Genomic DNA, 71,116 nt, shown 5'->3' on the forward strand with positions numbered 1-71,116 from the left:
CTCCTTCTCTAGAAAGGATCCATTCTTAGCAACGAATGTCTTGCCTTCGGATCTGTGATAGAAGGTGTACCCAACAGTCTCCTTTGGGTATCCTATGAAGACACATTTCTCCGATTTGGGTTCGAGCTTATCAGGTTGAAGCTTTTTCACATAAGCATCGCAGCCCCAAACTTTAAGAAACGACAACTTTGGTTTCTTGCCAAACCATAGTTCATAAGGCGTCGTCTCAACGGATTTTGATGGTGCCCTATTTAACGTGAATGCGGCCGTCTCTAAAGCATAACCCCAAAACGATAGCGGTAAATCAGTAAGAGACATCATAGATCGCACCATATCTAGTAAAGTACGATTACGACGTTCGGACACACCATTACGCTATGGTGTTCCGGGTGGCATGAGTTGCGGAACTATTCCGCATTGTTTCAAATGTACACCAAACTCGTAACTCAAATATTCTCCTCCATGATCAGATCGTAGAAACTTTATTTTCTTGTTACGATGATTTTCAACTTCACTCTGAAATTCTTTGAACTTTTCAAATGTTTCAGACTTATGTTTCATTAAGTAGATATACCCATATCTGCTTAAGTCATCTGTGAAGGTGAGAAAATAACGATATCTGCCACGAGCCTCAATATTCATCGGACCACATACATCTGTATGTATGATTTCCAACAAATCTGTTGCTCTCTCCATAGTACCGGAGAACGGTGTTTTAGTCATCTTGCCCATGAGGCACGGTTCGCAAGTACCAAGTGATTCATAATCAAGTGGTTCCAAAAGTCCATCAGTATGGAGTTTCTTCATGCGCTTTACACCGATATGACCTAAACGGCAGTGCCACAAATAAGTTGCACTATCATTATCAACTCTGCATCTTTTGGCTTCAACATTATGAATATGTGTGTTACTACTATCGAGATTCATCAAAATAGACCACTCTTCAAGGGTGCATGACCATAAAAGATATTACTCATATAAATAGAACAACCATTATTCTCTGATTTAAATGAATAACCGTCTCGCATTAAACAAGATCCAGATATAATGTTCATGCTCAACGCTGGCACCAAATAACAATTATTTAGGTCTAATACTAATCCCGAAGGTAGATGTAGAGGTAGCGTGCCGACCGCGATCACATCGACTTTGGAACCATTTCCCACGCGCATCGTCACCTCGTCCTTTGCCAGTGTTCGCTTAATCCGTAGTCCTTGTTTCGAGTTGCAAATATTAGCAACAGAACCAGTATCAAATACCCAGGTGCTACTGCGAGCTCTAGTAAGGTACACATCAATAACATGTATATCACATATACCTTTGTTCACCTTGCCATCCTTCTTATCCGCCAAATACTTGGGGCAGTTCCGCTTCCAGTGACCAGTCTGCTTGCAGTAGAAGCACTCAGTTTCAGGCTTAGGTACAGACTTGGGTTTCTTCTCTTGAGCAGCAACTTGCTTGCTGTTCTTCTTGAAGTTCCCCTTCTTCTTCCCTTTGCCCTTTTTCTTGAAACTAGTGGTCTTGTTGACCATCAACACTTGATGCTCCTTTCTTGATTTCTACCTCCGCAGCTTTCAGCATTGCGAAGAGCTCGGGAATAGTCTTATTCATCCCTTGCATATTATAGTTCATCACGAAGCTCTTGTAGCTTGGTGGCAGTGATTGGAGAATTCTGTCAATGACGCAATCATCTGGAAGATTAACTCCCAATTGAATCAAGTGATTATTATACCCAGACATTTTGAGTATATGCTCACTGACAGAACTGTTCTCCTCCATCTTGCAGCTATAGAACTTATTGGAGACTTCATATCTCTCAATCCGGGCATTTGCTTGAAATATTAACTTCAACTCCTGGAACATCTCATATGCTCCATGACGTTCAAAACGTCGTTGAAGTCCCGATTCTAAGCCGTAAAGCATGGCACACTGAACTATCGAGTAGTCATCAGCTTTGCTCTGCCAGACGTTCATAACATCTGGTGTTGCTCCAGCAGCAGGCCTGGCACCCAGCGGTGCTTCCAGGACGTAATTCTTCTGTGCAGCAATGAGGATAATCCTCAAGTTACGGACCCAGTCCGTGTAATTGCTACCATCATCTTTCAACTTTGCTTTCTCAAGGAACGCATTAAAATTCAACGGAACAACAGCACGGGCCATCTATCTACAATCAAACATACATAAGCAAGAAACTATCAGGTACTAAGTTCATGATAAATTTAAGTTCAATTAATCAAATTACTTAAGAACTCCCACTTAGATAGACATCCCTCTAATCCTCTAAGTGATCACGTGATCCAAATCAACTAAACCATAACCGATCATCACGTGAAATGGAGTAGTTTTCAATGGTGAACATCGCTATGTTGATCATATCTAATATATGATTCACGCTCGACCTTTCGTCTAGTGTTCTGAGGCCATATCTGCATATGCTAGGCTCGTCAAGTTTAACCTGAGTATTCTGCGTGTGCAAAACTGGCTTGCACCCGTTGTAGATGGACGTAGAGCTTATCACACCCGATCATCACGTGGTGTCTGGGCACGACGAACTTTGGCAACGGTGCATACTCAGGGAGAACACTTATCTTGATAATTTAGTGAGAGATCATCTTATAATGCTACCGTCAATCAAAGCAAGATAAGATGCATAAAAGATAAACATCACATGCAATCAATATAAGTGATATGATATGGCCATCATCATCTTGTGCCTGTGATCTCCATCTCCGAAGCACCGTCATGATCACCATCGTCACCGGCGCGACACCTTGATCTCCATCGTAGCATCGTTGTCGTCTCGCCAATCTTATGCTTCCACGACTATCGCTACCGCTTAGTGATAAAGTAAAGCATTACAGCGCGATTGCATTGCATACAATAAAGCGACAACCATATGGCTCCTGCCAGTTGCCGATAACTCGGTTACAAAACATGATCATCTCATACAATAAAATTTAGCATCATGTCTTGACCATATCACATCACAACATGCCCTGCAAAAACAAGTTAGACGTCCTCTACTTTGTTGTTGCAAGTTTTACGTGGCTGCTACGGGCTTAAGCAAGAACCAATCTTACCTACGCATCAAAACCACAACGATAGTTTGTCAAGTTGGTGCTGTTTTAACCTTCGCAAGGACCGGGCGTAGCCACACTCGGTTCAACTAAAGTTGGAGAAACTGTCACCCGCAAGCCACCTATGTGCAAAGCACGTCGGGAGAACCGGTCTCGCGTAAGCGTACGCGTAATGTCGGTCCGGGCCGCTTCGTCCAACAATACCGCTGAACCAAAGTATGACATGCTGGTAAGCAGTATGACTTATATCGCCCACAACTCACTTGTGTTCTACTCGTGCATATAACATCAACACATAAAACCTAGGCTCGGATGCCACTGTTGGGGAATGTAGTAATTTCAAAAAAATTCCTACACACACGCAAGATCATGGTGATGCATAGCAACGAGAGGGGAGAGTGTGATCTACGTACCCTTGTAAATCGACAACGGAAGCGTTTGGTTGATGTAGTCGTACGTCTCCACGGCCCGACCAATCAAGCACCGAAACTACGGTACCTCTGAGTTCTAGCACACGTTCAGCTCGATGACGATCCCCGGACTCCGATCCAGCAAAGTGTCGGGGAAGAGTTCCGTCAGCACGACGGCGTGGTGACGATCTTGATGTACTACCGTCGCAAGGCTTCGCCTAAGCACCGCTACAATATTATCGAGGATTATGGTGGAAGGGGGCACCGCACACGGTTAAGAATATGATCACGTGGATCAACTTGTGTCTCTAGGGGTGCCCCTGCCTCCGTATATAAAGGTTCAAGAGGGGGAGGCTGGCCGGCCATCATAGGGCGCGCCAGGAGGAGTCCTACTCCCTCCGGGAGTAGGACTTCCCCCCCAATCCTATTTGGAATAGGATTCACGAGGTGGGAACAGAGAGTGAGAAGGAGGGGGGCGCCGGCCCCCTCTCTCCTTGTCCTATTCGGACTAGGGGGGGAGGGGCGCACGGCCCAGCCCTGGCCGCCTCTCCTCTTCTTCCACTAAGGCCCATTAAGGCCCATGTACCTCCCGGGGGGTTTCGGTAACCTCCCGGTTTTCCGGTAAAATCCCGATTTCACTCCGGAACACTTCGATATAAACAATATAGGCTTCCAATATATCAATCTTTATGTCTCGACCATTTCGAAGACTCCTCGTCATGTCCGTGATCACATCCGGGACTCCGAACAAACTTCGGTAACATCAAAATGCATAAACTCATAATATAACGTCATCGTAACCTTAAGCGTGCGGACCCTACGGGTTCGAGAACAATGTAGACATGACCTAGACACGTCTCCGGTCAATAACCAATAGCGGAACCTGGATGCTCATATTGGTTCCTACATATTCTACAAAGATCTTTTATCGGTCAGACCGCATAACAACATACGTTGTTCCCTTTGTCATCGGTATGTTACTTGCCCGAGATTCGATCGTCGGTATCCAATACCTAGTTCAATCTCGTTACCGAGCAAGTCTCTTTAACTCGTTCCGTTATACATCATCCGCAACTAACTTTTAGTTGCAATGCTTGCAAGGCTTAAGTGATGTGCATTACCGAGAGGGCTAAGAGATACCTCTCCCCGACGATCGAGTGACAAATCCTAATCTCGAAATACGTCAACCCAACAGTACCTTTGGAGACACCTGTAGAGCACCTTTATAATCACCCAGGTACGTTGTGACGTTTGGTAGCACACAAAGTGTTCCTCCGGCACACGGGAGTTACATAATCTCATAGTCATAGGAACATGTATAAGTCATGAAGAAAGCAATAGCAACATACTAAACGATCGGATGCTAAGCTAATGGAATGGGTCATGTCAATCAGATCATTCAACTAATGATGTGATCCCGTTAATCAAATGACAACTCTTTGTCCATGGTTAGGAAACATAACCATCTTTGATTAACGAGCTAGTCAAGTAGAGGCATACTAGTGACACTCTGTTTGTCTATGTATTCACACATGTATTATGTTTCCGGTTAATACAATTCTAGCATGAATAATAAACTTTTATCATGATATAAGGAAATAAATAATAACTTTATTATTGCCTCTAGGGCATATTTCCTTCACTTCGTCCCTAAAGTCTTCTCTTTTTTTAGGAAAAATGGCTTCATGTAGCAGAAGGAGGATACCAGAGGGCATTGGTGGGCCCCATAAGACATCAAGGCGCACCCTGGGTGGCGGGTGTGCCCTGTTGCCTTGTGGAGAACTGGTGGGCCCCCTCCTGTGGTTCTTCGTTCTAGTATTTTTTTTATTCAATAAAATATCTCCGTAAAATTTCAGGTCATCTAGAGCTCCAGAGAATATCTATCTTTGATGAGCTTCTTTTAGGTTTGGAATTCCAGCTGCCGGCAATCTCCCTCTTCATATAAATATTGCAAAGTAAGAGAGAAAAGGCATTAGAATTGCATCATGATGATCAAAAACACTATAACTAATAGTAGGAAATCATGATGCAAAATGGGCGTATCAACTCCCCCAAGCTTAGACCTCATTTGCCCACAAGCGAATGCGGAACTCGATAATCACGACCACATGTTTAGAGAGAGAGGTGTCAACAAAACAAAATACGAGAATCATGATCATTTTTATAACAAAAACTTTTCATCATAAAACTTATCATGATTTAGTAACAATTCATCCACAAGTTGGAGCATAAAACGTAAATCTTCTTGGAAACTAGAAAAGTATGTTCTGGGTCATTGGAACAATTACAATTCATCATATATCTAAGACGAGTCTATGTAAGAGCTTTTGGTTTAGCAAGTTTCACATACTCAACCATCATATATTCTTCTCTGATTGCTGATATTTAAAGCATATATATTTTAGGAGCAAATGTTTCAGTCAGACACACGGGAAGATGCGGGTTTATTGTTTACCTTAAGGATAGTGTCAACAATAATAATTCATGATTACCTACATCCAACTGGATATGTGTGACTAGAATCTTTCCCTACCACATGATGTTTGCCAAGTAGAGAAGAATTAAGAATGGAATAAGGACAAATACTCTTGACTCTTGCATAATAATAAAAACAAAAAAGTAAAAGATAGGCACTTCGTAGAGGGAAGCAAAGGGTGTCATGCCCTTTTTCGTTTTGGATGTGCAAGCTCTTAATGCAATGGAACGCCATGTTATATTGCACCTTATGGTAGCAACAGTCCATCGCTTTTATTTCTTTGCCATCACAAGATTACAAAGCTTATTTTCTCTTATAATAAAATATCAATACATATTTAAGAGCAATTTTTTATTGCTTTGCACCGATGACGAGGAAAGTGCTAGAAATCTGAAACTTATCCTTAGTGCCTCTGAGCAAATGCTGGATTGACTATTAACTTCCACAAAAGCGAGATCTTCCTGTTTGCAGAGGCAGCTCCAAAAGCACATATTTATCAGGAGATCTTCACTTGTGAGTTGGGCAAAATGCCCCTTAAATACTTAGGTATACATGTATCCGATGTTAGATTAAGTAACAAGTTTTGGAAGTGTGTTACTGAAAAAATTCAGAAGAGATGTGCTTACTGGCAAGGGAGGTTACTAAATATGATTGGCAGAGTAACTCTTGTTCAATCCTGCCTCACTAACATCCCAATGTTCATGATGTCTTTTTATCCTTTTCCCGAATTGAATCGGGAAAAAAGCTGATTTCTTCAGGGCGAGGTTAGTGTGGCAAGAAAATGAGGATAAAAAGAAATATATTTAGTTAGTTGGAAGACTTGTTGTCATCCAAAAAGTCAAGGTGGTTTGGGGATCTTAAATTTAGATCTCATGAACAAAGCCCTCTTAGTCAAATGGTTTTGGAAACTTGAGACCGAAGAGGGTCTTTGGATAGATCTACTACTTAACAAGTATGTCAATGGCAAATGCATATCTGGAGTTAAGAAAAAAACTAGAGGTTCCTAGTTCTGGGCTAGCCTTTTGAAAGGTACAGATTTATATTACTAGCATATTAAGAAAAAGCTAGGGGATGGAAGAAACACCCGATTCTTGGAAGACTGGTGGGTGGGCTTCAAACCTCTGAAAGAGGCTTATCCTAGGTTGTATAATATTAGTTTTGATCATGGTATCTATGTGGCAGATGCCATTGACAAAGGATGGTAAAACTTTTCCTTTAGAAGAAATTTGTATGGTGACACTGCTGAGCTGTGGTCCAGCCTGAAATCTAGATGTGAGGAGGTTAGAATGTATGGGGGAAAAGATAAACCCTAGTGTATACTGACAAAGGACAAAATCTTTTCTGTTAAATCTCTTTACTCATTTCTGATTACAACTGATGTTGGGTTCCCACATAAGTTCTTGTGGAAAATAAAAACCCCAGCTAAAATCAAAATGTTTGTGTGGTCAATTGTTCGAGGAAGCATTTTATCTAAAGATAATTTGATCAAAAAAGGTGGAAAGGAAGCAAAGAGTGTGTATATTGTGGTCAAGAGGAGGACATTGACCACTTGTTTTTTAATTGCTCTGTCGCGAGACTAATCTGCAGTTTGATTAAATGTGCTTTTGATCTGACATCGACCCCAAATTGTTTAAACATTTGGTTAAAACTTTCTAGGAACCTGACAAAAATCTCATATTAGTTGGGATCTCTGCGATGTTCTGGTCCATTTGGAAGTGCAGAAATGATGCCATTTTTAGAACAAAGAAAATTCATGATCCCATGATTCTTGTAAGACTAATGTGCAACTAGATCTGTGATTGGTCTATTTTGTAAATAAAAAAATGCAGATCAAAAGTTGTCGATGGTGGGGACAAGACTAGTCGAGCGGGTAGCAAGTGAGACTTATCGCGCGTCGTAGGGATGGAGACCGGGAGTGCAACGGCTGGGCAACTGATGGTGGCGTCGCTGGTGATCTCTCCTCTGACGAGTCCAAGATGATGAAGATGCTTGCTGATTCCGTCTACCCATGCTTGTTTCCTCTTAGCGTCTTGTATGCTTTAGAGCATCTCCAGCCGTCCTCCCAAGAAGCCCCCAAGAGCACTTTTTCAGCACCGGTGGACAAAAAAAGTCTCAGCCACGCTTCCACAACCTCACTTTTTGCCGGATTAGTCAAAAAATACAGCCGGTGAGCCCAGGCAAAACCCAAGATCCTGGGGGCAGCTGGGGGGCACCGGCGCTATTTTCTTTACCTTTCTGGCCCACTGTCCGCGACTTTCCCACACCAGGACGGCCCCACCACGTCCTTCTCTCACCCACCATGTCCTCTCTCTCCCACATTCTCTCTCTCCCTTTACCCCTTTCTCTCATCCCCTCCCTGTCGCTCAAGCTCCCAATCCAAAGCGTCCCGGCGCCATTGCCTCGACCCCCCTTCGCCCCCTGCGTTGCCGGCCGCTGCAACCCACGGCGCCGCCGGCCTCGGCCCCATCCACTGCACCCCACGGTGCTGACGTTGCACCCCACGGCCTCAGCCCCGGCCGTTGCGTATTCTTCCACGGCCGCTGCAATGGTGGCCGGCGGAGTCAAAGGCGGCCATGGGCTTCCAGCGCAGCCCAGCCACACCCAAGACCTCCTACACCACCTCCTCCCGCAAGACGCTGGCACCAGCGCCGTCGCAAATGTCATCCCTGTCCCGAGGGCGGCGCGGCCGTAGACGCCGACGCCGGGGCGGCGGCCCTCAGGCCAGTGCTCGCCCGTGCAGCCCAGTTTCGGGGGCAAGGGCGGCGGCAGCTCCTTCGCGCGCTCCTTCGGGGTCTACTTCCCGCGCTCCTCCACGCAGGTGCAGCCGATACGCGCGGCCACGGCGCCCAAGGCCGCCGAGCTCGCCCGCCTCGTCGAGGAGCTGCAGGAGCGCGAGTCCTGCCTGCGCACCGAGCTGCTCAAGCACAAGATCCTCAAGGAGACCGTCGTCATCGTGCCCTTCCTCTAGACTGAGCTCGCCACCAAGAGCAGCGAGCTGGGGCGGTGCGGGGATGCCTTGTCACGGCTCCAGGCCAAGAACGCCTAGCCGCGCGCTGAGCTTGACGCCGCGCGTGGAGGAGGCGGTCCTCGTCGGCGACGAGCACAAGAAGGTCGTGGGCGCGGGCGTGCACCTGCTCCTAGGGGCGCAACGAGTGGAATTTTCAAGAGGACGGAAAGAAGCGCGGGGGGGGGGGGGGGGGGGCAACGGCTGGGAGATGCTCTTAGTCTATTTTAGACTGTCTCCAGATGTTCATGCTGCTGGGTGGTTTGCAAGGTACACCCACGCCTCCCCTTGTTTGTCCGCGAATTTGATGTTGGTGTCCTTTTTAACTTGTGAGAACCTGCTTAGTTGCTGGAGGTAGTGTTTGACGTGAAAAAATAAATAAACACGGGCGTGCCGGTGTACATAGTACACAAAGAAAAGACATAGGGAAAGTGTACGTTTTTATTAATCTCGTGTCGAGAAACAAAAGTAAAAAAATCCCTATGAAGGATGCGTTCCGTTGCCTGCTGGCGTGGCCTATACGACTTCGGCGATGTGAGGTTCTGGTTCATGAGGCCTCAGAAAGCAACCGTTTAATTACGTCCGCGAGTCGTCATCTTCACGTCTTATCTTCTCCGTGATGTTGGAGTAGATGGTGGCGATGTGTTGATGATGGGGAAGGGAAGAGTGATACGCCCATCGCTCCGGCTATGCTTAGCCATAACCCTCCGCCATGCCGATATCTGATGAAGATGTTGGCGGCCTTTGCCTTGTCGGTGCTGGGCCTAGTAATGTTCGCCTTGTCGGTGTCGGACTGGATGGTTTGACATTGCCTCGTCGGCATGTCAAGTAGTAGTTTGCTTGATCGGAGAAAGACATGTCGGCGGAGTATAGCTTCGCCTCGCCGGTGCTAGGACGGTGTTGATGATGTGCAACGATGTGGATGTTGGAGTAGACTTGGGCGGTATCGCACACTCAACAAACGTGTCGATGTACGCAATAGCCTGATCGAGGCGGGAGTCGGTGCAGACAACACCCAACGATGGGTCGTGTCAGCAGAAATGTAGATGGCGCCCAGCCTTGGGCAAGCCCCGTGCCAGGCGGCGTGGACGGCCACCCACCTCGGGTGACCTCCACGATGGTGGAGCGTAGACCAAGCCAAGCCTGGGCCAAGCTCTGTGTGGATGGCGCTGACGGCGCTCCTGTATCGATGGGCTTCGTGTCGATGGCGGTGTAGGTGTCCCACCTCGGCCGAGCATCAAGGCGATGTAGAAGATGCCCGCCTTCAGGCGGGCTCCGTGTCGACCACGGTGCAGAAAAAAAAGCACGCCGACCTCAGGCGGGCTCCAAGGCCATGTAGACAGCACATGTCGTTGCCTTGAAAGAAGGGTGCACCAGGGGTTACACAGCCCCGACACATCGTCGCCGGTGGTGAATCCGGCATAAAGGAATCGTCGAGGGTTGAGTCAGCCCCAGCGTCGTTGTCTTCAAGGCAGGCCGACACGTGGAAGTCAGGCGGAGAGTGCGCCGGGGGCTGCACGACCCCGGCACGCCGTGTCCTGGGTGGAGAGTGTGCCATGGGAAACATGAGCCCGGCACGCCGGCGGAGAGTGAACCAGGGGCTGCACACAGCCCCGGCACACCGTCGTCCTTGTCCTTGAGAGAGTCGTCGATGGTGGAGAGTGCACCCCGGTGCATCATCGTCGTCCTCACGGGAGTCGCCAGTGATGGTCCGGCGTGAATGATCGCCGTGGGTTGCACACAAAACGACAACCCTGGCTCGTCGTCGTCGGTGATGGGTCTGGCGTGAAGGATCGCCAGGGGCTGCACACGAAACGGCAACCCCGGCGCGTCGTTGCTGTTGGTGAGTCCGGCGTGAAGGAATCGCAACTGATTGCGCACGAATGGCAACCCCGGCGCGACATCGTCTTGAGCGAAGGGCGCACCATCACGGTCGCGCCGTCGCCGGTGACGAGTCTGGCATGAAGGGATCGTCGAGGGTTGCACACCAACGACAACCCCGGCGTCGTTGTCGTCTTGAGCGTAGGACGCACCATCGTCGTCGCGCCGTTGGGTGACGAGTCCGGCATGAAGGGATCGCCGGGAGTTGCACACGAACGGCAACTCCGGCGGCGTCGTCTTGAAGGTAGGCCGGCACGTGGAAGTTGTTGACGGAGAGTGCACCGAGGGCTGCGCACAAGCGGCAGTCCTAGCCCATCATCATCGTGAGCGTGGGGCGCACCGAAGGCTTTGCACACAGCGTAACCCCAGCTCGTCATCGTTTGAGCGGAGAGCGCACCGGGGCTACCCAAACGGCAGCCCGGCAGGCCGTCGTCTTGAAGGAAGGGTGCGTCAGGGTTTGCGCATGTGCGGTAGCCCCGGCACGTCGTCATCTTCAGTAGCAAAAGATAGAGGGCGGCTGGCTCCGTATCCGGCCGTGCGGCCGTAGCTTCGGTCACCATCATCGAGAGAGGTGGAGGGAAACGAGAAGAGATTAGAAGAGAAAGGGGAAGAACTAACCATGAAAGAAGATGATCGTCATCTCCACAGACACTTCACCGGCCCGCGGCGCTCGCTCACTGGCCTCCTGCACAAGGAAGAAGCCTTCGGCTGCCGAACTTCTACTCCCATACGCAGACGGGCCACGAGGCGAGCTCGTACCCGAGCCTGGCCGGATGCGATCTCCGGCCACACCCTTATGCGTACGTCCCTCCCGGACGTGAGTTCTTCTCACGGATGCTCCGTGCATGAAGGCTGGATGTGTGATGGATGGATGTGCACGTCCATCTGGCCGTGCCTCCCTGCATACGCGCTGCCGTGGCCGGGCAGCGCCGAGCCGCGTGCATGTTGCCGGGCGAGCGCCCCGCCGCCACGGACACGCCGTCTCCTCTGGCTCCTCTGCCCGCGAGAGTTCTCCTCCTGGGTGCTCCTCTGCCTGCTGGCTGTGTATTTACAGGTGGAAGGTAGGGCGCTGCGCCTTGCGCCCCAGCCGGCCGATCCGATCTTCTTGGAAGAGATATGGACGGAGGCGGTTTAAGATATGTCCGTTGATGCTTATCTTTCAACCTGTGGCACACGCATGACCAATTAAGCATGTAATGTATGGCACGTCATTGATCGGGTATTCGGGTATGTATTCATACACCGGCAGGGTACTTGAATCGCGTACGCCCTGACCGAGACGGGTACACCCACGATAGTTGCATCAAATCTTACTGCATGCATGTGCTAGCAACGTGGGTAGTTTTGCCATGCATCAGCACATGTACGTACGAAGCGCAATATGCATGGCCATGCAGTGCAATTGCAGCCCAACGTACACATACATCAAGAACTTGGGATAGCTAATTAATTAACCCCGGCCATTAGTCCATAAAAATATCTTCCGCTCAGGATTTTCAATGTACGGACACTGTGCACGTGTATGATACACATGCAATAATCATGGGCACTTCCTGCTCCACAAAAAGAAAAAAGAAAAAGATCCTAGGCTTCTCCTCAACTTATGAGGAGTGGGAGAAAAAGATGTTGGTACCCATTCTCCTTAGTTTCGACTATATGTAGTACAAAATCTCGTCAAACAGGTAGAAGTTTTAGGTGGTCCGTGGACATCTCTGTTCGTCCTATGATTTCGTTATAATGAATCCGAGGGGGAACCCTCTTATGCTTTTAAAAAAAACTAGTAGTAAGTGAGTGAAGTTGACGACGATCGATCGGGCGATGCGAAAATACGATGGACGGTCGACAGACACGATGGTAACTTAGCCTCATCAATCATGTCGCTTTTTCCAACCAAACAACACGACGACAGTAGCCGTCCATCACGCATACCGGAGTATTTGGCACCTACTACTACTGGAGTAGTACGACGTTGACCGGCCTCTAGCTTGGTCCATGCGCGTGAGCTAGCCAGCATGGGTGAGAAAAAGCATAGTACTCTCTTCTGTCTTTTTTCCTCTGCATATTAGATTTATGTTACGTCAAACTTTATAAAGTTTGACCAAATTTATATTAAATATCAACATCTATAATATCAAATATGTATACTATGAAACTACATTTGTAATGAATGTAACAACAATTTTGATTTTGCATTAAGAATGTTAATATATTTTTTTATAAATTTGATCAAAGTAGAGATACTTTGATTTCAAACAAAACTTATATGCAAATTAAAAAGACCGAAGGGAGTACTGCATACAAGAATGGACAAAAGCACGGAAGTAGACACAAGAAAGAAACCCGAAGACTCAGATTCGTTTTCCACGAAGGAAACTTGCGGCGCGCCATCCATTCCATTCCATTCCGTGCGAGGAGGAAAAAGTAGCGCGCGCCATCACGCACGACCAAGATGACAGGCTTGGTTGGATGCCCAGGACGCGCACCACTCGCTTTCCACCACTTCACTTTACGAATTCCGCGTCCATCTGAAACGAATCCACACTCAGAAAATACGTACTCGTTATATGCAAAAGTGTACACTACTGTACTCACACAACACAACACCGCAGGATTATTACTTAGGGCATGTACAATGGTGGCATATGTATACATATGCCCCATGACAAAAAGTAATTTGAGGCATCTACATTTATTTTTTCTCTCCAATGCAAGCTATCACTAATGGGTCTCATTAAGAAATAGAAAATGACTTTAGTACACATGCATCTCTACTTTTCATTCCAACCTTTTCAGCTTTTATCGCCGGACCATACTTTTTCTCTTCAAGCACCCGCCTCCTGGGGAGGATCCTGCTTCTCTATCCAAACCTACTTTACGTCATATCCGATCCTACATGGCATGCGAGCCATCACCTTAAGGCTATGCACTGGACACACCCTTACCAGGTTCCAGTAATTAATTACAGTTTGCATGAATAATCGGTCGTGATCGCGAGTAGTAGTTAGCGTGCAAGGCAGAGGGAGAATACATAAACTGCTGTGCTACCGACAGCAACGCTTGACAAGGTAGGAAGGAAGGATGTATCATCCACGGCCGCCCGTCGAATCGCATCACCTATCAACGACGACGACGACACTTTCCCTGTGTGTCCACATGAGCATCAGCATGAGGCTGAGCTGAGCGTGGAATGGAATTTCAGCATGCAGGTGAAGATACCTTGACGCTTTCAGAAACAAACCGAGCCTCGACGCTTTCCCTGTCCACACGCTTGGTATTCGCCGGTTTTCCCTGATTAACAGTATCATATAGTACGGTTTTTGGGGCCCGTTTCTCCTATTAACCCGATCAACTCTCTTTTTCTTAATGCAACCGGATCAACAACTAGCAGCAGTAGTGTCTAGTAACAAAGATCCATCAGGCGACTCAAAAGACAAGGAGAAGACGGACGGCAACAAACGTAAGCCTCCCTCATCATCATCCTCGCATTCCACACCTGACCAGCAATCCATCATTCTCATTTCAGTTGCACCACATCGACCATGCCTTGGTCCGTGCGCGCCCACGCGTGGAACGGAATTTCAGCACGCACGCATTGACGGTGAGTGGAACGGACAAGTCGTTTTCGACGAACAAAAACAGAAAAAGGCACATCACCTGCATGCATGCATGCATTTTCGGCCGTCTTGTGAGTTGTGTCTACCACCTCACCCTCTGTGCTTCTGCTCCTTTCCAGAAAACCGACTCCGACTCGTTTCCAACCAAGGCCTCTTTTGGTTTGGAGGAATGTCATAAGATTTCTATAGGATAGGATTTGCATAGAAAAATTTCCTTTGAGATCCTTTGGTTTGTAGGAATGAATTTCTATTCCTATGTAGGATAGGAGTCAATCATTCGTATTTTGAAGGAAAAAAAACATTAGCTAAGACTCAATAAAAAAATTCCTATCATATGCATCAAATGACATATTTTTCTCTATAGGAATTGAGATGCATGTCATCTTACTTTCTATGATTTTCCTATTCCTACAACATTTCTATCCTATGAACCAAAGGAGACCCAAACTTGCGCCGCACAGCTATCGACCACGAGGGAGGAGAAAGTTGTGCGATCCCGAAGAAGAAACTGGACAACTTGGATGCCAAGGAAGCAAGAAGAGTACGCCCACTTTCAGTTCCCCCGATCGCTTTTCCGTGCTCCATCTGAAACGAATAATCCACAGGGAAAAAAGAATACTAACTAAAATCAGTACAGTGGGTGATTCAGATGCAAAATGCTCTCTAATTGATTTAATTACCAGAGAATCAATCAATTGATGCCTCAGTCAGAATATACATATATACAGCACAAACCAGAACATAGTCCACATGTTGCCTAGAGGTGTGATTATGCTACTCCCTTTTTCTAACCAACATCTCTCACGCTGCTAAGTGTGATCTTATTCCTTCCTTCACAACCTCTACCTTTGAGAGCAAGAAACATCACCCACCCTCCACTCCAATCCACCGCCTATAAAAAAGACCCACTGATCACTTCATTCGACACAAACACCCACACCCGTTAGGTCACCCCTGTTCCACATCAGGAACAGGGATCAAAACAGAGTCCAAGAGAGCTTCAGGACCCATGGCGCCGTCCTATGACAAGACCATCGCGACGGCGGCCTCCCTCGCGGCGTCCCTCATGTTGGTCCGCAGCCTGGCGAGCGAGCTGCTGCCGTCCGAGGCGCGGGACGCGCTCTCCTCGGCCCTCAACAGCCTCCGCTCGCGCATGACATGGCAGCACACCATCGTGATAGAGGAGACCGAGGGGTGGTCCGGCAACCGCGTCTATGGCGCCGTCAAGGCGTACCTGGCCACGCGAACCAGCGCCACCCTCTCCATGCAGCGCCTCCGCGTCAGCAGCTCCGACGAGGAGGGCCCCGACAGCAAGATGGTGGTCAGCATGGAGGCCGGCGAGGAGATGGCGGACGTGTACGAGGGCACCGAGTTCAGGTGGTACCTGGTGACCAGGGAGGTCAAGGGCGACCAGAACAACAGCGGAGGCGGAGGCGGGGCGCGGGAGATCAGGTCCTACGAGGTCAGCTTCCACAAGCGCCACAAGGAGAAGGCGCTGAAAGAGTACCTGCCCTTCATCGTTGCCGCCGCCAAGGCCATCAGGGACCAGGAGCGCAGCCTCAACATCTACATGAATGAGTACGGCGACGAGTGGAACCCCATCGACCTCCAGCACCCCTCCACCTTCGACACGCTCGCCATGGACATGAAGCAGAAGCGGGCCATTGTTGATGACCTCGACAGGTTCATCAAGAGGAAGGACTACTACAGGAGGATCGGCAAGGCGTGGAAGCGTGGGTACCTGCTGTACGGCCCGCCGGGCACCGGCAAGTCCAGCCTAATCGCCGCCATCGCCAACCACCTCAGGTTCGACATCTACGACCTCGAGCTCACCGGGGTTGACTCCAACTCAGACCTCAGGAGGCTCCTCGTCGGGATGACCAACCGGTCCATTCTCGTGGTGGAGGACATCGACTGCACCATCGAACTCAAGCAGCGGGAGGAAGCCGACGAGGAACCTGCCACCAAGTCCAGTCCTACAGAGAAGAAGAAGGCAGAAGACAAGGTAACTTTGCATTTTTGCAGAATGAATACCTTACATCTATGCACAAACCTCTCTGCTTCTCCATTTTGACAGCTTTCTTTCTTACCTATGCTGATGGCAAATTAATTTGGTTGCTGTCTGCATAACAGGTAACATTGTCTGGGCTGCTCAATTTTGTTGATGGCTTGTGGTCGACAACTGGGGAGGAAAGGATCATCATCTTCACCACCAACTACAAGGAGCGTCTCGACCCAGCACTCCTGCGGCCTGGCAGGATGGACATGCACATCCACATGGGGTACTGCACCAAGGAGGCTTTCCGGATTCTCGCTAACAACTACCATTCCATCGACTACCATGCCACCTACCCAGAGATTGAGGCGCTGATCCAGGAGGTGACGGTGACGCCAGCAGAGGTCGCCGAGGTTCTGATGAGGAACGACGACACTGATGTTGCCCTCCATGATCTTGTCGATCTTCTGAAGTTAAAGAAGAAAGAGGCCACTGAGATCAAGTCTGAAAGTGTACGGGCGGGGGAGAAGAAAGATGACAAAGGGGTGGTGCTGAAGAATGAGTTCGCGGAAAACGGAAGCAGCTAGGAGTGCGGAAACTGACGGTGACCAGCGACTACGCGTGTATCGTGTAGATAGGTCGTACTGGAGATCCATTGGAACATATGTTGATCATTTTAACAGCTAATAACATTACATTTGTTGTAGTGGTTCGGCGCACTTGTCTTTAACTTGACACGATGTGCTTCTAAATAATTATGGAAGTGGTGTTGCAACAAGTTACATAGATGCAAACTTGACATCTTGCATAAGATATTGGCAAGATGATGCTAGCTACTGACAAGGAATGATGGACACTCTACTTAATTAGCCAGATAGATAAAGTAGTATGAGTAGTAATCTCATCACTCCTCCCCCAAAAGGAGACGAGTAGCCAGCCACCAGAGTCACGAAGCATATAGCTGCGACGACATCACCTCGGCGTACGTCGACCGGTCTTTGGTCAGAGCAGGCCATGTGTGGAATTCCAGCATGCAGGCGGAGTTGAATGACGGTGGAATGAAGTTTGACAAACTAAAGGTGCGCATGATGTACACCGCATACACGCACCGACTCACCCCAGCACAAGTATAGGCTAGAGAAAGAGTAGGCTTGCAAGGAGGACGTACGCACCTGCATTATTTTCTTCTTCTGCTGCTGCTGCTCTGTCGAGAAGCTAATTGAGCAAGCAAGAAACTTGGATGCCAAGGGAGCAAAGTAGCTTTCCATTCCACGGGCGCTTTACAAATCTGGCGAAACGAGAACCCCAGCCAGCAAAAGAAAAAGGAAAGAACCAATGAATGACTAGCTCAAAACATTGTCATTCACAAGAACATAGTACAGGTGAGTGCTTGATAATTTAGCCAAGAAACAATCAATCGAATGCTCTGCCAGGAGGGTAAATTATCATATGGAGATTCCAGAGGAATTAATGAAATAATTAATCACTACATCTGTGTACTCATATACGATGTTACCTTTTGGTAAGGAAGACCTCTTCTTCATGTGGTGGTTTGAAGTTTGAACAACATGCCTGGTCAATGTATGTAAATACTATTATTCAGACATCTTCCTTTCATCAGCCAGTCAACCAAGCACCCAGACCCAGTGCGCAACACGAATTTGGCCATCTACCTGAAAAGAGTCGTCAGAATTCTTTTCATACAAAAAATTAGCAAAAAGACACACAAAATTGGCAAAAGAATCAAGACAAGTTGCAGCATTTGTCACGGTTCCATTCGGCGATGCAAAAGGACACGCGTTCCGACGTGGACGGTCAGCATGATCATTGGCAACGTAGCCTTGTCAGTTTTCCCAAACAGACAGCAGTAGCCATCCATCACCCATATATTTGGCACCTACATATACTCCATTTTCCAGTTGCACGACGTCGACCCGTCTAGGCCCATGCGCGTGACCTAGCAAGCGTTGAATGGAATTCCAGCAAGCACGCGGCAGCCAACGCGGACTGACCGGTGGAGTGGAATTTATTTTTATTTTTTGACAAACAAAAGGCATAGTACCTACAGCACAAGTAGACACAAGAGAAAAATGGCAAGTGGTAGAAGAAGCAGTAGGCCGCAAGGAAGATATAGACACAACATAGCACCAACATTTCCTGCTCTCGTCCGTCTACCTCCACCATCCATCCTTCCACTCCAGTTTCTGCTTCTTTCAAGAAACCGGACTAGTTTCCAGCAAACTTGCGGCCGCAAGGAAAAAGTTGCGCAATCCCGACGAAGAAACAAACTTGGATGCCAAGGAAGCAAGCAGAGTACGTGACACACCACTGGCTCGCTTTATGATGAATTCCACGGTCCATCTGAAACAGATCCAGAGAAAAATACCACAGTAATATTCAGTAGGTGATTCAGATGCAAAATGCTCGTTAATTATCAAAGAACCAATATATTTTGATGGCTCAGAATATATATACTAGTACAACCGTAACATCACATGTTACTAATAAGTGCCACTTGCAGGCTGCATCAACAACCTACCTTTCCAGGGGGGTTAATTAATTAATTGATGTGGAAGGAAGCCAGTCCAGATTTGCCTAGTGATGTTGATGCTACTAACATTTTCCAACAAAGACCTCTCTTCTTCTCTGTTAGGTGTGATTGCAACCTGGAAGGAAGACCATGCCAAGTCCATTTCTTATTCCCTTTACTAAGATAAGAGGAAGAAACACCTCAATCTGTCAATTCCACCCACCCCACTCCAATCCATCTCGCCTATAAAAACACCACTCATCCCCAAACCTCAACTCATTCAACACACATACACACCCTCATTTCCACTGTTCCCCATCAAGAACAGAGAGGAAACAGAGCTCCCAACCCAACCCACCCTCACCAAGAAAAAGAACAAACATACAAGAGAGGAGGAGCAACAGGGAGCCATGGCGCCGTCCTACGACAAGACCATCGCGACGGCGGCCTCCCTCGCGGCGTCCCTGATGCTTGTTCGCAGCCTCGCGAACGAGCTGCTACCATCCGAGGTGCGTGACGCGCTGTCTTCAGCCCTTGCCAGCCTCCGCTCGCGCATGACGTGGCAGCACACCATCGTCATCGAGGAGACCGAGGGCTGGTGCAACAACTATGTCTACGATGCCGTCAAGGCCTACCTTGCCACGCGCATCAACACCAACCTCAACATGCAGCGCCTGCGGGTCAGCAGCTCCGACGAGTCTGAGAAGATGGTTGTCAGCATGGAGGCAGGCGAGGAGATGGCAGATGTGTATCAAGGAGCGGAGTTCAAGTGGTGCCTGGTCACTCGCGAGGTCAAGGCCGACCCGGACAGCGTTAGCGGCGGGGCCCGCGAGGTCAGGTCCTATGAGGTGAGCTTCCACAAGAGGCACAAGGAGAAGGCGCTCAAGGAGTACCTGCCCTTCATCGTCGCCGCCGCCAAGGCCATCAACGACCAGGAGCGGAGCCTCGACATCTACATGAACCAGTACGGCGACGAATGGTCCTCCATCGTCCTCCAGCACCCCTCCACCTTCGACACGCTCGCCATGGACATGAAGCAGAAGCGGGCCATTGTTGATGACCTCGACAGGTTCACCAAGAGGAAGGACTACTACAAGAGGATCGGCAAGGCGTGGAAGCGCGGGTACCTCCTATATGGCCCTCCAGGTACCGGCAAGTCCAGCCTCATCGCCGCCATCGCCAACCACCTCAGGTTCGACATCTACGACCTCGAGCTCACTGGGGTTGACTCCAACTCCGACCTCAGGAAGCTTCTCGTCGGGATGACCAACCGGTCCATTCTCGTAGTTGAGGACATTGACTGCACCATCGAGCTGAAGCAGCGGGAGGAAGACGATGAGGAGCACTCCAAGTCCAACTCTGCAGCAAAGAAGAAGGCAGAAGACAAGGTAACATTGTCAGGGCTGCTCAATTTTGTTGATGGCTTGTGGTCGACGAGTGGGGAGGAAAGGATCATCATCTTCACAACCAACTACAAGGAGCGTCTCGACCCGGCCCTCCTGCGGCCTGGCAGGATGGACATGCACATACACATGGGGTACTGCACCACGGAGGCTTTCCGGATCCTTGCCAACAACTACCATTCCGTCGACTACCATGCCACCTATCCAGAGATCGAGGCGCTGATCCAGGAGGTGACGGTGACGCCTGCAGAGGTCGCCGAGGTTCTGATGAGGAACGACGACACTGATGTCGCCCTCCATGATCTTGTCAAGCTCCTAGACTTTAAGAAGAAAGAGACCACTGAGACCAAGACTGAAAGTAAGCAGGTGGAGGAGAAAAAAGATGACAATGAGGTGGTGCTGAAGAATGAGTTGACAGAAAACGGAAGCGGCTAGGAGTGCGGAAACTGATTGTGACAAGAGACTGAGCGTAGTACAATGTAGATAGGTCCTACAGGAGATCCACTGGAACATACATATATATGTTGTGATCATTTTGACAACTAATAACATTGCATTTTTTGGACTTGTTCGGCGCACTTGTATTTAACTTACACACGGTGTGCTTCTAAATAATTATGCAAGTGCTGTTACATACTCTATATGCAAATTAGACATCTTGCATATGATATTGGCCAACAGAGCCATGTGACACTACACACAGCCGCCCCTCCTGGCTATGGAGGATGAACAAACGAGGCATGTGGGCTGTGGCCCATACTTGTCCACCAGAACAGAACGATCTTCATCTTCACAGAACAAGATAGTGCTACTGATAAGGAATGATCGACACTCTATTTAATTAGCCAGATAGATAAACTAGTATGAGTCGTAGTAATCTCATCACTACCCCCAAGAGGATACGAGTAGCCAGCCACTGGAGTCAGGAAGCATATAGTTGCGACGACATCACCTCGGTCCTCGGCGTACATCGACCGGTCTTTGGTCAGAGCAAGCCGTGCGTGGAATTCCAGCATGCACGCGGAATTGAATGACGGTGGAATGAAGTTTGAAAAACTAAAGCTAGGCGTAATGCATACATAATACACCGCAGCACACGCACCGACCCCAGCACAAGTGGTAGTAGAGGCGGTTAGCTAGAGAAAGAGTAGGCCGCAAGGAGGACGCACCTGCATATTTTCTTCATCTGCTGCTGCTGCTTCTCTCGAGAAGCCGAGTGACCAAGGAAGAAGCTTGGATGCCAAGAAAGCAAAGCAGCTTTCCACACGCGCTTTGCGAATCTGATGAAAAGGGAACCCCAACCAGCCAGCAGCACTTGTACTTAGCAAAAGAAAAAGAAAAGAATCACAAGATGCAAGCGAGTGCTCGCTAATTTAGCCAAGAATCAATCAATCGAATGCTCTGCCAGGAGGACAAATAATTTAATAATGAATGAAGTAACTAATCACTACATCTATGTATGTATATATGCAAGTTGTGTAGCAATGTGATGTTACCTTTTGCTTTTGGTAAGGTTGAACAACATGCCTGGTCTATGCATTATTCAGACAACTTGCTTTCATCAGCCAGTCAACCACGCACCCAGTGCACAACACGAATTTGGCCATCTGCCTGGAACAATGGCCTGGAACGAGTCGACAGAAAATAAATTATTTTAAAAATTAGCTCGGACACATGCTAATTACTCCCTCCGTTCCTAAATATAACTCTTCTTAGAGATTTCAATAAAAGACTACATACGGAGCAAAATAAGTGAATCTACACTCTAAAATATGTCTATATACATCCGTATGTAGTTGTATTGATGAAATCTCTAAAGGGTCTTATATTTAGAAGCGGAGATTTCAATAAGTCTTTTTAGAGTGTAGATTCATTCTAAACATAAGTCTTTTTAGAGATTTCAATAAAAACTACATATGAATGTATATAGACGTGTTTTAGAGTGTAGATTCACTTATTTTGCTCCGTATATAGTCCGTATTAGAATCTCTAAAAAAACTTATATTTATGAACAGAAGGAGTAACTGCCAACTACAGACAATCGACCACATGCACCCCTCCCTCATCACACACACCAATAGCAAAAAGACAACGATCCACCACATGAGATTCCAGAATATTAATTTATCTACTACTATGTGTTTACCTTTTTGCTAAGCAAGGCTCACTGGTGCAGACCAAGCCAAATCTCTTGTTCAGACCTCTTCCTTCCGGACCAAGACATCACTCAGTCGGTTCACCACCCACCCCACACTCACTGCCTATAAAAGCTTACCCACAGCTCCCCACCCAATTCAACACACACCCTCATCTCCTCACAACCCTGTTCCACATCAGGAACAGAGAGGAGGAAGACAGCCCCCAACCAAACCCAGCACTCCATCAATCCCCTCCACACACACACACACAAAAAAGGCCATGGCGCCATCGTACGACAAGACCATCGCCACGGCGGCCTCGCTGGCGGCGTCCCTGATGCTCGTCCGCAGCCTCGCGAACGAGCTGCTGCCGTCCGAGGTGCGCGACGCGCTGTCCTCCGCCCTCGCCAGCCTCCGCTCGCGCATGACGTGGCAGCACACAATCGTCATCGAGGAGACCGAGGGCTGGTCCAGCAACCGCGTCTACAACTCCGTCAAAGCCTACCTGGCCACGCGCATCAACGCCAACATCAACATGCAGCGCCTGCGCGTCAGCAGCGGCGAGGACGCTGAGAAGATGGTCGTCAGCATGGAGGCCGGGGAGGAGATGGCAGATGTGTACGAAGGAGCGGAGTTCAAGTGGTGCCTGGTCACCCGCGACGTTAGTGGTGACCCGAACAACGGCGGCGGTGGGGCCCGAGAGATCAGGTCCTACGAGGTGAGCTTCAACAAGAGGCACAAGGAGAAGGCGCTCAAGGAGTACCTCCCGTTCATCGTCGCCACGGCCAAGGCCATCAAGGACCAGGAGAGGAGCCTTAGCATCTACATGAACGAGCGCTACGACGAGTGGTCCCCAATTGGCCTCCAGCACCCCTCCACCTTCGACACCCTCGCCATGGACCACAAGCAGAAACAGTCAATTGTCGACGACCTTAACAGGTTCATCAAGAGGAAGGACTACTACAGGAGGATCGGCAAGGCATGGAAGCGTGGGTACCTGCTGTACGGCCCTCCGGGCACTGGCAAGTCCAGCCTCATCGCCGCCATCGCCAACCACCTCAGGTTCGACATCTACGATCTCGAGCTCACCGGGGTCGACTCCAACTCAGACCTCAGGAGGCTTCTTGTCGGAATGACCAACCGGTCCATTCTCGTGGTTGAGGACATCGACTGCACCATCGAACTCAAGCAGCGGGAGGAAGAAGACGAGGAGCAATCCAAGTCCAGTTCTACAGAAAAGAAGAAGGCGGAAGACAAGGTAAACTTTTGACAGCTTTCTTCCTCACCTATGCGTATATATAAACCTCTTTTACTTCTCCTTCAATTTTTGACAGCTTTCTTCCTCACCTATGCTGATGACTAATTTGGTTGCTGTCTGCACAACAGGTCACACTGTCTGGGCTGCTCAATTTTGTCGATGGCTTGTGGTCGACAAGTGGGGAGGAAAGGATCATCATCTTCACCACCAACTACAAGGAGCGTCTCGACCCGGCACTTCTGCGGCCTGGCAGGATGGACATGCACATCCACATGGGGTACTGCACCACGGAGGCTTTCCGAATTCTTGCCAACAACTACCATTCCATCGACTACCATGCCACCTATCCAGAGATCGAGAAGCTGATCGAGGAGGTGACAGTGACGCCAGCAGAGGTTGCCGAGGTCCTGATGAGGAACGACGACACTGATGTTGCGCTCCATGATCTTGTTGAGCTCCTAAAGTTAAAGAAGAAAGATACCACAGCTGAGATCACAACTGAAAGTAAGAAGACGGAGAAGAAAGATGCCACTGGTGACAGAAAGATTGAGGGTACGCAGGTGGACGGGAAGAAAGATGGTGATGGGATCAAGACTGGAAGTGTGCAGGTGGAGGAGAAGAAAGATGACAAAGAGGTGGTGGTGAAGAATGTTCTCACAGAAAACAGAAGCAGTTAGGAGTGCGGAAGCTAACGGTGACGAAGAGTGCGCTTACCATGTAGATAGATCCTACAGGAGATCCATTATTGCAGCACACATATATATGTTGTGATCATTTTGACAACTAAAAACATTGCATTTTTGGAGGAGTTCGATGCATCTGTACTTTCTAACAGTGTGTTTCTAATAATTTGTAAGTACAGTTGCAACGAGTTACATATATGCAACTTAAACGCTCTGCATAAGATATTAGCCAAGAGCCATGTGACCCTACACACAGACACTAGCATAGTTACTACTCCCTCCGTTCCAAATTACTCGTCGTGGTTTTAGTACAAACGGAGGGAGTACCTGGTTGCGGGATGGATAAACCCAATAATATTCTTGATGACATGCAGAAAACTAGCATATAGTGCCCTCGGATTATCCCCTAGCTAGAAGTGAATAGAGCAGAGTAATATGAGAAAAATGGAAGTATTCTCTTGGAATATAGTATACTAGTAACTGACTGGCGTTCACTATGAACCATCGGGTGACGCAAAATAAAAAAATAAAAAAAACACGTGCGCCGATCTGGACGGTCGACTCGATGGTAACGTAACCTCATCATCACTTTCTTCCAGAGACACAAGTAGCCATCCATCCAGCCACTGGAGTCATCCATGAGGCATATATTTGTCACTTATTGTTTCAGTTACACGACGTGGACGGGTCTTGGCCCGTGCGCGTGAGCTAGCATGGAATGGAAAGTAATGACAAGTAAAAGCATAGCACGGAATCGAAAGTAATGACAAGCAAAAGCATAGCACCACATACAAGAATGGACAGTACACACAACAGAAAATGACAGGTAGTAGAAGGAGTAGGCAGCAAGGATGATACCTGCATTTTCTGTTATGCTGTGTGTTGTGTGTGTACGTCCACCCTCCTTTCAGGAAGGATCACATCATCTTCTGCTTTTTTCGAGAAACTCTATATATGTATGTTCTTCCCCGACAAAAAAGAGTGCAATCCCACATAAGAGACGAACTTGGATGCCAAGGAAGCAGAGTACATGACACACGCTCGCTTTACGACTTCCCGCGGTCCATCTGAAAAGAATCCACGGAAAAAAATATCACATTCAGTAGGTGATTCAGATGCAAGTGCTCGTTAATTACCAAAGAACCAATTGATGCCTAGTGCACTCAAAATAGTATGTGCCAGTTTCAGACTGCATCAACAATCTACCTTATGCACACAAGGGGAATTAATTGATGTGGAAGGAAGCTACTCCAGTTGCTTAGTGATGTGATGCTACTCTGCTACCTTTTCCAGCACCCACGCAGATGGCAGCCAACACGCATTGACGGTGGAATGGAATGTAGTAATGACAAACAAAGGCACAGTGTCGTAGGCAAAGGTAGACAGGACAGAGAAATGGCGAGTAGTAGCAGTAGAAGAAATAGGCAGCACCTGAATTTTCAGCTGTGTCTACCTCAGCAAGCTTAAGTGATTCGGATGCAAATGTTCATTAACTATCAAAGAATCATCTTTTTTTCAAACAAAAAAAGAGAGAAAAAACTATCAATTTATGCTTCAAAATATGTACTACTATACTCCCAGAACACCACATGGTTAGTAGGTGCCGGTAAGCGGTAATTACAGGCTGTATGAATAATCTGCCGTAAGTAGGAGATTGATTCCCTTGCAGGGGAAGCTAATGGCTTATTAGTGATGTGACGCTACTACCTTCTTCTAAGGAACCTATTATATTCATTCACACCTATTCCTTTCAAAGGAAGAAACACCAGTAAGTGAGTCAGTCAATCAACCCCACCCACCCCACACTCCACTCCATCCATTGCCTATAAAAGCACCACTGACCAAGATCCCCAGCTCATTCAACACCCTCTTCCACGCCAGGAACACGGAAGAACAGCCTCATTTCCCCACACCAATCTCCCACATCAACAACAGACAGAGCCAGAGCCCCAATCCCACCCACCCTAGCACGAGGAAAAACAGAGCATAAGAGACCTTAAGAGAGGCATGGCGCCGTCCTACGACAAGACCATCGCCACGGCGGCCTCCCTCGCCGCGTCCCTGATGCTCGTCCGCAGCCTCGCGAGCGAGCTGCTGCCGGCTGAGGTGCGTGGCGCACTCTCAGCGGCGATCGCCGGCCTCCGCTCGCGCATGACATGGCAGCACACCATCGTCATCGAGGAGACCGAGGGCTGGTCCAGCAACCGCGTCTACAACGCCGTCAAGGCCTACCTGGCCACGCGCATCAACGCCAACATCAACATGCAGCGCCTCCGCGTCAGCAGCACCGAGGAGGACGTCAAGAAGATGGTCGTCAGCATGGAGGCAGGCGAGGAGATGGCAGATGTGTACGAAGGAGCGGAGTTCAAGTGGTGCCTGGTCACCCGCGAGGTCAGTGGCGACCCGAACAACGGCAGCGGCGGGGGCCGGGAGATCAGGTCCTACGAGGTGAGCTTCAACAAGAGGCACAAGGAGAAGGCCCTGAAAGAGTACCTCCCGTTCATCGTCGCCACGGCCAAGGCCATCAAGGACCAGGAGAGGAGCCTCAGCATCTACATGAACGAACGCTACGACGAGTGGTCTCCGATTGACCTCCAACACCCCTCCACCTTCGACACGCTAGCCATGGACCAGAAGCAGAAGCAGTCAATTATCGATGACCTCGACAGGTTCATCCAGAGGAAAGAGTACTACAGGAGGATCGGCAAGGCGTGGAAGCGCGGGTACCTGTTGTACGGCCCACCGGGCACCGGCAAGTCCAGCCTCATCGCCGCCATTGCCAACCACCTCAGGTTTGACATTTACGACCTCGAGCTGACCGGGGTCAATTCCAACTCGGATCTCAGGAGGCTTCTTGTCGGGATGACCAACCGGTCCATTCTCGTGGTTGAGGACATCGACTGCACCATTGAACTGGAGCAGCGGGAGGAAGATGAGGAGGAGGATTCCAAATCCAGTTCTACAGAAAAGAAGGCACAAGACAAGGTAAACCTTGCAGTCAGAATGAACACCTTATGAGTATATATAAACCTCTCTGTTTCTCCTTATTATTTGACAGCTTTCTTTCTTACCCATATGCTGATGACAACTTTGGTTGTTGTCTGCACAGGTTACATTGTCTGGGCTGCTCAATTTTGTAGATGGCTTGTGGTCGACAAGTGGGGAGGAAAGGATCCTCATCTTCACGACCAATTACAAGGAGCGTCTCGACCCGGCACTTCTGCGGCCTGGCAGGATGGACATGCACATCCACATGGGGTACTGCACGACAGAGGCCTTCCAGATCCTTGCCAATAACTACCATTCCATTGACTACCATGTCACTTATCCTGAGATCGAGGCGTTGATCGAGGAGGTCTCGGTGACGCCTGCAGAGGTTGCCGAGGTTCTGATGAGGAGCGATGACACTGATGTTGCCCTCCATGATCTTGTCGAGCTCCTGAAATTGAAGAAGAAAGATGCCACTGAGATCAAGACTGGAAGTAAGCAGGCGGAGGAGAATAAAGACGCCAATGAGATCAAGACTGGAAGTAAGCAGGCAGAGGAGAAGAAAGAGGCCAATGAGATCAAGACAGAGAGTATGGAGGTGGACGGTGGCGATGAGATCAAGACTGGAAGTGTGCAGGTAGAGGAGAAGAAAGATGACAAAGAAGCGGTGGTGAAGAATGAGTTGACAGAAAACGGAAGCGGCTAGGAGCGCGGAAGCTGACGGTGACCAGCGACTACGCTACCTTGTACATAGGTCCTAAAATAAAGGAGACCCATTGGAACGTATGTTGATCATTTTGACAACTAATAGGAGTAGTGAGGCGCACCAGGGCTTGAGACATTGTGCTTCTAAATAATTTTGTAAGTACTGTGTTGCAGAAAGTTACATATATGCACCTTAACATCTTGCAAAAGATATTGCCCAACAGAGCTATGCGACGCAGAGATTATGGAGAGAACAAGCCAGGATAAAATTTGAGATCGCTATAACTAGTCGGTAGTGCTTAGCCGGAGATTGGCCGCAGGGTTGATAAACCCAACTATTTCCTTGATGACATGCAGAATATTAGCATATAGTGCCCTCACATTATCCCCTAAGGCCCAAGCTGTGTAGTGGATGGAGCAGAGTAATCTGAGCAAAAAGGAAGCATTCTCTCGGAATATACTAACTGCCTGACATTCACAACGATCCATCGGTTGATGCAAAAAGAAAAGAAAAAACACGTGCACCGACCTGGACGGTCGACACCATGGTAACGCAATCTCATCATCACTTTCTCCAGACACCAGTAGCCATCCATCCAGCCACTGGAGTCATCGATTTGGCACCTGTTGTTTCAGTTGCACGACGTGGACGGGTCTTGGTCCGTGCGCGTCAGCTGGCATGGAACGGAAAGTAATGACAAACAAAAGCATAATAGCAGAAAATGACAGGTAGTAGAAGGAGTAGGCGGCAAGGATGATATATACACAGCACCTGCATTCCAGGAAACTTGCGCCGCACACAGGAGTATCTCTGTATCTTCTTCCCTGCCGAAAAGGTGCAATCCCACAGAAGAAACGAACTTGGAAGCCAAGGAAGCAGAGTTCATGACACACACCGCTCGCTTTACGAATTCCGCGGTCCATCTGAAACGAATCCACGGGAAGATACTACATTCAGTAGGTGATTCAGATGCAAAATGAACATCCATTAGGAAATAATCAGTTGATGCCTCGAATATATACTACTACTGCTACTACGCTCCGGATAGTAAGTGCATTAACAATCTACCATATGCACAGAACGGTGATTAATTAATGCTGAAGGAAGTTACTCGGTTGCTTAGTGATGTGATGCTACCAGTACCTTTTCCAGCACCCACGCGGACGGCATCCAACGCGCAGTGACAACCAAAGGCACAGTACCATATATATAAAGGTAGCAGTAGAAGAAATAGGCAGCAAGTATGATACATGCACACAGCAACTGAATTTTCGGCTGTGTCTACCTCAGCAAGCTTACGTGATTCAGATGCAAATGCTCATTAACTAGCAAAGAAAAAGAAAAACAATCAAAAAGAGGAAAGGACCAATTGATGCTTCCAAATATATACTACTCCTATACTCCCAGAACACCACATGGTTAGTAGGTGCCGGTAATTACAGGCTGCATGATTAATCTGCCTTAAGCACGAGATTCCCTTCCGGGACGAAATAAATTAGTGTGCAAGGAAGCTAGTTGCTGATTACTCATGTGACGCTACTCTACAACCTAATGACCTATATATATTTCTCTCTGCCAAGTCCATTAATTATTCAGACCTCTTCCTTTCAGAGGAAGACGCCACACACCTCTGCCAAGTCGGTCAGTCAACCCCACCCACCCCACACTCCAATCCAATCCATCGCCTATAGAAACCACCACCCATACCCCCAGATCCCCATCTCACTCAACACACTCTTCCACATCAACAACATACACAACCAGAGCCCCAGACCCACCCATCCACCCACCCCCACACAACAAAAAAGCAGAGCTTCAAGAGCCATGGCACCGTCCTACGACAAGACCATCGCCACGGCGGCCTCGCTGGCGGCCTCCCTGATGCTCGTCCGCAGCCTGGCGAGCGAGCTGCTGCCGTCCGAGGTGCGCGACGCGCTCTCCGCAGCCCTCAACAGCCTGCGCTCCCGCATGACGTGGCAGCACACCATCGTCATCGAGGAGACGGAGGGGTGGTCCGGCAACCGCGTCTACGGCGCCGTCAAGGCCTACCTCGCCACGCGCATCAACGCCAACATGGACATGCAGCGCCTCCGCGTCAGCAGCACCGAGGAGGACGCCAAGAAGATGGTCGTTAGCATGGAGGCGGGGGAGGAGATGCTGGATGTACATGAGGGAGTGGAGTTCAGGTGGTTCCTGGTGACCCGGGAGGTGAAGGGGGACCTGAACAACGGTGGCGGCGGGGCACGGGAGATCAGGTCATACGAGGTGCGCTTCCACAAGAGGCACAAGGAGAAGGCCCTGAAAGAGTACCTCCCGTTCATCGTTGCCACAGCCAAGGCCATCAAGGACCAGGAGAGGAGCCTCAGCATCTACATGAACGAGTACGGCGACGAGTGGTCCCCCATCGACCTCCAGCACCCCTCCACCTTCGACACCCTCGCCATGGACCACAAGCAGAAACAGTCAATTGTGGATGACCTCGACCAGTTCATCAAGAGGAAGGACTACTACAGGAGGATCGGCAAGGCGTGGAAGCGCGGGTACCTGCTGTACGGCCCGCCGGGCACCGGCAAGTCCAGTCTCATCGCTGCCATCGCCAACCACCTCAGGTTCAACATTTACGACCTCGAGCTCACCGGGGTCAACTCCAACTCCGACCTCAGGAGGCTTCTCGTCGGGATGACCAACCGGTCCATTCTCGTGGTCGAGGACATCGACTGCACTATCGAACTGAAGCAGCGCGAGGAAGATGGCAAGGAGCATGCCAAGTCCAATTCTACAGAAAAGAAGAAGGCAGAAGACAAGGTAAACTTTGATGTCAGAATGAATATCTTATATGTATACATAAACGTCTCTGCTTCTCCTTAATTTCAACAGCTTTCTTTCTTACCTATGCTGATGACAATTTTGTGGCTGCCTGCACACACAGGTCACGTTGTCTGGGCTGCTCAATTTTATTGATGGCTTGTGGTCAACAAGTGGGGAGGAAAGGGTCATCATCTTCACCACCAACTACAAGGAGCGTCTCGACCCAGCACTCCTGCGGCCGGGCAGGATGGACATGCACATCCACATGGGGTACTGCACCACGGAGGCCTTCCGAATCCTTGCCAACAACTACCATTCCATCAACTACCATGCCACCTACCCAGAGATTGAGGCGCTGATCCAGGAGGTGACGGTGACGCCAGCAGAGGTCGCCGAGGTTCTGATGAGGAACGACGACACTGATGTTGCCCTCCATGATCTTGTCGATCTTCTGAAGTTAAAGAAGAAAGATGCCATTGAGATCGAAAGTAAGCAGGCAGAGGAGAAGAAAGACGCCAATGAGATCAAGACCCAGAGTATGCAGGTGGACGAGAAGAAAATTGTTGATGAGATCAAGACTGAAAGTGTGCAGGTGGAGAAGAAATAAGACAAAAAGGTAGTGGTGAAGAATGATTTCACAGAAAACGGAAGCGGCTAGGAGTGCGGAAGCTGACGGTGACCAGAGACTCTGTGTACCCTGTAGATAGGTCCTACAGGAGATCCATTGGAACATCTGTCGATCATTTTGAGAACTACAAATATTCCCTTTTTTTAGTAGTTCAACACACCTGTACTTAACAGTGTGCTTCTAAATAACTTTGTAAGTACTGTCGCAACAAGTTACATATATGCAACTTGACATCTTACATAAGATCCGACGTCTTGCCATGTCACCCTACACACAGCCACCCCTCAGACACAAGCAGAGGTTGCATAGTTACCTGCTAGTTACCATGAGATGATGGAGAGAACAAGCCAGGATAAAATTTGGGACTAGCATTAATATGCCAGGCCCAACTAGTTAGTAGTGCTTAGCAAAGATTGGTTGCAGGATGGATACACCCAATAATGTTCTTGATAACTGAAGAAAATTAGCATATAGTGCCCTTGCATTACCCCCCAGCTATGAAGTGAATAGAGCAGAGTAATATGAGCACATATGTGTAAAGATAACTTGCATGCCAATACATAAGCATCTGAGTTACATTGCCCAGATTAAATCATAAGCTGCCAATGCAAAAGTATAGCTCATAAGCTGCAACTACTCAAACAAGATTAGATCTTCATAATTCTGAGAAAAGATGGGCGGTGATACCAGAAACCAAGACAAGTTGTAGCATTTAAGCTAAGTTGCCGGGTGTAGTGTTATTTGTCTCCATTCTTAAGACAAGATCCTTCCAAGTATCCCCTGAACAAGACATCAGAAAGATAGTATTAATCACAGGGAGTGGACACCTCTTGTGGAACAAAATTTAAAGACGAACTTCAAGATAATGAAACATGCAGTTACATATAGAAAGATGAGCTGGCAAAATTACCCTTGGGAAATTGGTGACATAATTAAGCGCCCAGCAGAGCACAAGTAGTGCGGCAACAACTACAAAAAGGGAAACCAGATCTTGTATGCAAAGATATAAAAGCAGCAAATGGGCATACAAAAGAGAAACTGCAAGAGATCAGAATCGTAAATGGAACATTAAGCGGATAAAATCCGATGGTTTGACGTACAGACTGGAACCAACCCTGAATTGTTTACAGGTATGGTCCATGCTGTTGGTTTCTTTACGAAGAACAGAGAATTAGATTGATGTCATCAGGAAAGGCAATGCAAGCAAAAAAAGATGAACGGGCAACAGAAAAAATAAATAGAAAGAATTCTCATGCCATTTCAACTTTGAAAGATGGCCAGTACAGAATGATCTTATACATCAGGAAGAGGCAAAGAGATATGCCATGTCCAGTTGTCCACAGGGAGCAACATGCTCATAGAAATAAAAGAAGAAATAAATTTACTCTGCCTTCTAGAAAAAATCATGCCATCTACAATACAACACTCTGTTAATATCTACTCTTGTCAGCGCCATTGCTTCGCAATCTCCTCATCAAGCATATGGGTGGCCTGCTGCCTGGACCTATCATCCAGGTTGGTATTGCTTGCCAATAAACTTCGTAGGGCTCGCAGTTCATCTGGGCTAGCTCTCTGGAAGAGCCCCCTCAGGACAATACTTGGTGGATTCTGAGGTAGGGTATGTTGATTACTAGTGGCAGCATGAGGCCTGTATCTCCAGTACTCTGTACAGATGCGATCTCTATCCCGAGCCTCAATTGCCTGTAAAGGATTAGGAAATAAGTTTACTGCAAAAATACCAGTGACCTATCGCTCCAACAAACTAACATAACTGGAAAAATCTTCAGCAGTGAATGCCAACTGAACCACTAAGTGCCATTCATGCAAATTAAGCAATCGTGAAAACTTAGCACCTGAACTGGGTTTATAGTTTTGACCATACATATCACCTACACTGTTTGTTAAGACATCTGTTTTTACGGAGAACACCAATAGGATTGTTTTATTAATAATAAAATATCATTTTATAAGAATATGTACAAAAAATTAAGGGATTGGCAAGTACAAGGTCAAGCCCCAAAGAAAGACACTACTGACAGGATTAGTGTTGAACTCATCCCTAATTATATGTGACTGCAGGAGCAAGCCTTTCTTAAAACCGGTCTACCAGGATAGGAAGCTGGGGATGACATTTTCAAAATAATGGTATTGGTCCTGAAATTAGTCAAGTGAATGCCAAGCACCAATGTCTCACCCGAACTATTTCTGGTGATAAGAGCCCAAACATTTCAAGACCATCGATAGATCCTGGAGGCTGCAGAGTAGGAACGTTAGGCCTTCCCATACTGAGTTGCCTCCGTATTTCCATGTTCAGCCTCTCTCTGACCATGTTCCAGCACTTGGTAGGCGACTCATTAATGAAAACTTCACCTGGGCAGTTCTCTACAGTAACCTGAAAATGCATCAAGTAAGTAAGATATCAACGATGCTGAAGAAGAGGTACATAGTACAGTAGGCACAAAACTGGAATTTACCATAAATAGAGGTCCTTGCAACCCAGCGTCTAATATTTCGGAAAAGTAGTATGCCATTTGAATTGGATCCACGATGCTCCAGTATTTTACTCTGCTCCTAAATCCTGCATTTACAAAGAGATGGCATGTTAAGAAAAAGCACCAAAACAGATGAAACTGCCTAAGAAAGAAATCATATACGAAGAAATAATATGGATAATCCGTAACATTAATGGGTAAAGGCAGTAGTATATTCAAGAATAATAATAGAAATCCTCCAGCATCGACCAAAACTGAAAGAAGTATCAAACTATTAGCCAACGAACCTTTGGGGAAGATTGCTTGGCCTGAAGACCACATTCTCCCTGATAACACAGTACCAATTTCCAGAGGTTCAACAGAGCATTTGAATCGATGCACGACATTTGCTATGCGAGGACCCCTCTGTGGACCTCCATTCCTGGTGTGCATTTCCAGAGCAGGGTGTGCTATGGCAGATGGATGGGCATGTTGTGCTACGGCAGATGGATGGGCATGTTGTGGTGAGACAGATGGATGGGCATGTTGTGGTGAGACAGATGGATGGGCATGTTGTGCTGCGACAGATGGATGGGCATGTTGTGCTGCGACAGATGGATGCCCCCTGGCTCTAACCTCTACGGCAGATTGAGATTCAGGTTTTCTTTGAAACCATCCATTGTTTGGTTGCTGATTGAAAGTTAAATTTCCATGATGGGCACTGGCTGAAGGAAAACGCCCGTGTGGATTTTGAACACTAGAAGGGTCTATGGGAACAAAGACACTGCTTGATGCTTCCTGTGACACACTTGGTGTCCGTGAAACATTTTGGTTAAACTGCTGACTTGACACAGTACGGAGCTGGCTGTTGCCTTTCTCAAGCATTATTGTGGCATTAGTCTCTGGTGTTATAAGTGCATGATCCCTGTCCGAGTGACAGAGAGTTGCATTAGAGTCGGATGCAATCAACCTGTGAGAAGTGTTTGAGCTATCTAAACTGGGCTTCATGTTGGTTCCGTCATGAATCATAGTAGGTGACCTGTTATGATGCTCAACAAATGATGATCTATATTCTCCAGCTTGCAAAGAAGATTCTCTACTCGCCTTCAATACTGCCAAGCCATGCACACTTTTCGTGGATTCACTTGAAGTATTGAAGGGTCTTGTCACAACATTTGAAGAAAATGATTGGCTGGAAGAAACTGGTAAGACGGGTGCAGAGCTTTTCTGGTCTCCAAGCCCTCCATTATATTGCAATCTGTTAGTGTCATTGTTTGTTGGACAGGATGGCTCATCCTTCATGGAGGACTGCTTTGATGGTGAAACATTTCCCAGTTTCATCTGCTCTACAGAAGGGCAGGCATTGCTAGCCTCTGGGCTAGCTAAGCTTGGCATCTTATTTCCTTTATCTTTCTGTTCATTGCAAACAAGGGAAGGTACCAAGGATACTGTTGACGCCTGTGACATGTAGGACCTTCTTGGGCCATCAGTTGCTCTGCGAACAGTCTTGGAATCCTGGACCTTTTCTCTTTTGACACATGAGCTCAAACTTAAGCCAAGATCAGAGACACCCCATCTGTGAACAGCACTCAACTTGCCCCCCAAAGCATCAGCCAAGATATTAAGCTCATTGACATCATAGCGGAATAGGAAGAATCTTTTGTCCCAGTCACATGAGCAAAGCTGCTTTGCGTGTAACAGGCAAGCATACTTCTCTGGGCAGCATGGACAGCCAGAAGCAGAAAGATGCAAATCATAGTAGCAAAAAGCACACTCCCTATCAGTGGAATCAAACTCAGCATCCATTTTCCTAGATTGAGATGGAGAACATAGATTTTGTCTTTGCGCCAACTCCGTCTCAATTCGTGCCTAGACAGAGAAGTTGTAAAAATATAAGATTCCATTGAGTTTAACAAATTATAAATTATTATTGTCACTGTCATTTACCTTAAGTGATTTGCATATAGTGCTATCAGGTCCACATACACTTTTCCATCTCAAATTATCAGCAGTATTCCTCTTGAGGAATAGGATATCCCACTGAGCTCTGATTGCTTCTCTTGCAGCCCCCAACAACAGCTTATCATGGGAAACAGTTATTTTCCGAGATTGTTCACGATAAAGCTCTACAGCATTCTGTCCAACTGGCAACCAATCAATAGGTGCCACATTAACAGCTTCTGCACAATTGAAGCCACAATTGAACCCAGCATGGTACGCTCTCGGGAATGTCAGGACAAATTCGCCCTCACGCTGAACACAACGATATGCTTGAACTCCTTCAGATTTTAGCAGCGATGGTGAAAATTGAGTAACCTGCATGAGAAGTTGCAATTGTCACTAAAAGATCACATTACAAAAAGCAAAGGATACCTAGGACTAGGAGGGACTAGGTACCGGACTTTAAAGTAGTGAGGGTTCTAACACGAGGTGGCTAGACAACTATGTGTGGTGCTGCCTAAGCCCCTAGATGACTTCTCAAGAAACTACCTTACATACATGTTCTGTTAATGTGTTACCATGTTTTAGTGTTTTACAGAAGGAACAAATGGAAAGCTGAAAGTAGTGAGGGTTCTGACATGAGCTGGCTAGCCACCTATCTGTGGTGCTGCCTAGCCCCTAGATGACTTCTTAAGAAACAACCTTACATGCATGTTCTGCTAATGCGTTAGCATGTTTAGTGTTTTACACGAGGAACAAATGGAAGGCAGAAAGATTCCAGAGAAGCAATGCAAAAATTCCCCGATATAGGTAGTGATAGCAACTTTGAAACATAGTCAGAAAAGGATGGATAAAATACGGATCATAGAGCTTCTTGTACATCACGAAAAAATATTAAACTAATAATTGCCAGTCAAGAGAAAACACTCACCAGGTTGTGAAGCAAATCAGGTTGCTCCTCAAACAAGTCAGGTAGATGCTTCCTCATTGCAGACTCCAGATTCACAGCATCCTTTCCTGGAACTCCATACCACATCTTTGGGGCACCCCAATGCAAGTAGTTTAGCGAGTATAAATGATGATCTTCGACATGCTGTTTTAAACACAACATTGCAGAGTAATCTCAGGGTATGATCATATAGAACCAGCAGTGTAAACAACAAGCACAACTAGAACACGGTGATGAATTCATGATAGGCAAGCAACATCACAAGCTTCTTACCCAGCAGAATGATGAAAAGCACATGCCAACATACACCCAAGGCACCAGAACACCAGAGATGTCACCACCCTCAAAAGAAAGAACTGAGCCTTGTAGTCGAGGCAAGTTGTTTAGATTCCAGCCAGATTGTGCATACTTATCCTCAACATCTGATTTTGTCTCAGGAGGTAACTTTGGAAAGCCACTGCCAAAAGACCCTGTCTCCAAATCAGCGCCGTAGATCACCTACACGAAAATACACCTTCCAATAAGTTAAGAAGCAAAATGCAGGGCAAATAGCTCTAAGAACACTTGAGCACTTACAGCGGCTGAAAAGCAAGTGATGCGACTATGTAAGACTACATGTAATGATGCAAACCATGAACCATATACAGCACCACAACACACAACTTAAGTTGGAACTCTGAATAGCAATAATCCATGACACATATATCACACACTTATGATTTACAGCATGCAAATTTTCTGAAGTTCGAGTTGAGCAATGAACTGAAAAGAGCATATGTGTGCTTTGGTAAACAAAATCCAATACCTCTATCTCTTCTGTGGGACTTTCAACTATACGCCAATACTCGCCTTCAATATCTTCCACTGATGGTGGTGAATTCGTAGATGCATCTTTCTTAAAATACTGCTCGCTGAAGTAATCTGCATACTTCTGAAATTTCTGCAATGTGAGCTCAGGTCCAGGTTCAAATCCAAATCTCTTACTGTTTTCTTCTGGCTCTGAAAGCTTTCTCCGCTTCTTCATCATTCCACCTCTTGTGCTCTTTTTGGATGATGTACGGTTTTGAAGCTTGTCAACCTTTTGTACCCGTGTAGAAAATGTTGAGTTTTCCCACGTTCTCTTCTCTTTAAGAAGGCACGGCGGCTTCCACGAAGGTGGTGGAACAATACGGCAAATCCCATATGGTTCTGCTGTTGGCCGTATGCTCTCGATATATTTAAGGGTATCTTTGAATTCCTGATACACCAGAGGATATATCATAAGAATGGAGTATATAAAAATAAAAATTTAGCAAAGCAACAGTACTAGATAAAGCATGATACAGCAGTTAGCAACAAGATGTAAAGTACCTCCTCGGTAGGATGAAAGACAGGAGCCTCATCAAGAACAGGTCTCCGTGCACCAGCTGGATTCCAACTTGCAACAACCTGCATAATGTGATATCACATAAGCCACAATTTCATAAAAGTAAGACAGGAATTTGGCAATGAATATGAACCTTTTGACAGTCACTGCATGCCGCACATCCTCGAAAAACTCCTTTGGGTAACTGCTGTCTGCGTCTCACTAAACTTGTAGCCGCCTGCCAAAAGAATATTTCAATATTGTGAGAACGCATTAAAATCACACAGTAAACTTCAGTTGATCGGGGAACAAGAGTTTTAAATAAAACATTAGCAAGTGCAACCTTTTCTACTACTTCGACATCGGAATCTTCGTCTGACATATTGTCAAAGCGGCTGTAGTCTACTGGAGGCCTGTTCCGCAGCGACTGCCTACACGTATGGCTCCCGGAAGTACTGCAGTGTGTGTCGTTTCGGCTCTGAGCTGAATGGGGCTGGCCTTCCAGGGATTCAACATGTTTCTTGTCATTCTGAAATACTTGAGCAGGACTAGGATGAGCATCAGCAGGTTTGGCATCCTTCTGGGTTCCTTGCAATGCATATGCAGCAAACGGCCCAAATCCAGGTGGCGGTCCAAATCCAGGCGGGACTGAGGGTTCAGGATCGTCGCCGAGTGAGGTAGTTATGCACTCTGTTCCCATCATCACTGCATCAAAAGAAATACACTCGAATCAGGACATATGTTATCTCAGAAGGATCACAAATGTTTAAGCTGACCATACAAACAATGCCCACCAAGAACAAACCAAGGCAATAACCACACAGGAACTTCGCAGCTTTTAAAATAACAAAATCAGGGCGATGCACATATATACGCTTGCATCAAGTTGCTGTTGAGCGAGAAGCCCAGTCAAGCTCAAGTGTTGAACCAACCACACCATCATGAAAAATCCATTACTCATATCCAACAATAAGCCATCAGAGAGCTGCAGCTGCTGGCCACAACCAGCATTGCCGACGAGCAGAGAAACACAGGGCTGTTAACCCAGATCGGCCGCCGCAACAGACACGCAACATAGACCATAGCGACCCCATAATAGCAACAACTAAAACTCAATCTGTGGCTACTGATGGCTACCCACAGAGAGAGAGAGAGAGAGAGAGAGAGAGAGAGAGAGAGAGATCCTAATGCGTATTGCAAGCATACAACAATCGAAACAATCAACAGTTTATGCAGATTTATTTTCCAGAAAGCAACAGAAACCGGGTTAGTGTCTGGACGAGGGATGGGATCTGCCATCTGCCTCTCCAATTCCAACAGAAACAATATATAAACATGAAGCAAAAGCTAAAGCAGCTTGGAATCGAACAAACCCTAGGGAATCACCCAGATGGAGCAGCGGCCAGTGCGGGCTGGATGGTTAGCCCGTACCTGCCCGATTCGTCCGGAAGGGCCCCGATCCACCCCCCTTCAATCCAGATCGGGGAAGTGACTGGCCGGCCCGATTCGCCGAGAGACTCCGGCCGCGGGGGGCCGCCGGCCGGCGTGGTGGGCGGCGCGGCGCGCGGTGGAGGCCGGGCGGGGCGGGGACAGGGGGGAGGGGGGATGAGGTGAGGTGGGTAGTTGACAGGTGAGGGGGCGGTTCTCCCTGCCTTACCTCAACTCTGTCCGGAAAAAGATAATACGTGGGTATATAGTTGGGCACCACCACCACCATGGAAACTGGAGCGAGCTCCAAGAAATTTCCATGGCGGATTCTAGTCTAGCAACAAATCTACGCACAGTACATGCCAGATCTACTGCAGAGGACCCCTAATCCAGGCAGGGGAAAATAATAACCGTAAATAATAATAAATAAAATATGTACAAAAGCAAGGAAGGAAGATCCATCCCCCAATCCACCCAAGAAACTAAAATCAAGCAGGGCAAGGAGGGGGTGGGTCGATTTACCTACCAGGCTACCACCAGCTCGTTCTTGCTGTCTGTCAGGCCGGGTTCAGTGCTCGTTCATGGAGGTTCTTAGGTTCTCGGCTGGCACCAGAACCGGATCGATGAGGACGATGATGCCGAGTCCGGGGAGGAAAGGGAAGGAAACCCCGGAGCAGAGCAGGGTAGTTGTAATCAATTACCAGTTGTTGTTGTTGTTGTTGTTAGTTTTGTTGTGTTCTTTGCTTCGGTTTGGTTTGCTTTCCCTTCCCCAGCCACAAATCCTTTTGCTTGCTTGCTTGTTGTATGCTTGTTCCTCCGGGAGATAGGCAGAGAGGGGTCATTTATGGCAGCAACCAGCACATGTACAGAGAGGGGCTATCCTCTCCTCCCCTCCTCCTTGGTGGATTCCACCCACACAGCCCACAGGAAAGCCCACAGAAACCGAGACAAGTAGGCTTAGGCATTGTTCTTAAAAAAAAAGTAGGGTTGGGCATGTGTTGTGGTTGAGACTAGAACTCGACATGGATTGCCCGGCCCATTAACCTGGATTAGGTCGGTTTTGACATTTGGGCTGGGCTTATGTCTCATTTTTTAGTTGAAAAGGTAGTTTCGGTCGAGCTAGGGCTTCTCTTTTTCATGATTTTCGGCTGAGCTTACATGTGGAGGAACTGAATAGTGTCGTTTCAGCCGGCCTTTCTGGCTTCGGGCTTGTGTTTGGGCCAGGCTCGGTCTTGAAAAAGGAGTTACTTTTGGGCTTGGGCCGAGATCAGGCTTGGGTTTGAATGTCGGTCTTTTGCAAGTCCGGCCCAATACCCGGTCGGACCAATGACCAAGTTTAATTGTGACTACAATTGTAATTTGAGTTAATCGCGCAAAACCATGCATTCTTGGGCTGGGGTTTTCACATAACCACATGTTTTTGAAATAAATTCACAAAATCTAGGGTTCTTGCCTAGTTTCTCAGAGAGAACTCAAATCAACCGTTGTGTTTGCCACACGGCTAAGGCCCTATTTGGTTCAGCTTTTATCGACGGATTCCGCTGCCGCGCAGCAGAATCTAAACCAAAGGACGAACCCAGCAGAATCCGATTCCAGAAATCCGCTGCCAAAATCTGAACCAAAAGCGGAAGCAGCCCAGGACGTGCTTTCCAAAATCTGATTCCGTTGTGGGCCAAAATCTGAAAAAGCTGTATCAGCTGGTTTGCCAAATGACCTACATCTTTTTCACATCAGATTTTCCACAGTGTTTTTCCATAGCAGATTTTTCACAGCTGCTTTTAGAAATCCACAGCCGAACCAAACAGGGCCTAAATCAACGTGGTCAGTTCACTGCCACATCGATTTCCTTCTCCTCGCTCCTCCTATATCTCTTCCTTCTTCATGTAGACAATGTCGTCTAGGTATAATTGCTAACGGTTGGGCTTCTGTCATTCTGACTAGCTTCCCATAATGCTCCCTAGATTCTTCGTTGTCCTCCTTGCCTTTCTTCACTGGCACAAGTAGGGTTGGGCATGTGTTGTAATTGAGACTAGAAGTCTGGCATGGATAGCCCGGCCCCATTGACCTGGACTGGGCTAGGTCGGGCTTGACATTTGGGTTGGGCTTATATCTCATTTTCAACTTGAAAAGGGTAGTTTGGGTCGGGCTTGGGCTTCTCTTTTTCATGATTTTGGGTCGGGCTTACATGTGGAGGCATAAAAAATCAAAAAATCATGGGCTTTTGACAAATTTTTCAGAGAGAGCTAGAACCAATGGTGTTGTTGGTCTTAACTACGAAGCTGGCATCTTGGACCCACTTTGCCACTTGGGGCAGGTCAACGTGGTCAATTGACCGCCGCATGGCCTACACCAGTTTCTTCTCCTTCCTCCTCATATATCTTACAATGTCATCAAGGTACACCAGCCGACGCTTGGCGTCCAACGTCAGGAAGCGAATACAGTCAATAGCTAACATCGACTTCATCTCCCAGTTCGGCAAGACATAGCAATCTTGGGGGTTGTATGTCGGGTTCAGGGCTCCGCAGACCCAAGAAAGATTCGAACTTTGGGGTGCGTGTGAAGAACTCAATCTCCCCAGCCTACCAACTCGACGCTCCCATAGCCTAACTCGATGAACGGGAAAGGAAAGGGACACTGCAGTTTACCCAGGTTCGGGACACCTCGCGGTGTAATACTCTACTTCTGCTTTGGGATGGATTGGCCTCGCGGTGGGCTGAGGATGAACTAGTATAGAGGAAGAACTACCTCAGGAGTTCTGTTCTTGTGTTGGTGTGAGCTGGTGGGGGTTCGGATCTCCTCCCCTTCTATGGTGGCTAACCTGTATTTTATAGTGGCCTTGATCCTCTTCCCCCAAAATGAAGGCGGAAAGGGATCCCACAACGGCCAAGTTTGGAGGGAGACAAATAGTACATCTTATCCTGACGAAAGGTGGTCTTCGCCTGCAAAGCTTCTGGTCATGATGTCGTGGTGGGCTCGGTGATGACCTCCGTCCTGGCGGTCTTGGTCTTTTAGCACGGGAATGGAAAACGTTGGCTGGTTCCTCGGGACTCCGCGCCTGCGCTTGCCTCCTTAGCACCAAAGAGGAAACCTGTTGTACTGCGCCCGTCTGGCCTTGGGCGTCATGACTTGCGTCACCTTAAGCTCATGAGGTGATCACCTGCATAGGAATCTCCGCTCCTCAGGAGCAGGCCTAGGGAGGCCGCTCCCTCTGGTGGTCTTGGCGTCGTCCCCCTCGCGAGGCTTGCCCCCCTGTGAGGGTCTTGCTTTGTCGATGCTGAAGATGGGCCGTACCAGGCTGTCGATGGAGCCACGTCATGGGCCGCAGGCAGGCAAGTCTGGGTGCCCTGGTTCCCAGAACGCCAACGTTATAGGTGACGTCGAGGGACACGAGGAGCATCACCTTGGATATGCCTGCTCATCGAAGAGAGTGGCGTACTACCACCAACAATCTCACGTCATGGAAAGACGACAAGGATTCAATGGGGCAACTTGAGGAAGAGGCGGGCTTGTGTTGAGTGGCATCGACGAATAATATTGATGGACAGAGCTAAGCTTGTCTACAACCATATTTGATGTGCAAAGAAGCGGATCAAAGTAATAGCCAAAGTCGTTTGAAAATTCATAACAAATTTATATGAACTCAAGAAAATGCAAATAACATACGAGAATGTTCAAAAAACATCACCCATATATGCTTCTCATTTTTATTCATGGAAAAATTATTGTGTAGGTTCTTTATGTTTAATAATGTTAATATAATTAATAACCTCGGGTAGTTTGACCAATATTTTTTCCTGAGTGCAAATGACATGCATATAAGGGTAATGTTTTTCTTTTTTGCGGAAATGGTAATGTTCCTCTAAATAATTTGATATCTTATTTGCATTTTTATCAGTTTATATGGATTTGCTATGAATTTTCAACGCATTGGTTAAACGGTTAAAGGGCACTTTTCATAAATTAGTCAATGTTTATTAATTTTGACTTAAGACAAAGGTAATATGGAGAGTAAATAAAAACGGTGGGTACATCATTTATAGCTATGACTGATACTGGACCCACTCGCCTGCACATTAATTATTCATTTTTTAGCAACCATTGATTATTCATTTAAATGGCGTGAGCTAAGGTACAAATAGGGTTGGGCCCGGGGGAGACTTAGGCCCTGTTTGTTTAAAAAGTCATAGGACTTTTTTTAGTCCCAATTAAAATGTCTCTAGTCCCTACCTGTTTGTTCCAGGGACTAAACATGAACTAGAGGATAATAAATGACATGCTAAAAAACCACGCTGCCCCTAATAATTAACTAGTACAGATTACATAATAATAACAACAGAAGAACCACTTGTTCATCGCCGATAGAAGTCCCAATTTGGCTCCTGAATGCACTCCGCCGCTAATAATTAACTAGTACAGATTACATAAATAATAACAACAGAAAAACCACTTGTTCATCACCGATAGAAGTCCCAGTTCGGCTCCTAAAAGACCATGTTGCCATGCATGTTGCCAGGCTTCCCAGGGCTCATCCGCATATAGAAGTCCCATGGCTTCTTATACACTTGTTCGTAACAACCAAAACAACACTAGAGAGAGAGAGAATTTCTTATTTAACACTACCCTAAAATATGATGCCCTTTTTGACACTGGAAAAATATTTCTTCCCTATCTAACTTCAACTTTAAATTTTGTTCCCAATATAACACTTTCATCCATTTTCTGAGGTAACAGTGTTAAATGGCACATGAAATGACATTTTTTCTCTCAAACATCTATTTGATCTTTTTTTTGCGGGGTATCTATCTGATCATTAGCTGGGGGTGCGCCCTCTCCTTTCTCTTGTATCTCTCTGGGTCCGCCCTCTCCTTTCCCTTGTATATCTTCTGATGTTTGTGCGTGAGTTCTTCCTGGATGCTACGTGCGTGTATGATGGGTGCGTGAGTTCCCCTTGCGATGCCTGCGTATGAGTGGGTCAGACGCATCGCAGCAGTCCAGATATTCTGGATCGTTGATGCCTTTCCTTACCCCCACGACCAAGTTGATCGGTTCCTAGTCAACACGCCTGGAAATAAAAAAAATTCTTTAACCATACATACACAGGTGTATGAGTATTCAGGTATGTATGTGTGCTTGCATGTACGCGCGTGGATATTCGAGTATGTATACGTGTGTCTTCGGCCGCCGCAGATATTCAGGTATGTACAAACGATAAGTATCGGATGGCCATGATTATGTCATCACCATGTACTTGCTCACAATGCATCCATGGATGGGTACGTGAAGGAGAACCCACATGCATGAATAAGTCACTAACTAATGTGCCAGTACACGTGTGTGTGCTTGCCGTTGTTATTGTTTTTTTCTTCTTTTTCTACAACGCCAAGTATAAGTATTTTGACATAGCTCCGTACAAAACCACTTCAAAGAAAAAAAAACACAGAGGCATGGGAAAGAGGAGTAAAAAATATCATATATTAGTTACAGGGGTAATATTGTCATTTCATGTGCAAGTTAACACTGTTAGCTCACAAAACGGATGGAAGTGTTATATTGGGAACAAAGTTTAGAGTCCGGGTTAGATAGGGAAGAAATATTTTATCAGTGTTAAATAGGGAAGATGATTTTAAAGTAGTGTTATATAAGGAATTCTTTCTAGAAGAGAACACTTGTTCATGCCAACAATTGTTCATAAGAACCGAAATAAGTGAGATTGAACACTTGTTCATAACAACCGAAATAATATATCATTGCTGTTTCAAGCTCCACAACCCATCAGCGACCCAATTTCTAAATTGATTCATAGGTGCATGTAAATACGGTATGCTAAATCTGACAACAATTTATAAAGTGTTCTACACCCAGTTACAAAAAGAAGACGAAATATGGTGTACAGAGTTACATATAAATCTATAGCATTGATAAATATCGTACGCTAAATGACCAAGGTCCAGTAAAGGCTGCACCAGACAAAGAAAAGTAGATGATCAATTCCTTGAAATCTTTCTGCTGGTTAGCTAGTGCCTCTGTTTCTTTATTTCAGTGGTTTCTACAAATTCTTGTTATATTGGAGAAAAACCCCAACTTGCCAAGTCTGTCTATCGAGTGACATGATTTTTCATCATAAAAAGAAGTACGTAGGGTTCAGTATAAATGACAACTATCCAGTTTACAGCAACAGAACAACCAGTTCGTATAAATGACAAATCTATTTAATTATGCATTAGGTCATGGATGACCTGGATGTTCAGACATAATTTTTTTGGGGTAGTTCTTGTCATTCGTAGCATCAATATGGAACTTCGCATACCAACAATTTACTGCAACTTTTGTTCATAAGTGGCATGAAAATCTTTTACTAGCAAGAACACATGGACATGAATTTGCACAACTCAAAAATTTACCTCTCCAAAAACACAGCTGTCGTCTCCATCTTCAAATCCTTCATTGTCGTCGACATCTTTTGAAGGCACCGCAGATGACGACGCACGTTGCCGGCTTGCAACTTGAGAGATGGAGAATCCCCGTCCTGCGACGCCTATGCTGCCGGCCGATGAGGCCCCACGGGCTCGACCTGCACCGCGTCCAGTGCCCTGGAGCACGGACCTCCCACGCCCTCTGACGCCTCCGTCACCAACAGCTGCGCCCGGGGCGACGAATGACCGCATGTGAGAGCCGGATCCGCCTCCAATGTTCAGAGACCGGGCGCGGCCTCCTCCGCCCTAGGACACGGACCTCCCACGACCAAGTCCAATCGGAGGAAGACCATGACCGGCCGACTTGCCACGGAGGAGTTGTTGGTACGAGCCCAAGTCGGGGTAGTCGTCGACGTTGCTGTTCAGATCGAAGAATCCCATTCCCCTTCCCAGATTTGCGCCCGCGGATGAGCCCTGGGAAGCATGGTGATGCGAGGGGGCCTGAGAGAAGAAGTGAAGACCATCGTATTCATCGCCGTCCATGGCGGCGGCGGCTCCGGGCAATGGAGGCGGGTCACGGGCCGGCGACTGGACGTGTGGTGCGGGGGCGGGGAGCGGCGGCGACTGGAGGTGCAGTGCGGGGGCGAGGAGCGACGGCGACTGGAGGTGCGGTGTGGGGGCGGGGAGCGGCGGCGACTGGAGGTGCAGTGCGGAGGCGGGGAGCGGAGGCGACTCTGCGATGCGGGGCGGGGCAGGGAGCGGGAGCGGTGTGGATAAGGTGAGGCGCGGTGGGGGGCAGGGCAGGAAAAAGTCTCAAAAAGACTCTCTAAGAGGGACTTCTTCTTTCTAGTCCCAAATGACTAGTTTAGTCTCTAAAAGTCCCTCCCGTTTGGTAAAAAAGTCTCTAAAAGGAACTTTTTCTAGTCCATACACAAAAAAGTCCCTGGAAACAAACACCCCCTAAGAGGGACTTCTTCTTTCTAGTCCCAAATAACTAGTTTAGTCCCTAAAAGTCCCTCCCGTTTGGTAAAAAAGTCTCTAAAATGGACTTTTTCTAGTCCATACACAAAAAAGTCCCTGGAAACAAACACCCCCTTATTAACTTAACTATCGGCTGAGAAACGTGTGTTATTGCCCTAAAAAGGCTGAGAACGTGTGGAGACGTCGAGGGAAAAAAGGGGAATGTGGCGTGGACCTTTTAATTTTTTTTACATCAACGTGGATCTTTTAGTTGGTTTTTAAGGGTTTGCTTTGTTAAACTTATACAATTTCTAGAATTTGATCCTATACTACTTTTGCATGTGATTTCTAAATTCTAAACTTAGTTAAAACTAGTAAATTTGCACATGCAACACACGTCTACACAAATATACATTAAACTATCAAACATTTGTAGTTCTAAAATAATGCAATATGTGCTATTCATACAAATAAATAAATTGTACTCCCTCTGTAAACTAATGTAAGAGCGTTTAGATCATTATATTAGTTTACGGAGGGAGTAGCTAATAGTGCAAGCTAGAACAAATTAGAAATCACCGTTAGAAAAGTGTACCGATAATTGGCACTAGAACATTACTCAGGCACAACCTAAAGAAGCACCACCATGCATTTATCTAATAGCAATGAATATTTTCATTTTTGATCAGTCAATCACATACGGGTGTTATCGAACCAATTGAACACCTAAAGAATCCTTTTATTTGCCAGCACCAATGCTTCCTCTCAAAGCGCCTGCTGGCTGCTCTCTCTCAAATATCAAATGATTGATTTGCTGCCTGTTGGAGCAGCAATTTCTGCAAAATCAACACCACCAGATACAAACACTCCATTAGCCTTTCAATCCAAATTAAAAAAAAATGAATTAGTGAATCAAAAGTAGGGTAAATGCGGTTGTGAAGGCAGAAGAATCCAAATAGTCTTGGATCAATGAGTTGGAGACATAGAGGCAAACTTTTTCCAAATATGTACTCATCACAAAATCTATGTACCATATATATGTGTGCTTGGAATTCACCACAAATTCTTTATTCATATTTTTTCAAAATCAATTTGATACAGTGTTTTACACAACACCTGCACTATCTATGTTCAGTTGGTTTTTAAGGGTTTGCTTTGTTAAACTTACAATTTCTAAAATTTGATCATGTACTACTTTTTTTAAGCATCAATACAGATACACGAAGTCACTGTCCACCTAACCATCTCAACCACAGGTTGGTTCGCAATGCTATACTACTTTTGCACGTGATTTCTGAATTCCAAACTTAGTTAAAATGATGTGCGCCTGGGTTTGCACGTGTACACTTTTTTTACCGGGCATACTACTGTTCATGGATGGGCTCTATCCGTGTACAACAATGTGTACAAAAATGTCGATGCTTTTGGCCCAATAGGCATTAAACGAGAACACATGAGCCCATTCAATGTTTCTAAAAAAAAGGAAACATGAGCCCATTCAAAATCGACGCGAACTATTCCTATCTTCAGTCTGGCACACCACCCACTTTCCATCCGCTCAAAACAAAAACCCACCAACTTTCCTCTTTTTTCCTCTTTCTTTCATTACCACATTCCCCACTTCTTAACTAGTTGAAGAATTCCAGCTAACAAAACAGTCTATGTGGACATTTTAGAATCCTTCCAGACTAGAGATTTTATGTTCTTAATGGAGCCTCTAAATTATAGCATGATTCCACTGTTGTGTACTTATATTTATTTCGATGAGATCTTTAAAATAAGGCCTCCATAATTATGTTTTGAAGACTTATTTTCTACAATACATTTTCATGCTTGTTCCTGTTGCATTATATGCTTTTATTTTATCCGCAAAATAAAAGTACGCTATTTTTTAGTGCATTTTAATATTAAACTTTCCATAGGGAGTATACTGCATTTTTCTAGTTTTTTATGCAGTCTAGTGCATTTTTGGGCTGGCTCTACCACACTACTCCATTTTTAAGAGAATCTACCGCATTTTTGAATGGGCTCTAACTAAAATGTTTTACTTTGAGTGGAAAACATGGGACCTCCTATTCGGCGTGATACACGCATAATAGATGAGGAATGCCGTACATAGTAAGGGATGGAGCCAAAAAAAATATATGGGAGGGGCCAATGTAACATGTAGAGCATTGGAAGGAGCCAAAAATATACATTTATAGAGTAACTCCACAAATCCATGTATTATATAGGAGTGGCTTGAGAAAAAAAACAGAAGGGGGGGGGGGGTAGCCCCCCCTGCTCGCTTCGTCACTGTAGGTAGTGCGTCCTTGGCCGTCCCATTTACTGTTTTTTGTGCGGTCCTTTGGTTTTTGGCGGGATGGGATAGCAGAGATGGGCTTGCCCGACCCATTTTTTCACCGGTTGTTTCCTAAAATTAACTACTTCAGGAGTGAAAAAATGTTCAAGAATTATTGCAAAAAAATTGGATTTTTTTTAAAATCGCAAGTTAAAAAAGGTTCAAGAATATGGAAACTTGTACGCAGAATTTTTTAAATGTTTCAAAATTATAAAATGTTCATCTAAAAATATTCCCAAATTTAAAAATGTTCCTAAATTTAGAAAATCTCTGTGAATTAAAATAATTAAAATTTTCTAAAAATGATCATGATTTTAAAAAATACTAATGACTTTAATGTTGTCGAATTTTAAAACATGCAATGTTAGAAAAACACAAATAAAAATGAAAAAAATAAACCCCGTAAAAACAACAGAAAAGACAAAAATAAATAAAAACTGGCAAAGAATCTTCCCAAACCTAAGAAAACACTACTACAGATCGATATACTATTGACTCCTTATCACTGACTGGCCACTGGCCATGCGTTAGTGATCTAACATTGATTAGCCAAACAATGTGCGTCAGTGATGACTATTTTAGACAAGTCATCATTGACCTACCAATTGTCGGCCAATTGTGTAGTATTCGTTGAAAGGAGCAAACACATATTCACTGAAAGAAAACAAATTCTTATTCACTGAAACTAGCAAATTCTTTGGTTCTGTTTCCTCCTACAATTACATAGATCGAGTTCAATGGTCGTTCATGGAGTTTCTTAGGTTTTTGGCTAGCACCGGCTCAATGGACCGATGGATCAATGAGGATGATGACGAGCCAGTCCGGGGAGGAAAGGGAGGGAAACCCTAGAGCAGAGTAGAGTAGAGCAGAGTAGTTGTATTCGATTGTCAGTTTGTTTTAAGTTTTGTTGTGTTGTTCCTTTGCTTTACTTTGCTTTGGTTTGCTTTCCCCGGCTACTACCACGGGGGCCTGTTCATCCAACCCCAACTGACTAGGGTGAGGCGTACACACACACGACAACAACAGTGACTGTTCATTCACATCCAACTAACCGGTTAGTGTTGGGGAACGTAGTATTTCAAAATTTTGCCTACGATTACACAAGATCTATCTAGGAGAAGCATAGCAATGAGCAGGGAGAGTGTGTCCACATACCCTCGTAGACCGAAAGCGGAAGCGTTAAGTAACGCGGTTGATGTAGTCGAACGTCTTCGCGATCCAACCGATCAAGTACCGAACACACGGTACCTTCGCGATATGCACACGTTCAGCTCGGTGACGTCCCTCAAACTCTAGATCCAGCTGAGGTCGAGGGAGAGTTTCGTCAGCACGACGACGTGTTGGTGGTGATGATGAAGTTACCGACGCAGGGCTTCGCCTAAGCACTACGACAATATGACCGAGGTGGAAATCTGTGGAGGGGGGCACCACACACGGCTAAGAAATCAACTTGTGTGTTCTAGGGGTGCCCTTCCCATGTATATAAAGGAGGGAGAGGGAGGGAGGCAGCCTAGGGCGCGCCCAAGTAGGAGGAATCCTACTTGGGCCCCTAGTCCAATTCGCTCCTTGCCATATTTGGACAAGGGAGAAAGGAAGGAGGGGGAGGGGAAGGAAGTAGGAGTCCAACTTCATACTTTCCTTTTCCTTTCTCCCCACGTGGCTCGCCCTATAGGGGGTACACCAGACCCTTGTGGGCTAGTGTGTTCCCTTACTTGGCCCATTAAGCCCAGAGATACCTCTCCGATACACAGAGTGACAAATCCTAATCTCGATCTATGCCAACTCAACAAACACCATTGGAGACACCTGTAGAGCATCTTTATAATCACCCAGTTATGTTGTGACGTTTGATAGCACACAAGGTGTTCCTCCGGTATTCGGGAGTTGCATAATCTCATAGTCAGAGGAACATGTATAAGTTATGATGAAGCAATAGCAATAAAACTAAACGATCATTTATGCTAAGCTAACGGATGGGTCATGTCCATCACATCATTCTCTAATGATGTGATCCCATTCATCAAATGACAACACATGTCTATGGTTAGGAAACTTAACCATCTTTGATTAACGAGCTAGTCAAGTAGAGGCATACTAGGGACACTCTGTTTGTCTATGTATTCACACATGTACTAAGTTTCTGGTTAATACAATTCTAGCATGAATAATAAACATTTATCATGATATAAGGAAATATAAATAACAACTTTATTATTACCTCTAGGGCATATTTCCTTCAGTCTCCCACTTGCACTAGAGTCAATAATCTAGTTCACATCGCCATGTGATTTAACACCAATAGTTCACATCGTCATGTGATTTAACACTCTATAGTTCACATCGCTATGTGACCAATACCCAAAGGGTTTACTAGGGTCAATAATCTAGTTCACATCGCCATATGATTAACACCCAAAGAGTACGAAGGTGTGATCATGTTTTGCTTGTGAGAGAACTTTAGCCAACGGGTCTGCCACATTCAGATCCGTATGTATTTTGCAAATTTCTATGTCTACAATGCTCTGCACGAAGCTACTCTAGCTAATTGCTCCCACTTTAAATATGTATCTAGATCGAGACTTAGAGTCATCCAGATCGGTGTCAAAGCTTGCATCGACGTAACTCTTTACGACGAACTCTTTGTCTCCTCCATAACCGAGAAACATTTCCTTATTCCACTAAGGATAATTTTAACCGCTATCCAGTGATCCACTCCTGGATCACTATTGTACCCTCTTGCCAAACTCATGGTGAGGAACATAATAGGTCTGGTACACAACATAGCATACTTTATAGAACCTATGAATGAGGCATAGGGAATGACTTTTCATTCTCTTTCTATTTTCTGTCGTGGTTGGGTTTTGAGTCTTTATTCAACTTCATACCTTGCAACACAGGCAAGAACTCCTTCTTTGACTGTTCCCTTTTGAACTACTTCAAAAACTTGTCAAGGTATGTACTCATTGAAAAAATTTATCAAGCGTCTTGATCTATCTCTATAGATCTTGATGCTCAATATGTAAGCAGCTTCACCGAGGTCTTTCTTTGAAAAACTCCTTTCAAACATTCCTTTATGCTTTGCAGAATAATTCTACATTATCTCCGATCAACAATATGTCATTCACATATACTTATCAGAAAGGCTGTAGTGCTCCCACTCACTTTCTTGAAAATACAGGCTTCACCGCAAGTCTGTATAAAACTAAATGCTTTGATCAATGTATCAAAGCGTAAATTCCAACTCCGAGATGCTTGCACCAGTCCATAGATGGATCTGTTGGGGAACGTAGTAATTTCAAAAAATTTCCTACGCACACGCAAGATCATGGTGATGCATAGCAACGAGAGGGGAGAGTGTTGTCTACATACCCTCGTAGACCGAAGCGGAAGCGTTGACGCAACGTAGAGGAAGTAGTCGTACGTCTTCCCAGTCCAACCGATCCAAGCACCGTTACTCCGGCACCTCCGAGTTCTTGACACACGTACAGCTCGATGACGCACCCCGGGCTCCGATCCAGCAAAGCTTCGGGGAGGAGTTTCGTCAGCACGACGGCATGGTGACGATCTTGATGTTTAACCGTCGCAGGGCTTCGCCTAAGCACCGCTACAATATGATCAAGGTGTAATATCATGGAGGGGGGCACCGCACACGGCTAAGGAACGATCACGAAGATCAACTTGTGTGTTCTAGGGTGCCCCCCTGCCCCCGTATATAAAGGAGCAAGGGGGAGGCTGACCGGCCCTTGGGTGCGCAAAGGAGAGGGGGGGAGTCCTTCTCCTAGTGGGAGTAGGACTCCCCTTTCCTAGTCCAACTAGGAATAGGGAGGGGGAAGGAAAGAGAGGGAGGGGGAGAGGGAAAGGGGGGCCGCGCCCCCCTCCTAGTCCTATTCGGACTCCCCATGAGGGGGCGCGCGCCACCTCCTGGGCTGCTGCCCTCTCTCTCCCCTCAGGCCCAATAAGGCCCATTACTTCCCCGGGGGATTCCGGTAACCCCTCCGGCACTCCGGTTTTATCCGAAATCACCCGGAACAATTCCGGTGTCCGAATATAGTCGTCCAATATATCGATCTTTATGTCTCGACCATTTCGAGACTCCTCGTCATGTCCATGATCACATCCGAGACTCCGAACAACCTTCGGTACATCAAAGTACATAAACTCATAATAACTGTCATCGTAACGTTAAGCATGTGGACCCTACGGTTCGAGAACAATGTAGACATGACCGAGATACGTCTCCGGTCAATAACCAATAGCGGGACCTGGATGCCCATATTGGCTCCTACATATTCTACGAAGATCTTTATCGGTCAGACCGCATAACAACATACGTTGTTCCCTTTGTCATCGGTATGTTACTTGCCCGAGATTCGATCGTCGGTATCCAATACCTAGTTCAATCTCGTTATCGGCAAGTCTCTTTACTCGTTCCGTAATACATCATCTCACAACTAACACATTAGTTGTAATGCTTGCAAGGCTTATGTGATGTGCATTACCGAGAGGGCCCAGAGATACCTCTCCGACATTCGGAGTGACAAATCCTAATCTCGAAATACGCCAACCCAACAAGTACCTTTGGAGACACCTGTAGAGCACCTTTATGATCACCCAGTTACGTTGTGACGTTTGGTAGCACACAAAGTGTTCCTCCGGTAAATGGGAGTTGCATAATCTCATAGTCATAGGAACATGTATAAGTCATGAAGAAAGCAATAGCAACATACTAAACGATCGGGTGCTAAGCTAATGGAATGGGTCATGTCAATCAGATCATTCAACTAATGATGTGACCTCATTAATCAAATAACAACTCTTTGTTCATGGTTAGGAAACATAACCATCTTTGATTAACAAGCTAGTCAAGTAGAGGCATACTAGTGACACTCTGTTTGTTTATATATTCACACATGTATTATGTTTCCGGTTAATACAATTCTAGCATGAATAATAAACATTTATCATGATATATGAGGAAATAAATAATAACTTTATTATTGCCTCTAGGGCATATTTCCTTCAGTCTCCCACTTACACTAGAGTCAATAATCTAGATTACACAGTAATGATTCTAACACCCATGGAGCCTTGGTGCTGATCATGTTTTGCTCGTGGAAGAGGCTTAGTCAACGGGTCTGCTACATTCAGATCCATATGTATCTTGCAAATCTCTATGTCTCCCACTTGGACTAGATCCCGGATGGAATTGAAGTGTCTCTTGATGTGCTTGGTTCTCTTGTGAAATCTGGATTCCTTTGCCAAGGCAATTGCACCAGTATTGTCACAAAGATTTTCATTGGACCCGATGCACTAGGTATGACACCTAGATCGGATATGAACTCCTTCATCCAGACTCCTTCATTTGCTGCTTCCGAAGCAGCTATGTACTCCGCTTCACATGTAGATCCCGCCACGACGCTTTGTTTAGAACTGCACCAACTTGACAGCTCCACCGTTTAATGTAAACACGTATCCGGTTTGCGATTTAGAATCGTCCGGATCAGTGTCAAAGCTTGCATCAACGTAACCGTTTACAATGAGCTCTTTGTCACCTCCATATACGAGAAACATATCCTTAGTCCTTTTCAGGTATTTCAGGATGTTCTTGACCGCTGTCCAGTGATCCACACCTGGATTACTTTGGTACCTCCCTGCTAAACTTATAGCAAGGCACACATCAGGTCTGGTACACAGCATTGCATACATGATAGAGCCTATGGCTGAAGCATAGGGAACATCTTTCATTTTCTTTCTATCTTCTGCAGTGGTCGGGCATTGAGTCTGACTCAACTCCACACCTTGTAACACAGGCAAGAACCCTTTCTTTGCTTGATCCATTTTAAACTTCTTCAAAATCTTGTCAAGGTATGTGCTTTGTGAAAGTCCAATTAAGCGTCTTGATCTATCTCTATAGATCTTTATGCCTAATATGTAAGCAGCTTCACCGAGGTCTTTCATTGAAAAACTCTTATTCAAGTATCCATTTATGCTATCCAGAAATTCTATATCATTTCCAATCAGTAATATGTCATCCACATATAATATCAGAAATGCCATAGAGCTCCCACTCACTTTTTTGTAAATACAGGTTTCTCCGAAAGTCTGTATAAAACCAAATGCTTTGATCACACTATCAAAGCGTTTATTCCAACTCCGAGAGGCTTGCACCAGTCCATAATTGGATCGCTGGAGCTTGCACACTTTGTTAGCTCCCTTTGGATCGACAAAACCTTCCGGTTGCATCATATACAACTCTTCTTCCATAAATCCATTCAGGAATGCAGTTTTGACATCCATCTGCCAAATTTCATAATCATAAAATGCGGCAATTGCTAACATGATTCGGACAGACTTAAGCATCGCTACGGGTGAGAAGGTCTCATCGTAGTCAAACCCTTGAACTTGTCGAAAACCTTTTGCGACAAGTCGAGCTTTGTAGACAGTAATATTACCATCAGCGTCAGTCTTCTTCTTGAAGATCCATTTATTCTCAATTGCTTGTCGATCATCGGGCAAGTCAACCAAAGTCCATACTTTGTTCTCATACATGGATCCCATCTCAGATTTCATGGCTTCAAGCCATTTTGCGGAATCTGGGCTCACCATCGCTTCTTCATAGTTCGTAGGTTCATCATGATCTAGCAGCATGATTTCCAGAACAGGATTACCGTACCACTCTGGCGCGGATCTTACTCTGGTTGATCTACGAGGTTCAGTAGTAACTTGTCCTGAAGTTTCATGATCATTATCATTAGCTTCCTCACTAATTGGTGTAGGTGTCGCAGAAACAGTTTTCTGTGATGTACTACTTTCCAATAAGGGAGCAGGTACAGTTACCTCATCAAGTTCTACTTTCCTCCCACTCACATCTTTCGAGAGAAACTCCTTCTCCAGAAAGTTTCCGAATTTAGCAACAAAAATCTTGCCTTCGGATCTGTGATAGAAGGTGTATCCAATAGTTTCCTTTGGATATCCTATGAAGACACATTTCTCCGATTTGGGTTCGAGCTTATCAGGTTGAAGCTTTTTGACATAAGCATCGCAGCCCCAAACTTTCAGAAACGACAACTTTGGTTTCTTGCCAAACCATAGTTCATAAGGTGTCGTCTCAACGGATTTCGATGGTGCCCTATTCAACGTGAATGCGGCCGTCTCTAAAGCATAACCCCAAAACGATAGCGGTAAATCAGTAAGAGACATCATAGATCGCACCATATCTAGTAAGGTACGATTACGACATTCGGACACACCATTACGCTGTGGTGTTCCAGGTGGCGTGAGTTGTGAAACTATTCCGCATTGCTTCAAATGTACACCAAACTCGTAACTCAAATATTCTCCTCCACGATCAGATCGTAGAAACTTTATTTTCTTGTTACGATGATTTTCAACTTCACTCTGAAATTCTTAGAACTTTTCAAATGTTTCAGACTTATGTTTCATTAAGTAGATATACCCATATCTGCTTAAGTCATCTGTGAAGCTGAGAAAATAACGATATCCGCTACGAGCCTCAATATTCATCGGACCACATACATCTGTATGTATGATTTCCAACAAATCTGTTGCTCTCTCCATAGTACCGGAGAACGGTGTTTTAGTCATCTTGCCCATGAGGCACGGTTCGCAAGTACCAAGTGATTCATAATCAAGTGGTTCCAAAAGTCCATCAGTATGGAGTTTCTTCATGCGCTTTACACCGATATGACCTAAACGGCAGTGCCACAAATAAGTTGCACCATCATTATCAACTTTGCATCTTTTGGCTTCAACATTATGAATATGTGTATCACTACTATCGATATTCAATAAGAATAGACCACTCTTCAAGGGTGCATGACCATAAAAGATATTACTCATATAAATAGAACAACCATTATTCTCTGATTTAAATGAATAACCGTCTCGCATTAAACAAGATCCAGATATAATGTTCATGCTCAACGCTGGCACCAAATAACAATTATTTAGGTCTAATACTAATCCCGAAGATAGATGTAGAGGTAGCGTGCCGACTGCGATCACATCAACTTTGGAACCGTTTCCCACGCGCATCGTCACCTCGTCCTTAGCCAATCTTCGCTTAATCCGTAGTCCCTGTTTCGAGTTGCAAATATTAGCAACAGAACCAGTATCAAATACCCAGGTGCTACTGCGAGCATTAGTAAGGTACACATCAATAACATGTATATCACATATACCTTTGTTCACCTTGCCATCCTTCTTATCCGCCAAATATTTGGGGCAGTTCCGCTTCCAGTGACCAGTCTGCTTGCAGTAGAAGCACTCAGTTTCAGGCTTAGGTCCAGACTTGGGTTTCTTCTCTTGAGCAGCAACTTGCTTGCCGTTCTTCTTGAAGTTCCCCTTCTTCTTCCCTTTGCCCTTTTTCTTGAAACTAGTGGTCTTGTTGACCATCAACACTTGATGCTCCTTTTTGATTTCTACCTCCGCAGCTTTCAGCATTGCGAAGAGCTCGGGAATAGTCTTATTCATCCCTTGCATATTATAGTTCATCACGAAGCTCTTGTAGCTTGGTGGCAGTGATTGGAGAATTCTGTCAATGACGCAATCATCTGGAAGATTAACTCCCATCTGAATCAAGTGATTATTATACCCAGACATTTTGAGTATATGCTCACTGACAGAACTGTTCTCCTCCATCTTGCAGCTATAGAACTTATTGGAGACTTCATATCTCTCAATCCGGGCATTTGCTTGAAATATTAACTTCAACTCCTGGAACATCTCATATGCTCCATGACGTTCAAAACGTCGTTGAAGTCCCGATTCTAAGCCGTAAAGCATGGCACACTGAACTATCGAGTAGTCATCAGCTTTGCTCTGCCAGACGTTCATAACATCTGGTGTTGCTCCAGCAGCAGGCCTGGCACCCAGCGGTGCTTCCAGGACGTAATTCTTCTGTGCAGCAATGAGGATAATCCTCAAGTTACGGACCCAGTCCGTGTAATTGCTACCATCATCTTTCAACTTTGCTTTCTCAAGGAACGCATTAAAATTCAACGGAACAACAGCACGGGCCATCTATCTACAATCAAACATACATAAGCAAGATACTATCAGGTACTAAGTTCATGATAAATTTAAGTTCAATTAATCAAATTACTTAAAGAACTCCCACTTAGATAGACATCCCTCTAATCCTCTAAGTGATCACGTGATCCAAATCAACTAAACCATGTCCGATCATCACGTGAGATGGAGTAGTTTCATTGGTGAACATCGCTATGTTGATCATATCTACTATATGATTCACGCTCGACCTTTCGGTCTCCGTGTTCCGAGGCCATATCTGCATATGCTTGGCTCGTCAAGTATAACCTGAGTATTCCGCGTGTGCAACTGTTTTGCACCCGTTGTATTTGAACGTAGAGCCTATCACACCCGATCATCACGTGGTGTCTCAGCACGAAGAACTTTCGCAACGGTGCATACTCAGGGAGAACACTTCTTGATAATTTAGTGAGAGATCATCTTATAATGCTACCGTCAATCAAAGCAAGATAAGATGCATAAAAGATAAACATCACATGCAATCAATATAAGTGATATGATATGGCCATCATCATCTTGTGCCTGTGATCTCCATCTCCGAAGCACCGTCATGATCACCATCGTCACCGGCGCGACACCTTGATCTCCATCGTAGCATCGTTGTCGTCTCGCCAATCTTATGCTTCCACGACTATCGCTACCGCTTAGTGATAAAGTAAAGCATTACAGCGCGATTGCATTGCATACAATAAAGTGACAACCATATGGCTCCTGCCAGTTGCCGATAACTCGGTTACAAAACATGATCATCTCATACAATAAAATTCAGCATCATGTCTTGACCATATCACATCACAACATGCCCTGCAAAAACAAGTTAGACGTCCTCTACTTTGTTGTTGCAAGTTTTACGTGGCTGCTACGGGCTTAAGCAAGAACCAATCTTACCTACGCATCAAAACCACAACGATAGTTTGTCAAGTTGGTGCTGTTTTAACCTTCGCAAGGACCGGGCGTAGCCACACTTGGTTCAACTAAAGTTGGAGAAACTGTCACCCGCAAGCCACCTATGTGCAAAGCACGTCGGGAGAACCGGTCTCGCGTAAGCGTACGCGTAATGTCGGTCTGGGCCGCTTCGTCCAACAATACCGCCGAACCAAAGTATGACATGCTGGTAAGCAGTATGACTTATATCGCTCACAACTCACTTGTGTTCTACTCGTGCATATAACATCAACACATAAAACCTAGGCTCGGATGCCACTGTTGGGGAATGTAGTAATTTCAAAAAATTTCCTACGCACACGCAAGATCATGGTGATGCATAGCAACGAGAGGGGAGAGTGTGATCTACGTACCCTTGTAGATCGACAACGGAAGCGTTTGGTTGATGTAGTCGTATGTCTCCACGGCCCGACCGATCAAGCACCGAAACTACGGCACCTCCGAGTTCTAGCACATGTTCAGCTCGATGACGATCCCCGGACTCCGATCCAGCAAAGTGTCAGGGAAGAGTTCCGTCAGCACGACGGCGTGGTGACGATCTTGATGTACTACTGTCGCAGGGCTTCGCCTAAGCACCGCTACAATATTATCGAGAACTATGGTGGAAGGGGGCACCGCACACGGCTAAGAATATGATCACGTGGATCAACTTGTGTCTCTAGGGGTGCCCCTGCCTCCGTATATAAAGGTTCAAGAGGGGGAGGCCGGCCGGCCATCATAGGGCACGCCAGGAGGAGTCCTACTCCCGGAGGGAGTAGGACTCCTCCCCCAATCCTAGTTGGAATAGGATTCGTGAGGTGGGAACAGAGAGATAGAGAAGGAGGGGGGCGCCGGCCCCCTCTCTCCTTGTCCTATTCGGACTAGGGGGGAGGGGCGCGCGGCCCAGCCCTGGCCGCCTCTCCTCTTCTTCCACTAAGGCCCATTAAGGCCCATGTACCTCCCGGGGGGTTCCGGTAACCTCCCGGTTTTCCGGTAAAATCCCGATTTCACCCGGAACACTTCCGATATCCAAATATAGGCTTCCAATATATCAATATTTATGTCTCGACCATTTCGAGACTCCTCGTCATGTCCGTGATCACATCCGGGACTCCGAACAAACTTCAGTACATCAAAATGCATAAACTCATAATATAACTGTCATTGTAACCTTAAGCGTGCGGACCCTACGGGTTCGAGAACAATGTAGACATGACCGAGACATGTTTCCGGTCAATAACCAATAGCGGGACCTGGATGCCCATATTGGTTCCTACATATTCTACGAAGATCTTTTATCGGTCAGACCGCATAACAACATACGTTGTTCCCTTTGTCATCGGTATGTTACTTGCCCGAGATTCGATCGTCGGTATCCAATACCTAGTTCAATCTCGTTACCAGCAAGTCTCTTTACTCGTTCCGTTATACATCATCCCGCAACTAACTCGTTAGTTGCAATGCTTGCAAGGCTTAAGTGATGTGCATTACCGAGAGGGCCTAGAGATACCTCTCCGACGATCGGAGTGACAAATCCTAATCTCGAAATACGTCAACCCAACATGTACCTTTGGAGACACCTGTAGAGCACCTTTATAATCACCCAGGTACGTTGTGACGTTTGGTAGCACACAAAGTGTTCCTCCGGCACACGGGAGTTACATAATCTCATAGTCATAGGAACATGTATAAGTCATGAAGAAAGCAATAGCAACATACTAAACGATCGGATGCTAAGCTAATGGAATGGGTCATGTCAATCAGATCATTCAACTAATGATGTGATCCCGTTAATCAAATGACAACTCTTTGTCCATGGTTAGGAAACATAACCATCTTTGATTAACGAGCTAGTCAAGTAGAGGCATACTAGTGACACTCTGTTTGTCTATGTATTCACACATGTATTATGTTTCCGGTTAATACAATTCTAGCATGAATAATAAACTTTTATCATGATATAAGGAAATAAATAATAACTTTATTATTGCCTCTAGGGCATATTTCCTTCACTTCGTCCCTAAAGTCTTCTCTTTTTTTAGGAAAAATGGCTTCATGTAGCAGAAGGAGGATACCAGAGGGCATTGGTGGGCCCCATAAGACATCAAGGCGCACCCTGGGTGGCGGGTGTGCCCTGTTGCCTTGTGGAGAACTGGTGGGCCCCCTCCTGTGGTTCTTCGTTCTAGTATTTTTTTTATTCAATAAAATATCTCCGTAAAATTTCAGGTCATCTAGAGCTCCAGAGAATATCTATCTTTGATGAGCTTCTTTTAGGTTTGGAATTCCAGCTGCCGGCAATCTCCCTCTTCATATAAATATTGCAAAGTAAGAGAGAAAAGGCATTAGAATTGCATCATGATGATCAAAAACACTATAACTAATAGTAGGAAATCATGATGCAAAATGGGCGTATCAACTCCCCCAAGCTTAGACCTCATTTGCCCACAAGCGAATGCGGAACTCGATAATCACGACCACATGTTTAGAGAGAGAGGTGTCAACAAAACAAAATACGAGAATCATGATCATTTTTATAACAAAAACTTTTCATCATAAAACTTATCATGATTTAGTAACAATTCATCCACAAGTTGGAGCATAAAACGTAAATCTTCTTGGAAACTAGAAAAGTATGTTCTGGGTCATTGGAACAATTACAATTCATCATATATCTAAGACGAGTCTATGTAAGAGCTTTTGGTTTAGCAAGTTTCACATACTCAACCATCATATATTCTTCTCTGATTGCTGATATTTAAAGCATATATATTTTAGGAGCAAATGTTTCAGTCAGACACACGGGAAGATGCGGGTTTATTGTTTACCTTAAGGATAGTGTCAACAATAATAATTCATGATTACCTACATCCAACTGGATATGTGTGACTAGATCTTTCCCTACCACATGATGTTTGCCAAGTAGAGAAGAATTAAGAATGGAATAAGGACAAATACTCTTGACTCTTGCATAATAATAAAAACAAAAAAGTAAAAGATAGGCACTTCGTAGAGGGAAGCAAAGGGTGTCATGCCCTTTTTCGTTTTGGATGTGCAAGCTCTTAATGCAATGGAACGCCATGTTATATTGCACCTTATGGTAGCAACAGTCCATCGCTTTTATTTCTTTGCCATCACAAGATTACAAAGCTTATTTTCTCTTATAATAAAATATCAATACATATTTAAGAGCAATTTTTTATTGCTTTGCACCGATGACGAGGAAAGTGCTAGAAATCTGAAACTTATCCTTAGTGCCTCTGAGCAAATGCTGGATTGACTATTAACTTCCACAAAAGCGAGATCTTCCTGTTTGCAGAGGCAGCTCCAAAAGCACATATTTATCAGGAGATCTTCACTTGTGAGTTGGGCAAAATGCCCCTTAAATACTTAGGTATACATGTATCCGATGTTAGATTAAGTAACAAGTTTTGGAAGTGTGTTACTGAAAAAATTCAGAAGAGATGTGCTTACTGGCAAGGGAGGTTACTAAATATGATTGGCAGAGTAACTCTTGTTCAATCCTGCCTCACTAACATCCCAATGTTCATGATGTCTTTTTATCCTTTTCCCGAATTGAATCGGGAAAAAAGCTGATTTCTTCAGGGCGAGGTTAGTGTGGCAAGAAAATGAGGATAAAAAGAAATATATTTAGTTAGTTGGAAGACTTGTTGTCATCCAAAAAGTCAAGGTGGTTTGGGGATCTTAAATTTAGATCTCATGAACAAAGCCCTCTTAGTCAAATGGTTTTGGAAACTTGAGACCGAAGAGGGTCTTTGGATAGATCTACTACTTAACAAGTATGTCAATGGCAAATGCATATCTGGAGTTAAGAAAAAAACTAGAGGTTCCTAGTTCTGGGCTAGCCTTTTGAAAGGTACAGATTTATATTACTAGCATATTAAGAAAAAGCTAGGGGATGGAAGAAACACCCGATTCTTGGAAGACTGGTGGGTGGGCTTCAAACCTCTGAAAGAGGCTTATCCTAGGTTGTATAATATTAGTTTTGATCATGGTATCTATGTGGCAGATGCCATTGACAAAGGATGGTAAAACTTTTCCTTTAGAAGAAATTTGTATGGTGACACTGCTGAGCTGTGGTCCAGCCTGAAATCTAGATGTGAGGAGGTTAGAATGTATGGGGGAAAAGATAAACCCTAGTGTATACTGACAAAGGACAAAATCTTTTCTGTTAAATCTCTTTACTCATTTCTGATTACAACTGATGTTGGGTTCCCACATAAGTTCTTGTGGAAAATAAAAACCCCAGCTAAAATCAAAATGTTTGTGTGGTCAATTGTTCGAGGAAGCATTTTATCTAAAGATAATTTGATCAAAAAAGGTGGAAAGGAAGCAAAGAGTGTGTATATTGTGGTCAAGAGGAGGACATTGACCACTTGTTTTTTAATTGCTCTGTCGCGAGACTAATCTGCAGTTTGATTAAATGTGCTTTTGATCTGACATCGACCCCAAATTGTTTAAACATTTGGTTAAAACTTTCTAGGAACCTGACAAAAATCTCATATTAGTTGGGATCTCTGCGATGTTCTGGTCCATTTGGAAGTGCAGAAATGATGCCATTTTTAGAACAAAGAAAATTCATGATCCCATGATTCTTGTAAGACTAATGTGCAACTAGATCTGTGATTGGTCTATTTTGTAAATAAAAAAATGCAGATCAAAAGTTGTCGATGGTGGGGACAAGACTAGTCGAGCGGGTAGCAAGTGAGACTTATCGCGCGTCGTAGGGATGGAGACCGGGAGTGCAACGGCTGGGCAACTGATGGTGGCGTCGCTGGTGATCTCTCCTCTGACGAGTCCAAGATGATGAAGATGCTTGCTGATTCCGTCTACCCATGCTTGTTTCCTCTTAGCGTCTTGTATGCTTTAGAGCATCTCCAGCCGTCCTCCCAAGAAGCCCCCAAGAGCACTTTTTCAGCACCGGTGGACAAAAAAAGTCTCAGCCACGCTTCCACAACCTCACTTTTTGCCGGATTAGTCAAAAAATACAGCCGGTGAGCCCAGGCAAAACCCAAGATCCTGGGGGCAGCTGGGGGGCACCGGCGCTATTTTCTTTACCTTTCTGGCCCACTGTCCGCGACTTTCCCACACCAGGACGGCCCCACCACGTCCTTCTCTCACCCACCATGTCCTCTCTCTCCCACATTCTCTCTCTCCCTTTACCCCTTTCTCTCATCCCCTCCCTGTCGCTCAAGCTCCCAATCCAAAGCGTCCCGGCGCCATTGCCTCGACCCCCCTTCGCCCCCTGCGTTGCCGGCCGCTGCAACCCACGGCGCCGCCGGCCTCGGCCCCATCCACTGCACCCCACGGTGCTGACGTTGCACCCCACGGCCTCAGCCCCGGCCGTTGCGTATTCTTCCACGGCCGCTGCAATGGTGGCCGGCGGAGTCAAAGGCGGCCATGGGCTTCCAGCGCAGCCCAGCCACACCCAAGACCTCCTACACCACCTCCTCCCGCAAGACGCTGGCACCAGCGCCGTCGCAAATGTCATCCCTGTCCCGAGGGCGGCGCGGCCGTAGACGCCGACGCCGGGGCGGCGGCCCTCAGGCCAGTGCTCGCCCGTGCAGCCCAGTTTCGGGGGCAAGGGCGGCGGCAGCTCCTTCGCGCGCTCCTTCGGGGTCTACTTCCCGCGCTCCTCCACGCAGGTGCAGCCGATACGCGCGGCCACGGCGCCCAAGGCCGCCGAGCTCGCCCGCCTCGTCGAGGAGCTGCAGGAGCGCGAGTCCTGCCTGCGCACCGAGCTGCTCAAGCACAAGATCCTCAAGGAGACCGTCGTCATCGTGCCCTTCCTCTAGACTGAGCTCGCCACCAAGAGCAGCGAGCTGGGGCGGTCTGACAACTCTTTGTCCATGGTTAGGAAACATAACCATCTTTGATTAACGAGCTAGTCAAGTAGAGGCATACTAGTGACACTCTGTTTGTCTATGTATTCACACATGTATTATGTTTCCGGTTAATACAATTCTAGCATGAATAATAAACATTTATCATGATATAAGGAAATAAATAATAACTTTATTATTGCCTCTAGGGCATATTTCCTTCATGTAGTACTCAGACATTCTGAGCACATGCAAACTGGTTGAGCTATTCTCCTCCATCTTGTAGGCAAAGTACTTGTCAGAGGTCTCATATATACTTCTCGACTCGGGCATGAGTCTGAAATACTAATTTCAGCTCTTGGAACATCTTATATGCTCCGTGGCATTCATGTTTTTGAAGTCCTGGTTCTAAGACATAAAGCATGGCGCACTAAACTGTCAAGTGGTCATCATACCGAGCTTGCCAAATGTTCATAATGTCTGCATCTGCTCCCGCAATTGGTCTGTCACCTAGCAGTGCATCAAGGACATAATTCTTCTATGTAGCAATGAGGATAATCCTTAGATCACGGACCCAGTCTGCATCATTGCTACTATCATCTTTCAACTCATTTTTCTCTAGGAACATATCAAAATAAACGGGGAGCTACATCACAAGCTATTGATCTACACATAGATATACAAATACTATCAGGACTAAGTTCATGATAAATTAAAGTTCAATTAATCATATTACTTAAGAACTCGCACTTAGATAGACATCCCTCTAGTCATCTAAGTGATCACGTGATCCAAATCAACTAAACCATGTCCGATCATCACGTGAGATGGAGTAGCTTTCAATGCTGAACATCACTATGTTGATCATATCTACTATATGATTCACGCTCGACCTTTCGTTCTTAGTGTTCCGAGGCCATATCTGCATATGCTAGGCTCGTCAAGTTTAACCCAAGTATTTTGCGTGTGCAAAACTGGCTTGCACCCGTTGAATGTGAACGCAGAGCTTATCACACCCGATCATTATGTGGTGTCTCGGCACGACGAACTGTAGCAATGGTGCATACTCAGGGAGAACACTTATACCTTGAAATTTAGTGAGAGATCATGTTATAATGCTACCGCCGTACTAAGCAAAATAAGATGCATAAAAGATAAACATCACATGTAACCAAAATATGTGACATGATATGGCCATCATCATCTTGTGCCTTTCATCTCCATCTCCAAAGTACCGTCATGATCTCCATCGTCACCGGCATGACACCATGATCTCAATCATCTTGATCTTTGTCAACATGTCGTTACATGGTCGTCTCGCCAACTATTGCTTTTGCAACTATTGCTATTGCATAGCGATAAAGTAAAGCAATTATATGGCGCTCGCATCTTATGCAATAAAGAGACGACCATAAGGCTCCTACCAGTTGTCAATAACTTTAACAAAACATGATCATCTCATACAACAATTTATATCTCATCACGTCTTGATCATATCACATCACAACATTGTTGGGGAACGCAGTATCTCAAAAAATTTCCTACGATCATGCAAGATCTATCTAGGAGATGCATAGCAACGAGAGAGGAGAGTGTCCATGTACCCTCGTAGACCGAAAGCGGAAGTGTTAAGTAACGCGGTTGATGTAGTCGAATGTCTTCGTGATCCAACCGGTCAAGTACCGAACGCACGGCACCTCCGTGATCTGCACACGTTCAGCTTGGTGATGTCCCTCGAACTCTAGATCCAGCTGAGGCTGAGGAGTTTCATTAGCACGACTGCGTGTTGACGGTGATGATGAAGTTACCGACGCAGGGCTTTGCCTAAGCAGTACAACGATATGACCGAGGTGGAAATCTGTGGAGGGGGGCACCGCACACGGCTAAGAGATCAACTTGTGTGTCTATGGGGTGCCTATCGGTGTCAAAACCGGCGGATCTTGGGTAGGGGGTCCCGAACTATGCGTCTAAGGCGGATGGTAACAGGAGGCGGGGGACACAATGTTTACCCAGGTTCGAGCCCTCTCGATGGAGGTAATACCCTACTTCCTGCTTGATTGATCTTGATGATATGAGTATTACAAGAGTTGATCTACCACGAGATCGGAGAGGCTAAACCCAAGAAGCTAGCCTATGGTATGATTGTTGTTGTCCTACGGACTAAAACCCTCCGGTTTATATAGACATCGAAGGGGCTAGGATTACACAGAGTCGGTTACAAGGGAGGAGATCTACATATCCGAATCGCCAAGCTTGCCTTCCACGCAAAGGAGAGCCCCATCCGGACACGGGACGAAGTCTTCAATCTTGTATCTTCATAGTCCAACAGTCCGGCCAAAGTATATAGTCCGGCTGTCCGAGAACCCCCTAATCCAGGACTCCCTCAGTAGCCCCCGAACCAGGCTTCAATGACGATGAGTCCGGTGCGAAGATTGTCTTCGACATTGCAAGGCGGGTTCTCCTCCAAATCCTGAGTACCTGTCGTAACAAGTTGTGTCTGGCCTCCCATGAATGTTGCACTCCTCGGCTTCTGTGCCTTAATAATGGCTATCTTCCACGTGTCGAGCGAATGCGAGAGGTCGGGGTGTTTTTACATTTACCACCCTAACCAGGTAGATGAATCGTCTATTTAAATAGCCGGGGATCTTCAGATCTAGATCACACCACCTTCCCACAACGAGTATCCATCGGAGCGTGCCCGGAAAAATACATCCCATCATGGCCGGCCACCGCAGCTCCTCCTCTCGCCCTCACTACAAAAAAATACACTTCCGTGATGATACATGTTTGTCACAGTAGGTCGCATTTTTTGTCATGCATGTACATCCATGACGATTTTATGACAGAATCAAGATAGTCATACCTGTGCTGTCGTAGAAGTGTTCCATGACATTACCAAAATTATCATCACGGAAGTGTCCACTTCCATGACGATAAATCGCGCGTCACAGAAGTGCTTTCGTCAAGGGTGACCGACACGTGGCATCCACTGTAACGGAACGCCGTTAATCTATCGGGTCGGGTTTTGGATCCGATAACCTGTTAACAGCCCCGACCAATGGGGATTTTCCACATGTAAAATCATCATTGGCTGGAGGAAACACGTGTCGGCTCATCGTTGGGACAGATGTCATCTGCTCATTGGACCGAAGGCGCCTATGATACGGCGACACGTGGCACGGCCCAACAGAGGCCCATTCCTGTGAAAAGGTCGACCCGTTTGACTTGGCCAAAAGTTGGCAGGCCGGCCCACGGAAAGCTTGTTAATGGCCTGTTCGCATATAGCCCATTTACAGCCCGCTAACCCAGCGCCCATTACGCCCTATCCGAATTAGGCCCAGTAGCGTCATCTGGGCCGTCCAATATGACTCAGCCCATTTTAACTTCCGGCCCATGTGTGGCCCATGACTTCTTTCGGCCCATATGAGGACCTTTGTAACTCTTGGCCCATCAACGACCCGTGGTGAAACTGGCCCTAATGAATAGTGTATCACTTTATAGCCATTAACGACCCGTTATTCCATTGGGCCGTTTCCAGCCCAAGTTATCTTTCGGCCTTCTCAGGGCCCATTGATTCTTGGGCTCATTTGCAGCATTCGGTTACATACGGCCTGTTACTATCATTTTGTGCTTGTGGGCCAAATTCAGCCCGTCGTTACAGTCGGCCCGTTTGCGGACCGTTAATACGCTGGGTCTTTTTCATGTAAAAAAACCCGTTGGGCTGTTTTCATAGATTTATCAAATACGGCCTATTAACTGCCCATTATGGTCCACGAATAGTACGGCCCATGATTGGCAAAATGATGATACGCCCCGTAGAAGGCCCATGGATCCTACGACCCGTATGAGGCCCATGGATAGTACGGCCCGTAGAAGGCCCATGGATCGTATGGCCCGTAGAAGGCCCATGGACCCTACGGCCCGTAGAAGGCCCATGGACCCTAAGGCCCGTATAGAAGGCCGATGGATCCTACGGCCGGACGAAGGCCCATGGATCATACGGCCTGCAGGAGGCCCATGGTTAGAACAGTCCGTATGTTGCCATGATTATTTTTGCCTAGTTACCAAAAATAGGCTATTGTGGCCACTAGAAAAAAATAGAAGAAGAACTGCAGTGACTACAAGCAAACAACTAAACAAGACAATAAGGAAATAAATAAGCAAGCAATTAACGCTAGCCTATTGCCGCTATTACACATATTACATCCACTGGGCATCAAAGTTCGCCACCAGTGCAAATATAGGGAACAAAGCAGCACATTACATACACTGGCCGTCAAAATTGGCCACCAGTGCAAATAAACGTGGCAGCAAAACAAGAGCATAACTGAAACAACTTCAGAAGAGCTCAAGAAACGTTATCCTGGGTATCCACCATGCTGGCAATAAGCTTAGCAAGCTGATTAGCTTTGTCCTGTTTGGCGCTAAAATCCTCCAATGCTTGCTGTTGCACCAGAAAGTATGCATCTGAATGCTCCAGGGACTTCCGCAGTCCTGCCGCTTCTTGTCGCAGCATAGCTGATCGATGTCTTTCAACTTGTAGTTGAGACTCAAGAAACCAAACTGATTCAGACAGTGAGTTTGAATAGCTTGTGCAAGCGGTAGTGGCCAGTAACTCGAACACTAAACCAAGACAGGACTTTGGGTTGTCTCGCTGTCTTTAAGATAGTCTTCCTTAGCTGTTTTATCAGCTTTGTTGGAGACCAACAAGGATGTGTCACTATCCTAAACCTTATCTGCATTACTTCCTTTACCATTGCTTAATAAGGCACTCTTCCCCAATATTTTGTCAGCATTCTAAAAGAAGAAACAAGCAGACACATAACAAGTTTAGCATGTACTAGTATATGAAACTCATTTCGGTGAACCAGTTCATTAGTAAGGTGGACATGATTAAACTACCAAGTCTTCTATTGCCAAGTACTAGTACATAATAAAAGCATCAAACAAACATATATCTATGTCCTATGGTCACTGCATTGTCTTGCCAAATCAAAATAGAGACACAGTTCAAATCATATCAGTTCAAGACAAAGCAGTAGTGAAAGAATACAAAACATGGGAAACTACACGGCATAACAAGATTTCAGATGGGTACCACGGGTCTACATGTACAACAACACTATTGGCTTTGTTGTGATGCTAGTAATGTGCATGATATGAAAGTCAACTGTATACACAATTGAAATTGAAATCAACAGAGCTATTGATAAGAGCAAACCTTTTAAAGAAACATGCTTGAACATACCTGCTGTGCCATTGGAGTTTCGATTGGATCCTTCAATTTAAAAATAAGTTTGTATGAGTAAATACAGTGATACAAGAGCAAAACAATCATAGTTAAAAAAGGCACGCCTAAGCGAGCACTTAAGCGCGCCTAGGCTCTAGGCGTTGGCAAAATGCATTGCGCATAACTATGCATAATCTGTGCATAACTGCGCATAAGCATGCGCTTTGGTCAGTAAAGCGCAAGGCGGTGGCAAAACGCACAATTAACCCCTAGCGCTTTTTTAAACTATGATAGCAATGGAATCTTAAATTAGAACAGTTGTTCTTCAGGTTTAGGCACTTGTTCTACATGAACAGAGTACAGTAAGACGCAAGAATATAATACTTAAAAATAGAAAAATGAGCTCATAGACCTTACCACATTCTTGGTTCGGGACCAGTACAGAACAAGGCGTTCCCAGTCATCGTCCAGTAAATGTGTCTCAGGAGAACGTAAGGGAATTTGATGAGTTTCTTTGCCGGTGAAGTACGTTTTCTTCAGGTAATTCCGATACTGCCACCAAGCATTCTTGAAGATAGCAGAGGTATTAGCACAGGTTCCCT

The 71,116-nt window shown here is 46.1% G+C and overlaps 5 protein-coding genes and 1 long non-coding RNA gene across 11 annotated transcripts; 4 read left to right on the forward strand and 2 right to left on the reverse strand.

Moving 5' to 3' along the window:
• The first annotated feature begins 15,361 nt into the window (after window positions 1-15,361).
• On the forward strand, window positions 15,362-31,843 carry LOC125531843 (AAA-ATPase At3g50940-like). Of its 2 annotated transcripts, XM_048696092.1 has the most exons (3): window positions 15,362-16,467; window positions 16,596-16,922; window positions 31,421-31,843. In XM_048696092.1, exons 1-3 carry the CDS (start codon window positions 15,472-15,474, stop codon window positions 31,577-31,579), a joined length of 1,482 nt encoding a protein of 493 aa, XP_048552049.1. In that variant the 5' UTR covers window positions 15,362-15,471; the 3' UTR covers window positions 31,580-31,843. The 2 variants fall into 2 exon arrangements, with proteins under 2 accessions (XP_048552049.1, XP_048552048.1); XM_048696091.1 differs by lacking the exons at window positions 15,362-16,467; window positions 16,596-16,922 and adding an exon at window positions 29,872-30,969 and having other exon boundaries at window positions 31,094-31,843.
• On the forward strand, window positions 19,281-21,032 carry LOC125531875 (AAA-ATPase At3g50940-like). Its single transcript, XM_048696102.1, has one exon. It carries the CDS (start codon window positions 19,399-19,401, stop codon window positions 20,824-20,826), a length of 1,428 nt encoding a protein of 475 aa, XP_048552059.1. The 5' UTR covers window positions 19,281-19,398; the 3' UTR covers window positions 20,827-21,032.
• On the forward strand, window positions 21,406-24,628 carry LOC125540740 (AAA-ATPase At3g50940-like). The gene is made up of 3 exons (XM_048704315.1): window positions 21,406-21,459; window positions 22,591-23,787; window positions 23,916-24,628. The coding sequence occupies exons 1-3, from the start codon at window positions 21,406-21,408 to the stop codon at window positions 24,462-24,464; spliced, it is 1,800 nt and encodes a 599-aa protein (XP_048560272.1). The 3' UTR covers window positions 24,465-24,628.
• LOC125531866 (AAA-ATPase At3g50940-like) lies at window positions 26,321-28,654 on the forward strand. Its single transcript, XM_048696097.1, has 2 exons — window positions 26,321-27,455; window positions 27,580-28,654. Exons 1-2 carry the CDS (start codon window positions 26,478-26,480, stop codon window positions 28,162-28,164), a joined length of 1,563 nt encoding a protein of 520 aa, XP_048552054.1. The 5' UTR covers window positions 26,321-26,477; the 3' UTR covers window positions 28,165-28,654.
• LOC125531886 lies at window positions 27,792-29,672 on the reverse strand. Its single transcript, XR_007293585.1, has 3 exons — window positions 28,936-29,672; window positions 28,693-28,837; window positions 27,792-27,909 (listed from the first exon to the last, which is right to left on the reverse strand). It is a non-coding gene; the product is annotated as an uncharacterized LOC125531886 (long non-coding RNA).
• A 991-nt stretch (window positions 31,844-32,834) lies between the features above and the next one.
• Window positions 32,835-40,559, reverse strand: LOC125531805 (lysine-specific demethylase JMJ703-like). 5 transcript variants are annotated; one of them, XM_048696075.1, is made up of 12 exons: window positions 40,261-40,559; window positions 38,650-39,011; window positions 38,461-38,544; window positions 38,312-38,389; window positions 37,767-38,198; window positions 37,235-37,459; window positions 36,944-37,105; window positions 36,019-36,387; window positions 34,380-35,940; window positions 34,075-34,178; window positions 33,795-33,992; window positions 32,835-33,301 (listed from the first exon to the last, which is right to left on the reverse strand). In XM_048696075.1, exons 2-12 carry the CDS (start codon window positions 39,007-39,009, stop codon window positions 33,047-33,049), a joined length of 3,828 nt encoding a protein of 1,275 aa, XP_048552032.1. In that variant the 5' UTR covers window positions 39,010-39,011; window positions 40,261-40,559; the 3' UTR covers window positions 32,835-33,046. The 5 variants fall into 5 exon arrangements, with proteins under 5 accessions (XP_048552032.1, XP_048552042.1, XP_048552025.1 ...); XM_048696085.1 differs by having other exon boundaries at window positions 40,257-40,559; XM_048696068.1 differs by lacking the exon at window positions 40,261-40,559 and adding an exon at window positions 39,738-40,111.
• Window positions 40,560-71,116: the final 30,557 nt, after the last annotated feature.

This window comes from Triticum urartu, chromosome 1, assembly GCF_003073215.2.
Source record: "Triticum urartu cultivar G1812 chromosome 1, Tu2.1, whole genome shotgun sequence".
Taxonomy (NCBI): Eukaryota; Viridiplantae; Streptophyta; class Magnoliopsida; order Poales; family Poaceae; genus Triticum; species Triticum urartu.

Excerpts from the sequence above, each read along its gene's own strand:
- LOC125531843 (XM_048696092.1), top strand. The coding sequence starts at position 15,472 with ATGGCGCCGTCCTATGACAAGACCATCGCGACGGCGGCCTCCCTCGCG. Across the intron at positions 16,468-16,595 it reads AGAAGAAGGCAGAAGACAAG|GTAACATTGTCTGGGCTGCT; the intron begins GTAACTTTGCAT and ends TCTGCATAACAG. Across the intron at positions 16,923-31,420 it reads CCCTCCATGATCTTGTCGAT|CTTCTGAAGTTAAAGAAGAA; the intron begins CTTCTGAAGTTA and ends GATCTTGTCGAT.
- LOC125531875 (XM_048696102.1), top strand. The coding sequence starts at position 19,399 with ATGGCGCCGTCCTACGACAAGACCATCGCGACGGCGGCCTCCCTCGCG.
- LOC125540740 (XM_048704315.1), top strand. The coding sequence starts at position 21,406 with ATGCACGCGGAATTGAATGACGGTGGAATGAAGTTTGAAAAACTAAAG. Across the intron at positions 21,460-22,590 it reads TTGAAAAACTAAAGCTAGGC|ACCTCTTCCTTCCGGACCAA; the intron begins GTAATGCATACA and ends TCTCTTGTTCAG. Across the intron at positions 23,788-23,915 it reads AGAAGAAGGCGGAAGACAAG|GTCACACTGTCTGGGCTGCT; the intron begins GTAAACTTTTGA and ends TCTGCACAACAG.
- LOC125531866 (XM_048696097.1), top strand. The coding sequence starts at position 26,478 with ATGGCGCCGTCCTACGACAAGACCATCGCCACGGCGGCCTCCCTCGCC. Across the intron at positions 27,456-27,579 it reads AAAAGAAGGCACAAGACAAG|GTTACATTGTCTGGGCTGCT; the intron begins GTAAACCTTGCA and ends TTGTCTGCACAG.
- LOC125531805 (XM_048696068.1), bottom strand. The coding sequence starts at position 40,023 with ATGGTGGTGGTGGTGCCCAACTATATACCCACGTATTATCTTTTTCCG. Across the intron at positions 39,012-39,737 it reads CTTCCGGACGAATCGGGCAG|TGATGATGGGAACAGAGTGC; the intron begins GTACGGGCTAAC and ends CTTTTGATGCAG. Across the intron at positions 33,302-33,794 it reads TATCACCAGAAATAGTTCGG|GCAATTGAGGCTCGGGATAG; the intron begins GTGAGACATTGG and ends AATCCTTTACAG.